The 70,360-nt window shown below is 48.2% G+C and overlaps 2 protein-coding genes across 14 annotated transcripts; both read right to left on the bottom strand.

Moving 5' to 3' along the window:
* Positions 1-3,303: 3,303 nt before the first annotated feature.
* SNRPE (small nuclear ribonucleoprotein polypeptide E) lies at positions 3,304-10,562 on the bottom strand. 2 transcript variants are annotated; one of them, XM_062211274.1, is made up of 5 exons: positions 10,439-10,562; positions 10,067-10,093; positions 9,027-9,089; positions 8,265-8,343; positions 3,304-3,536 (listed from the first exon to the last, which is right to left on the bottom strand). In XM_062211274.1, exons 1-5 carry the CDS (start codon positions 10,490-10,492, stop codon positions 3,481-3,483), a joined length of 279 nt encoding a protein of 92 aa, XP_062067258.1. In that variant the 5' UTR covers positions 10,493-10,562; the 3' UTR covers positions 3,304-3,480. The 2 variants fall into 2 exon arrangements, with proteins under 2 accessions (XP_062067258.1, XP_062067259.1); XM_062211275.1 differs by lacking the exon at positions 10,067-10,093 and having other exon boundaries at positions 10,457-10,507.
* Positions 10,563-19,018: 8,456 nt separating this feature from the next.
* On the bottom strand, positions 19,019-63,189 carry ZC3H11A (zinc finger CCCH-type containing 11A). 12 transcript variants are annotated; one of them, XM_062211636.1, is made up of 20 exons: positions 63,026-63,189; positions 62,532-62,593; positions 57,350-57,403; positions 55,965-56,023; positions 46,915-47,112; positions 45,202-45,321; positions 39,659-39,782; positions 37,212-37,415; positions 36,985-37,101; positions 36,657-36,737; positions 35,338-35,448; positions 34,542-34,604; positions 31,044-31,142; positions 29,397-29,465; positions 25,596-26,099; positions 25,191-25,270; positions 22,669-22,984; positions 22,149-22,315; positions 21,305-21,372; positions 19,019-20,922 (listed from the first exon to the last, which is right to left on the bottom strand). In XM_062211636.1, the coding sequence occupies exons 5-20, from the start codon at positions 46,966-46,968 to the stop codon at positions 20,664-20,666; spliced, it is 2,436 nt and encodes an 811-aa protein (XP_062067620.1). In that variant the 5' UTR covers positions 46,969-47,112; positions 55,965-56,023; positions 57,350-57,403; positions 62,532-62,593; positions 63,026-63,189; the 3' UTR covers positions 19,019-20,663. The 12 variants fall into 12 exon arrangements, 9 of the variants coding, with proteins under 9 accessions (XP_062067620.1, XP_062067615.1, XP_062067618.1 ...); XM_062211631.1 differs by having other exon boundaries at positions 55,965-57,403; XM_062211634.1 differs by lacking the exon at positions 62,532-62,593.
* Positions 63,190-70,360: the final 7,171 nt, after the last annotated feature.

The raw sequence follows: 70,360 nt of genomic DNA, 5'->3' as shown, positions 1-70,360 counted from the left end.
CAAAATCTGACAGGAGGAGTAGGTTTTTGTTTTTTCATTTTTTAAAGATTTGTTTATTTGAAAGGCAGAGCTGCAGAGAGAGAGATTCTCCAGGAGCTTGGAACTCCATCCACATCTCCCACTTGGACTGCAGGGGCCACCTTCTGCTGCTTTCCCAGGAACATTAGCAGGAAGTGGAGTCGGAAGTGGAGCGGCCAGACTTGAACTGGTGCTCATATGGGATGCTGGCATCCCAGGCAGAGGTTTAACCTTTAACCTGCTGTACCACAGTGACAAGCCCAAGAATAAGGTGTTTTTTTTTTTTAATTACATGGCATTATGAATACAGTAGTGTACTATGCATTTCAAAATTTCTAAGAATAAAATTTTAAACATTCTCACCTTAAAAAAATGAGGCTCAAGAAAAACAGAATTAAAAGAAAATTTCTGAAATTCACATATGAGGAATGTGCAAAAAGTCCCAGGCCTTGAGGCTCTAAGCCAAATTAGATTGAGATCCAGTCACTACTCCTCAAACTGCTAACAAATGGGATCCAAGATGTGCCACCAACACACACAAAATCCCACTGTTTTCAAACATTTTTCTTTCTTCTTTTCCTTCATCGCTACTGGCAGACTCGGCCCACACCAGCACTTACTTTTCCTTCAGGGCCTGATTCCCTAGTCCTCCTCCTGCCTCTTCGAGAATGTTACAAAAGAGTTAACGGGCGGGCGGTGAGCAAGACCCCTCAGACACACAGCCATTCCAGAACGGAGCTGCCAGGCCCAGGGGCTGTTGCCAAGCAGCCGCCCAGCAGCGCGTATTAGCAGCCTTAAGGAAGCAGAGAGGAAGGCCTCCTGCCACACAAGCTCTGGCCGGAGGAAAGGGATACACAGATGGGGCGAAAATGCAACTTACAAAGCAAACCGCACAGGCTCCAGGGAGCAGGGGCGCACACGGAGCCCAACTGTAAGCGTTCACTGTACCTATTTCTCACTGTCATCATCTGCTCTGTCAAAGAGAGCCGTCCGTGTCTTGATCCATTCGGAGTGAGCCACCGCAGGCACAGCTCTGCTTACAGAGGGCAGCCGGGTCGGAAGGCCGCGCAGGGAAGTGGAAAGGCAGCCAGCAGGTTTTCCTGGGATTAGGCCGCTCCAGCTTTCATCCTTCTTCCCAGCTGTTCTAACACCAAGGAAGCTGCAGGGAGCTCTTCGCTCGGCCCCGAAAAAGCGTCCATCTTCTCACCAGCAGGGCTGAAGCAGACGCAGGGCTGTAACTCCCTCTACTGCTCAGCAGTATCTTTGCATGCTACGGCTGATTTAATGAATTTCAGACCCAAAATATATCAAAATAAGTAAAGCAGCCTTTCATGAAAAAGGCACAGAGCAGAAAGGAGAGGACTACAGCTGAAACACAAATGTCAGTGTTGGACTTCCACACTCATTACAGGTCTTCTCCACCCCAGATTTCTTAACTCAGCTTAACAAATTCTCTACCTCCCTCCTGTGCCAAGAAAAAGCAGGAGCTGGACTCCATGGTCGCTCCTTGCCCACCACTGATAATACTGCCTTTTGCAGAACTCAAGGTAGAACGTACTCACCTTTCAAGATGCAGTTTAACGAGCACGTAGCGCGCGGCACTGAGGCTAGCGGTTTACCAGCCTGCCTCACTGCCCTTCCTCAGCTGTGTGGCCAACAGCAGACATGCAATAACTAGTACAAAGAAGCCCAACCAGGGCCGGCGCCATGGCTCAACAGGCTAATCCTCCGCCTTGCGGCGCCGGCACACCGGGTTCTAGTCCTGGTCGGGGCGCCGGATTCTATCCCAGTTGCCCCTCTTCCAGGCCAGCTCTCTGCTATGGCCCGGGAAGGCAGTGGAGGATGGCCCAAGTCCCTGGGCCCTGCACCCGCATGGGAGACCAGGAGAAGCACCTGGCTCCTGCCTTCGGATCAGCACGATGCGCCGGCCACAGCGGCCATTGGAGGGTGAACCAACTTGGCAAAAAGGAAGACCTTTCTCTCTGTCTCTCTCTCTCACTATCCACTCTGCCTGTAAAAAAAAAAAAAAAAAAAGAAGAAGCAGCCCAACCAGAACCACCCTGAAATACAGGAGGGAGAGAGGCTTGTCCACACAAGAACTAGGAGATAAACCACGGGGCAGAATCAATACCCTCAGAGGTAAGAGTAAGAGGTGTATTTTTACAACATACTACTGTTCTGCCTAACAACTTATCAGCTCTGCTTGTGGCCTTTCTTAGACAACGAATTTTACCAAGACTCCTTCCTGTTAACTCTTAACAGAGCTCGTCTTTAATGTATTTTAAAGATACTTCATTCCTTGCCTATACCCAAATACTCCTCACATTCTCAGGGGAGACATTTGCTGCAGTGGTTAAGAACCCACTGTACCCCATACCAAAGTGCCTGGGTTTGAGTCCTGGCTCTGCTCCCAATTCCAGCTTCCTGCTCATGCACACCCCAGGGGGCAGCACGTGGTGGCTCAAGTGAAAGATCCGCACTGAGTTCCTGGATCCCAGGTTTTGTGCAGCTCAGCCCTGGCTGTCAAGGGTATTTCAGGAGTGAACTGACATATATCTCTGAAATAAGTAAGAAATTTTATGGCAAAAATGACATTTATAAACAAATGTGACGTAGTGGGTAAAGCCACCAACCTGCAGTGCCAGCATCCCATATGGGCACCAGTTCAAGTCCCAGGTGTTCTACTTCCAATCCAGCTCCCCGCTGATGGCCTGGGAAAGCATGGCCCAAGTCCTTGGGCCCCTGTACTCACATGGGAAACCCAGAAGAAGCTCCTGGCTTCGGATCAGCCCAGCTCTGGTCATTGCAACCACCTGGGGAGTGAACCAGTGGATGGAAGACCTCTCTGTCTCTCCCTCTCTCTCTGTAACTCTACCTCTCAAATAAAAATCTTAATAAAATAATATTTTAAAAAATACCACCTTCTGATCATAGTGATAAGATTCACAAAGATCTCACGGTAACTCAAGGAGACTATGGAGGAAATACTGGAGCTTCCAACCAGGCTCGATCCATTTTGGTTAGAAACGCTAGTGCCCAGAATCAATACTGATCGAAACATACGATAACGTGCTGGTCTCAGTCTACACAGCCCTCCTCCTCTCCACCACCAAGATCGGAAGCTACCTGTCAGACCTCCTGCTCTGCCTCCCTCAGGCATCTACAGGTCCAGGCTCTGAGAAAAACAAATACTCAAGGCAACTGCCACCAACAGAAACTTGAAACACCAACAGCTAACAGCACCACTGAGGAAAAGGTCTCTACCATTGGACAGAAAGAAACAAAGTAAAATTTTTAATAAAATTCCCACTGTATTTATTGTCTTCTTGTAATAACATAAGGGTAATAAAAACAACATGAACAAGTGTTTTGGACCTACACTCACAATGAAAGGGCACCTAAAAAACAAACCAAAAGACACAGCATTGCCTTCTCAGTATTTTCTCACTTCATCCATCCTTTCTAGTTGGAGACACTTTGTAGCAAAGTAATATTATCTCCTTTTAGCATGATCCGACCTGCAACAAAAAAACACAAAAAAGCTTTTAGGAGTCACCCACTGGGACGTACAATCATCTGTTAGCCTCAGACTTTTATATCCAGTTTTTGAACAATATTTTGAATGGATGCATCCATATACTTCTGAAAGGCCCTCCAGCTCCATTAGTGCCCATGAATCTTCCCAACAGTAACTTAATAAAGAGATTTATTTTATGAAAAGTACAACTTCTATAGATTAAGTCAACTGAATGTAACTTCACATTTCTCAACACTGAAAATGAAAACATTTGTAAATGTTTAGAGATGAGCTGAATGTCAAGTTTGGGAAATGCAGCATATTAGCCCATTCTTTGAGCTCTCAGTACACTAAAAAAACTATCCTGCAATAAATTTATCTATCTATTTATTTGAAAGACAGAGTGACAGAGAAGGACATATCTTCTATCTTGTGGTTCAGAATCCCCAAACAGCCATAACCGTCAGGGCTGGACAGGCCAAAGTCAGGAGCCCAGAACTCCAATTAGGTCTGCCATCTGGTATTTGGGCCGTCTTCCACTGCTTTCCAAAGCACATCGCAGGGAGCTGGATTGGAAGTGGAGCAGCGGGATTCAAAGCAGCGCCATGCTCTGATGCAGAATGCTGGCACTGCACCAGGCGGGCTACCCTCTGCACAAGACTGGCCCTGTACCAGCGTTACCCAGACTTCTTCGAAAAGACATTTTCTTTTCTGAGAAACATCTACAAACATCTTCAGGCATGGGTAAAACCTGTAGAAATGCCGATCGACTCCAACAGCAATTAAACTGTGACTCTGGGCTGGCACTGTGGCCATGTGGCATCCTATATGGCCAGTGGTTCCAGTCCTGGCTGTTCCACATCCACTCCAGCTCCTTGCTAATGGCCTGGGAAAGCAGCGGAAGACAGCCCAAAGTGCTTGGGCCCCTGCACCCGCATGAGAGATCTGAAGAAGCTCCTAGCTCCTGGTTTTGGGTCAGCTCAGCTCTGGCCGTTGTAGCCATTTGGAGAGTGAACCAGAGGATGGAAGCCTTCCCTCTCCCTCACTCCGTAACCGCCCCAACTCTTTCAAATAAAATAAGCAAATCTTTAAAAAAAAAAAAAAAAAGAAAAAGAAAAGAAAAAAGAAGCCACAAAACTGTCTGGGACCTTCCCAGGCCCCTCCAGGTGGTGTCAGTCTATTTTACAGGGACAATACCACAGGAATGTAACATCTGGCAAATAATTCATAAATAATGTGACCTCAAAAAGGTTGGTTTGCCCTTCTTGGTAAGACAAAGATCTTTAAATATGGAAAAAAAAAAAAAGCTTTCATAAAAATAGCTTAAACAGGAAGAAGCACAGCAAAACATGCCAGCACTTCTCAGAATCTGCTGTCCACATATCTCGTAGAGGTTCAAGAGAATCCCCAAGGTCTGGTAAACAGATACCTGAAACCCACTACTGATGCACTGTGAACTGTGGTGAGCATTTAAAGACAAAATGCCAAAGTGACTTCATGGTGACGGGCTGCGGGGACAAGCCATCCTGTGTCTCCACACTCAAGACTGCACTAACTGGGTTTAGAAACTGCATTCGGGGCCAGTGTTGTAGTGCAGCAGGAAAGCCACGATCTGGGCCCTGGTTCGAGTCCCAGCTGCTCCTCTTCCAATCCAGCTCCCTGCTATGGCCTGGAAAAGCAGTGGAAGATGGCCCAAGTCGTTGGGCCCCTGCCACCCACATGGGAGACCCGGATGAAGCTGCTGGCTTTGTTCTGGCCCAGCCCTGGCCGTTGTGGCCATCTGGGGAAAGAATCAGTAGAAGGAAGATTTCTCTCTGCTTTTCTCTCTCAAATAAACAAATCAACCTTAAAAAAATCATTTCTAGAAAGAAAAAAAACAACCCTGCATTCATTGTTCAATTACTTCTGAGTTTCTACTATGTACCAGCCATTTAGTTAGGAACAGAACATATTAGGGACTAAGAGAGACACGACTCAGGCACTTACGGGCCATCTAGTCAGATGAGAAAGACATTAATAAACAATCCTATCGACAAATGCTTTACTACAAACTCAGAGAGCTTTATCACGCCCTACCCTCTCCCCACCCCAAGCAAAACCAAATTGAACCCTGAGTTTCTTAGAGGAAGTGATTTTTCACCTGAGTCCCAAAAACACAGGGAACAGCATATACAGAATGTATGGTGAGGCAAACCTGCAGATTCAAAGAACTTAAACCTCAGAAAAATGAGGCAGACAATGATGCAAGATAAGCAGAGCGAGATCAAGTGAGTCACGGAGGACTCTGCAGGACATGTTAGGCCATTTTACTTATCTGAAAGACAGGAAAAGTGTGGGGGAGGGGGAGCCAAGGGAGGATGAGTGAGTACCCCGTCACATAGCAGGAAGTCACATAGCAGGAATACGTGACTACACTTCACAATGACCTATGTTTATGAAGAACTAGGAGGAGATGACCTCAAAGACTCCAAACAGAAACAGGTGATAAGAAGGGGGCAGGTGTTTTGCTATCTGTTAAGCTACCCAGCTGCTATACTGGAGTGCCTGGGGTCAAAGCCCGGCTCTGGTTCCTGACACCAGCCAGCCTCCTGCTCATGCAGACCCTGAGAGGCAGCAGCGCTGGCTCGGCAGACTGGGTTCCTGCCACCCACACGGCACACCTAGACCGAGCTCTTGCTTCCGGCGTTGCCCCATCCTGGCCATCGAAGGCATCTGGGGGATGAACCCGGCAGATCAGAGCACATTCAATGTCTGAAATGTAAAAAAACCTAGCAGATAGCATTGTGGCACAGTGGGTTAATCTGCCTGCTATGCCTACATCCCACATGGGCACTGTTCCAAGTCCTGGCTGATCTACTTCCAATCCAGCTCCCTGCTAATGCACCTGGGAAAGCAGCAGGAGATGGTCTACCTGGGTCCCTGCTGCCCACATGGGAGTCCTCAATGTGAGTTCTAGGCCTCTCCCTGGCTTCAGCCTACTTGGGCCACTGAGACCATCTGGGAAGTGAACCAGCAGATGGAGGATCTCTCTGTGTCTCCCCCTCTCTCTTTAACTCTGTCTTCCAAACCAATAATCTTTAAATGAAGAGACAAAGGGGCAGGCTTTGGCACAGCAGCGCCAAAGATGATGCCTATGTTCCATATCAGAGTGCCTGAGCTTGAGCCCTGGCTCCGCCCTCAATTCCAGTTTCTTGCTGACGTACTTGCTGGGAGGCAAGAGCTGAAGGCTCAAGTACTTGCGTTGCCACCAATGTGGGAGACCTGATCAAGCTGCAGGCTCCTGGCTTCAGCCAGGCCTGCCTCTGGCTGTTGGGGGCATCTGGGGAGTGAACCAGTAGATAAATGTCTGCTTCTCAAACAAAAATAAATTGAAAAAAGATTTTTTAAAGAGATGGAAATGTCAATTACTCTGACTTGAACACTACACACTGTATACATGTGCTGGAATTATACTGTATGCCATGTTTATTATGTTAATGAAAAAAGGAGGTGAATCAAGTCTGACGTTGACCATCAGATTTCAAAGTACCTTTTTTTTTTTTTTTTTTGACAGGCAGAGTGGATAGTGAGAGAAAAAGAGACAGAGAGAAAGGTCTTCCTTTTTGCCGTTGGTTCACCCTCCAATGGCCGCTGCGGCCGGCACATCGCGCTGATCCGAAGGCAGGAGCCAGGTGCTTCTCCTGGTCTCCCATGGGGTGCAGGGCCCAAGCACTTGGGCCATATTCCACTGCCTTCCCTGGACATAGCAGAGAGCTGGCCTGGAAGAGGGGCAACCGGGGCAGAATCCGGCGCCCCGACCAGGACTAGAACCCGGTGTGCTGGCGCCGCAAGGCGGAGGATTAGCCTGTTAAGCCACGGTGCCGGCCTTTTTTCTTTTTTTGATGATTACTTTTATTTATTTTATTTACTTAAGAGACAGAAAGCTCCTGTCCACTGGTTCACTCCTCAGATTCTTCCATAGCAGGGTATGGGCTGGGCCAAAACCAGGAGCTGGGAACTCAATCCAGATCTCTCCTGTGGGTCTACTTGAACCATCAACTGCTGCTTCTGCGGTCTCCATTAGCAGGAAGGTGTAAATACGAGTGGGGCAGGGACACGAATCCAGGCACGCCAATGTGGGGTGAAGGTGTCCCACCAGTGTCTTCACTGTTAGGCCAAATGCTTGTCCCTGGCCACTCGATTTACTGTCACCAGTCTTTGATGACCTTCGCAAAAGCTGAGTGAAATAGGCTAATCTCCTGCCTGCAGTGCTGGCACGCCGGGTTCTAGTCCCAGTTGGAGCGCCGGATTCTGTCCCGGTTGCTCTTCTTCCTGTCCAGCTCTCTGCTGTGGCCTGGGAGTGCACTGGAGGATGACCCAAGTCCTTGGGCCCTGCACCCGCATGGGAGACCAGGAGAAGCACCTGGCTCCTGGCTTCAGATCAGCGTGGTGCACCAGCCGCAGCGGCCATTGTGGGGGGGGGGGGGGTGTGTGTGAACCAACGGCAAAGGAAGACCTTTCTCTCTGTCTCTCTCTTTCACTGTCCACTCTGTCAGGAAAAAAAAAAAAAGCCGAGTGAAGAAATACAAGCAGAAATGACACGGGGTAAGGAGTAAGCAGCAAAGTATAATACTCTCCCAAAAAACTTCTCCAAGGTAAACTAAATTCAAACATGGACAGGGTTGGAGTTCATTCAATTCTGCAAGTAAGCGAACAGTTCTAGAATTCCACAGAAGCACCGCGATCTTACCCAGCTGTTTTCTTGACTTTGTTTTAGAATGGATCTCCTCTGCATCATCTAATACAAGGTTCATGTATTCATCGAAACCCTGGAACAGGAAACTGACAGTCACCTTCCGGTAAAATCACCCAAACCGTCCTATCAAAATGCAGAAGGCCCAGCCTTAGAGAGTCCATCCCCCCGGTGCTCATCCAGCTCAAATGCCCCTCCCCCGAAGCCCCCGTGTGGACAGCAAAGCCGGAACAGTGTGAACCACTTCTTCCACACACGCACGCAGGACTTCATTAGACTCGGCAGTTAGCCCTCGCCTCACCCCTTAAAGCCCAGCACAGAGGACGTGTGCACGTGTGGGTTACCCCAGGCCGTCCTCACGCCTCCCACAGATCATCCTACCCACAAACTACCGCGCCTGTCAATCACTCACGTCTAACTGGAACAGCAACGCTGCCAGCCATGCTCTAGCTTTCTTTAAAACACGACTCAGGGGTCCCCTGCTATCCTGGAAGTCTCTTTTGCCTTAGTCCACCCAGCTCTAGTCAGCCGCCACCCACACTGGGAGCCACGCCCTCCGCTCCTTCCCTCTCCCCAGGCTTCGGTGCTGTGGATGGGGCTGTTACAGCTCGAGTTCCTTTCTGGTTTTTAAAATGATTTCCATCAACTCGAACAGTGAGAAAAACGCCACAGGGGGTCCTGAAAACCTTCCTGGGGTTGGGCTCTGGCTGCCATTCTCTGTGACAGGTTTCCTGTTAACCAGCGACCCCGGGTACTCACAATGATGCAGCCCTCTATCCGCATGTTCACTTGCTCATAGAGCCACACCTGGATGCGAGACCGCTGAAATGATCAAACAGAAACATTACGTGACCAAACCAACCCCAGCGCTGCGGTCCAAAACCAGAAACACAGCTCCTAAAAACCACTTCAGTGAGTATGTGCCGGGCTCCACTAATCAGCGAAACCCAAACAGCAGTAACCCTTGCTAAGGAATACTTTCATTTAACAAACACTCTGCTCTGAGTGCCCAAGTTAACAGATTTCCCGGTGATCTGGAAACTCAATCCTGCTTCTCACTGTGTCCGGTCCCGACACACGTACAGTGAGACTGGCCACGGCGCAGCGCGAAGACGCAGCGGCTACAGACCAAGGGTTTTTTTTAAATTTTCTTTTCTGTTCCCAACCCGAGCTTTCTCTAGGCTCTGCTGTGCGCTGAACACCAGCCGCGGGGCCCTCAGCTCCAGGGACCAGAAGTTGCACCGGCTTAAGTCGCTTTTTTTTTTTTTTTTTCTTTTTGACAGGCAGAGTGGACAGTGAGAGAGAGAGACAGAGAGAAAGGTCTTCCTTCGCCGTTGGTTCACCCTCCAATGGCCGCTGCGGCTGGCGCATCTCGCTGATTCGAAGCCAGGAGCCAGGTGCTTCTCCTGGTCTCCTATGGGGTGCCGGGCCCAAGCACTTGGGCCATCCTCCACTGCACTCCCTGGCCACAGCAGAGAGCTGGCCTGGAAGAGGGGCAACCGGGACAGGATCGGTGCCCCGACCGGGACTAGAACCCAGTGTGCCGGCGCCGCAGGCGGAGGATTAGCCCAGTGAGCCGCGGCGCCGGCCTTAAGTCGCTTTTCATCCGTGCTGTCCAGCTCACACCGAGGCTGCACACCGCCACGCGGGTCCTGCACTCGCGCTCTCACGCGCCTCCCCCGAGAGCGGCAGGCAGCGGAGAGGCCCCAGGGTCGTGATTGCCACCGCAGGGCAGCGCCCGCACCCCCGACCTGGCCCGCGAGCCAAGCCCCTTCCGCGACGACACACAACTTACGTACGTTTTGCAAGTATCTGAAGATGAGGTTCTGCACCACAGCGGTTAAGGAAAAAACGCAGCAACAGCACGGACTCCGCCCCCCGGCGCCGCTCCGGCTTCTGCTTCCCGAACGCGAGCTCCGAGCCCACCGCGACCCCGGCCGGCCGGGAGCCCCCCTCTCGCTCCACAGCGCCCCAAGCTGCCTGCCCGCGCCCCCACGCGCCGCCCGGCCCGCCGCCCCTCAACCTCCCGCGCTTTCTCCCGGGCTCGGCCGCCCCGGGGGCTCACGGGAAGCCAGCCCGCAGCCCCTGCCCTCAGGCCTGCTCCCCGCCTGCTCTCCGCCCTCTCGTGTTCTGGCCCGAACCTCCTCGCCCCGTCACGCCGCGTAGGATACGATGGGCTGCACCATCACCTTCTGCACTTTCTGGCCCTGGCCACGGTACGCCATGGTGGAATCTCACAAAGACCACACCGGACGCACACGCCGCCTGGGAAAGCAACTTCCGGAATTAGGAACCGGATGTGGAAGTGCGCGTGGTCACGTGGGCGGCTGGGCGGTGCCTGGGAAGGGCCTCTCTAGCCAGCCGAGTTGCCTCTCTGTGTTTCCGAGCCTCCGAGGCGGCCGGAGCGGGTGCTCTTGGGAACCTGGGTCGGTCCTGCAGCGCCACCTGGCGGCGGTCGGGGCAGGCGCCGAGGGCCTTCGGGGCATGGCGGCCGCCGGGACAGCGTTCATTTTGAGTTCGCTTCTGAGACCCAAGAGTCGCGTCATGCAGTCTCTGTAGCAGGTAGTGACGCGCGTTCCCCAGGCCCGCGCTTTCCTGGGCGCGCTGTGGCAGGGGGGCAGGGCGGCCCCCGACGCAGGCGCCCGCATGCGTCCCAGCGCCCGTGATGGCGCCGAGCCCGCATCCAGCTGGCGAGCGTGTGAGCCCCAGGCCGGGCGTGGCCGGCTCCACATGGAGACGGAGATGCACACACAGACACTCCGGACACACACACCCTGGACACACACACACACACACCCCGGACACACACACCCTGGACACACACACACACCCCGGACACACACACACCCTGGACACACACACCGGACACACACACACCCTGGACACACACACACACCCCGGACACACACACCCACCCTCTCAGGGCACACACACACCCTGGACACACACACACCCCGGACACACACACACACACACCCCGGACACACACACCCTGGACACACACACACACACACCCCGGACACACACACCCTGGACACACACACACACCCCGGACACACACACCCACCCTCTCAGGGCACACACACACCCTGGACACACACACCGGACACACACACACACACCCTGGACACACACACCCCGGACACACACACCCCGGACACACACACCCCGGACACACACACACACACCCTCTCAGGGCACACACACACCCTGGACACACACACCGGACACACACACACACACCCTGGACACACACACCCCGGACACACACACACACCCCAGACACACACACCCCGGGGTGCGTGGCCGGCTCCACATGGAGACGGAGATGCACACACAGACACCCACCCCGGACACACACACACACCCTCTCAGGGCACACACACACCCCGGGGTGCGTGGCCAGTTCCAAAATGGAGACGAAGATGCACACACACACCCTTCCAGGGCACACACGGAGATGAAGATGCACACACGCACACACACCCTGGACACGCACACCCCAGACGTGCACACACACACCCCGGACACACCCCAGACACACACACACCCTGGGGTGCGTGGCCAGTTCCAAAATGGAGATGAAGAAGCACACACATACACACACACACCCCAGTCAACCACATACACTCGACACACACACCCCGCACACACACACCCCGCACACACACCAGTCACACACACACACCAGACACACACATACACACATGGAGATACACACACCCCGGACACACACATACACCCCGGACACACACACCCCGGGTGCGGGTGGCACTGGTGCTCTGTGAAGTCCTGGTCCACACACACTGCTCGAACCGTGTTGGGGCCATGGCCAGGTAGACCCATGGCACCTTGGAACTCCCTCCGCCTGCGGACCCCATAGCGGCTCAGTCTGCCTCCCGCCTCCCGCCTCCCGGAGATGATCCTTTTAAAAAATATATGTATTTAATTTTATTGATTTGAAAGTTAGACCAAGGGAGAGACAGGAAGGTCTCCCATCTGTTGATTCACTCCCCAGATGGCTGCGGTGGCTGGGGCTGGGCCAGGCCGAGGCCAGGAAACAGGAGCTTCTTCCCGATCTCCCACGTGGGTGCAGGGGCCCAGGCGCTTGGGCCATCTTCCACTGCTCTCCCAGGCACAGTAGCAGGGAGCTGGATTGGAGTGGGGCAGCTGGGACTGGACCTAGTGCGCACATGGGATGCTGGCATCACACGTGGTGACTTAACTCACTAGGCCAGGATGTTGGCTCCTAAAATTTTTTTTTAACATTTATTTGAAAGAGGGACAGAGAGAAAGGGAGAGGTGGTGAGATCTGCCACTCCTGGTTCACTCACCAAATGCCTCAACAACCAGGACTGGGCAAGGCCGAAGCCAGGAGCCAGGACTCCATCTGGGTCTCATGTGGGTGTCAGGAACCCAAGTGCTGGGACCATCACCCACTATCTCCCATGCACATTAGCAGGAATCTGCATCCAAATAGGAGTAGCTGGGACCTGAACTAGGCACTCTGATGGGGGATCTGTGCAGCCCCCCACAGGGCAGCTTACCCCACTGTACCACAAAGCCCACCCGTTTCTAGATTGTTATTGTGGTTATAGTAAACTCTAGTATAACTTACTTTAGAATCCAAGCACAAGCTTTTGTTTGTTCAAAGTTTCCTTTAAATATTTCAAGCTGATAGAGTTTTGGGAGGCAGACAGAGAGGCAGATCAACATCTTCCATGCCTTGTTCAGTCTCCAAAGGTTTGCAGCTCCTGGGGGTGGGCCAGGCTGCAGCCAGGAGCCAGGAGCTCCGTCCGTGTCTCCCACGTGTGTTCGGGTACTTGAGCCATCACGTGCCACCTCCCCAGGCACATAGCAGGAAGCTGATGGGAAGCAGGGCAGCCGGGACTGGAACCGGCGCTCTGACGAGGGAGGGGGTGGCCCCAAGCAGCAGCTTAATCCCCCGCGCCCGTGCCGCCGTCCCTCCTCTGATTTTGCAAAGCCTTTAGTTTTCATTCTACAGACTTTATGAATTTATTCATCTTAATTCTAGATCTCTCATCTCTGTTGTTCCTAAGAGTTAGTCTTTTCCTCAGTGACAGGCACTGGCCGATTTTTAGAACAGGATGACCAATTTAGCGGCATAAAAATGATAAAAAGTTTTGCATGGCTAAGCAGTGACCACAATAAATGAAGTGAAAAGTTCTAGAAACAAAATGTCTGTACCATGTCAGATAAAGGGCTGGTTTTGCTAATATATAAAGAGTTTCTTTCCAATGAGTGCTGTTCTGATTTTCTGTTGCTGTGTTAAAAAAAAAAAAAAAAAAAAAAAAAAAAAAAAAAAGCTGGTCGTAACTCAGGATTTTGTAGGTCAGGAACTTGAGAGGGCGCCCGCTGGGGCAGCTCCCCAGCTCCAGGAGTGGCGTCTTAGCTCTCTGTGTGGATCCCCGTCGCCCTGTAGCCCCGGGCGCTTGCCACATCGCACCTCCAGCAGCTTTCTACAACCCAAGGCCTGGAACTAGCATGGCGCCCACACACGGGGCCAGCCCTGGAACTAGCGTGGCGCCCACACGCGGGGCCAGCCCTGGAACTAGCGTGGCGCCCGCACGCGGGGCCAGCCCTGGAACTAGCGTGGCGCCCGCACGCGGGGCCAGCCCTGGAACTAGCGTGGCGCCCGCACGCGGGGCCAGCCCTGGAACTAGCGTGGCGCCCGCACGCGGGGCCAGCCCTGGAACTAGCGTGGCGCCCGCACGCGGGGCCAGCCCTGGAACTAGCGTGGCGCCCGCACGCGGGGCCAGCCCTGGAACTAGCGTGGCGCCCGCACGCGGGGCCAGCCCTGGAACTAGCGTGGCGCCCACACGCCAGGTCAGACTCAGCCAACAGCTGCAAGAGCAGGATGCAGGCTATGTCAACAAATTTGCAGTCGCTTTAAGTCTGCCACCAAGACCCCAGGTTAGTACTGGCAATGGACGTGAGCAGTTTGTAGCCAAGGAAGCAGGAAGATCCCACTCCACTGACTGACAGGAGAACTACACTGAGACAGTGTCCCCCAGGAGACTGGCAAACATAAAGAGTGGTGGGAAATTGTTAAACTCTGACTTCTATGTCTTTATCCTCCAGGTAATCTGGCAGGTGTGTTACAGTGTAGTCATTGCACGTGGTTTAAAATAGCAACCCAGAAAACAAATGTGTGTCAGCAGGGACTAGCTAAACTATTGCAAGTCCATAGCGTAATACTTACTATGCAACTGTAATCAAGATTGAAGAAGGCTGTGTATCTTCTGTGTCCTACCGGAACTGATAAGCAATATACGTGGAGAGAACAGTCAAGGCTATGACATGCTGGAGATGTACTTCAAAGTAACAGTGGAGCTAGCAGGGTGCATCGCAGACGAGGTGCACCAAAGGACTTGAAAGGCAGAGAAAGAATCTTCCATCCACAACACCAGCACCCCCTCCCCGCCCTTTTGAAAAGCAGAGTGACCATCCACTTTCACATTCCTATGTGCAGATACAAAGCCGAGGCCGAGCACCCCTCAACGTGTGCCAAGCAGCTTGGTGGCTTCTTCACTCCAGTCCCATGCCCAGGGGCCCACAGAGTTGGGATGGGTCTAGCTGAACCAGGCTTGGCCATGAATTTGTAATTTGTGAAGCTGGGAGACTCCGCGGGGCTTATTACACTTCTCTGCTTATGTTCGAAGTGTTCCCTAGCAACAACGAAGCGAGATGCATCTCCTATGTTTGCTTATGGATGCCTAAAATCTCTCTGGAAGAACACTGAGACACTAGCAACCTGGGCTTTGGAGAACTGAGTAGTTGGAGCAGAGGCTGTCTTTTACTTTTTGTATATTCTTACACACAAATATATACTTAGATAAATATTTATATATATGGTACATATTCTTATACAAATTCTGAAATTTGTGAGTGAATGTATCACCAACTCAATGAATTTGTTAATACATCGTGGACAGGCACTAAACCCCATTTTGGGGAGAGGGAGCAGGGCGTTGGGATGCAGCCCGGGGCTCACAGGTTATGTAGGAGTTTGCCAAATGGAAAGAAGAAGGGGCCAGTGTGGCACGGCGGTTAAGCCGGCCCCAAAGTAAACCTTCTGAATGCCAAATCTTTTCAAAACCTGAACTTAGGGTATTGCTTATTTCTACCTCATTTTATGTACAATGTGGAGAGAATGGTGAAGATCAAGTATTCTCGTTGTGCTCTTAACATCATTTTGCAAATTCAAAATAAAATTGCAGTTTGGTGACGACTTTTAAAGCAGTCAGATGTCTGGGTTGAGGGAACTTTCAGCGATTTACTGAATGGGTTTCTAAAGCCAGGTTCTTAAAAAGAACTCTGGAATGTTGAATCAGTCGAAGCCAATGGTACTGAAGCATGCTTTCTCGCTGTCAAATCTGAGCACACGGTGCTCCAAACGGCAGGAGGTATAGGATGTGGTGGCAAAAAGGCTGTGTGGAATGAAAGACACACAGTAAGCACTCAACAAACGTTAGTTTGAAAAGCTGCTGGGGGCGGGGTACAGCATGGTGGTTAAGCCATCCTTGGGGTCACCGGCATCCCACATAGGAGTCTGGGTTTTTGAAGTCACGCTCCACTTCTGATTCTCGCCTCCTTCGGAAGTGCAACCTGGGAGGCAGCCAAGTGATGGCTCAAGTACTCCAAGGCCCTGCCACCCAGATGGGAGACCCAAATTGAGCTCCGGGCTCCTGGCTTCAGCCTGGCCCCGCTTGGGCTGTTGAGGAGGGAACCAGCAGTTGGGAGATACCTCTCTCTCTGCTTTTCAAATAAATGCAAGTAAACTAATAAAGAGCTAGAGGTGGAGCTTGGTGTATCAGTTACGCTGCTGCAACGGACATCCACATTCCTCAGAGCGCCTGGGTTCGAGTCCTGGCTCGTTTCCCACTGCAGCTTCCTGCTAATGCACCCTCTGGGAGGAAGCAGGTGATGGTTCCAATACTTGGGTCTCTCACTCATGTGAGACCTGGACTGAATTCTAGGCCCCTGGTTTTGCCCCTGGTCCATCCTCAGCTGTTATGGGCTTCTGGGGTGTGAACCAATAGATAGATTTCTACTTCTCTGCCTTTCAAATAAAAATAAAAATTAGAACAAAATTTGAGTCATCTATTTAATATATTTTTTAATTTACTTATTTGACAGGTAGAGTTATAGACAGTGAGAGAGACAGAGAGAAATGTCTTCCTTCCGTTGGTTCACCCCCTAAATGGTCACTACGGCTGGCGCTGCGCCGATCCGAAGCCAGGAGCCAGGTGCTTCCTCCTGGTCTCCCATGTGGGTGCAGGGGCCCAAGCACTTGGGCCATCCTCCACTGCCTTCCCGGGCCACAGCAGAGAGCTGGACTGGAAGAGGAGCAACCGGGACTAGAACCCAGCGCCCATATGGGATGCTGGCGCTGCAGGCGGAGGATTAACCAAGTGAGCCACGGCGCCGGGCCCTAGAGTCACCTATTAAACAGCAGAATCCATGCATTTCTTGACATTTAACTGCCAAATTCAAAGCAATCAAGTGTACACTTTAAAAGATTTATTTAAGTCAAGAATTAACACAGATAGGGAGAGACAGGGATCGTTCATCCACTGGTTCACTCCCCAAATGGCTGCAAGGCCAAAGCTGAGCCAGGAGCCAGCAGCCAGCTTCAGCTGGGACTCCCACATGAGTGGCAGGGGCCTAAGCATCTTTGGTGCTTCTCCCAGGCCATCAGCAGGGTGCCAGATTGGCAGTAGAGCATCTGGGACACAAAAGGAGCCGACCAGGGATGCTGGTGGCAGCTCTACTGGCTCTGCCACAACACCAGCCCCACAATCAAGTATTTTTAAATGGCAGAATCACCTTGGCAAAATACAGCTACAAGTTTAGCAAAGGTTCACACAACTTTAATCATCAGATTGGTTTGGGGGCCGGCGTGCTAGCACAGCCGGGTAAAGCCCCGGCCTGCAGCATCAACATCCCATATGGGCACTGGTTGGAGTCCTGGCGGCTACACTTCTGATCCAGCTCCCTGCTAATGTGGCTAGGAAAACAAAGGAGGATGGCTCAAGTCCTTGGGCTCCTGAACCCACATGGGAGACCCAGCAGCTCCTGGCTCCGGATTGGCTCAGCTCCGGCTGTTGCAGCCATTTGGGGAGTGAATGAGCAGATGGGAGACCTCTCTGTTTCTACCTCTCTTAAATAATTAAAATAAATCTTCAAAAGAGAAATCAAGGTTTACTTTTGCAACTGTAACTGCCAGACACCAGTCTTATCACCAGGAAGTTTCAAAAACTGGTTGAGGTGAAAATTCACTACATCTTGGTGTACGACACACCACCCCCTGGCTTTAGGGTCAAAGTCAGAACTTCCGGGATGAACCCATGAACTGTAAAACTATCTTCATGTTTCTTGCTATGGCCAAACTACAACATCTGGCCCCTTTCTATATAGTTCAAATTTAAAACCATCATTAAAACTATGCTTTAGGGGCCGGATCCGTGGCTCACTTGGTTAATCCTCCGCCTGCGGTGCCGCCATCCCATATGGGTGCTGGGTGGAGGATGGTCCAAGTGCTTGGGCCCTGCACCCACATGGGAGACCAGGAGGAGGCACCTGGCTTCAGATTGGCGCAGCGCCAGCCGTAGTGGCCATTTGGGGAGTGAATCAATGGAAGGATGATCTTTCTCTGTGATTCTACCTGTGAAACAAATAATAAAAATTTAAAAAACTATGTTTTGCTTTGCTTGTAAAGAGCTGATTTAATCTGTTAGGGCTAATTTTATACTAATAGGAAAAATCTGTGTTCTTTGGTAGCTGACAAATTTGTATATATTCCTACAATTAAAATCTGAAAATTCTGGCTTCTTTGGAACTGATTTTCTCACGTGCTACATTTTTATGCTTGGAAACTCTCACTTGCTGAATCTAAGATTGCTTTTGGGGCTGGCACTGTGGCACAGTGAGTTAAACTGACCACTGAAATGCTGGTATCCCGTATCTGAGTGCTGGTTCAAGTCCTGGCTTTTCTGCTTCTGACCTGTTAATTTGCCTGGGAAGGCAGTGGTTGACAGCCCAAGTTCTGCACCCACGTGGGAGCCCTGGATTGGAGTTCCTGGCTCCTGGCTTCAGTCTGGCCCACCCTAGCTCTTGCAGAATGTACCAGCAAATGGAGGTTCTTGCTGTCTTTTCCCCCTGCCATAAGACATTTTTTTAAAAAAATCACTTTGTAAAAAAAAGATTTATATATTTGAATGGCAGTCAGAGAGTGGGATCTATTGCTGGTTTAGTCCCCAAATGCTCCCAACAGCCAGGAGCCAGGAACTCCACTCAAGTCTCCCGTGTGGGTGATAAGAAGCTGGGTCAGAAGTGTGGGCGAGCTGGGACTTGACCTGGCACTGTGACATGGGATGCAGACAGCCCACGCGGCGGCCTAACCGACTGCACTACCATGCCCGCCCTCAGGATCACTTTCAAGCCTTTCTCCCTTCTAAAATAATTACTGGCATCACTTCAGTTACGAGAAAGACTAAGCCTCAGGGTCAGGAAAAAAAATGCTTATATAGAGTATCCTGCAGTCTCAACCTGAGGCAAACGGAGCCTGCAGGGGAGCCCGCGTGTGGGGAGGTCAGGCAATGCACCCCGTGAGAGGCTGCCGAAGCCATGTCCACGGACCTGGGGCACAGAAGGCCACCAGTGGTCTGACGGGGCCCTTGGCTAACGGGATACAACATGACTTAGTCACCACACCGAGACTTTCCTACACCAGTTTTATTTTAAAACACATATGAGTCTTTCTGTAATGGCAAATAGTTCAAATAATGCGAAACATGAATCATTGACTAATACGAGGGGTTTAAATATGAAACAAATTTTTTTTTTAAAAGCAAAAGAAAGAGGTTATATACAAAACAAGGACCTGGAATCGATAAGCTGATTCCAAAAATGAAATGAATAGGAAATCTGTGAAGCCAGAACATTCCAGCCCTGCTGCAGAGGAGGGCATCACACAGCACTCAGTCGGCTGGAGATGGGCTGGGAGAGGTGTGTCTGTACATCAGTTCCAAGTCGCGCTTGCCTGTGCAGGCACCCAGCTCTTCCCAAGACTGACGCGCAGTCCTGTGGCTTTTTTCCTTTTCCACATTCTCAACAAGGCTACAGAGGTTCAACTCTCGGAGAGCCGCTCAGAACAGCAGTTCCTTAGGAGCCAACGCGACAGGTGGGTCAGACCGCAGTCTGAGAAACAGAAGTGGCCACCTGAGCCGAACAGCAGAACGGACAAGTCCTCCTCCTTCCAGCCCAGTGCCCCATCCCATGTGGTTCCTTCCCAAGTCGAAAGGTTGAGGTGAGATGAAGGAGACGAACATCAAGAACAGAAAATCCGTCCGGAAACGAAGGGAGCTGGAAGGTATCCAATACACCCCCGAGCGTCTCGGCGCCCCGCACAGCGCACCGCCACGGGCCACAGACGTTGCTGGCAGCTTGAGGAAGTCCATTTCTCTTTTCTCTCAGCTGGTTAAAGGGCACCAAATAAATACTGGGCAAGGAGAGTTTGCTGGGCAAGTTAGAAATAAAAAAGTTAACCAATTTTTGTCCCTGTGATAATTCAGTGCCCGTAAGAGGCGAGTACTAGAGAAGGGACAGCGTCCACACTCAGAAATAGCTCCTTGAACACGTCACCGTCTCTTACAAAGAATCCAGGGCGTCCCAGAAATAGAAAATTAGTTTCAGGGGACCCCCGAGGCACTTTAAAGCCTTAAAAAATTACAGTAATAATAAATTAGCTATTGCTCTTCAGAGGCTGACGGAGCAGCAGAAGCATCAACGCCAGGTTCACAGAGCTGTGTCCCTCCGGTAGGGCTTCCGGAGCTGCTCAGCCCTCTGTGGAGCTCGGCTGAGTCTCCCAACACCTTTACAAAGACACGCAATTCAACACGGACTCAGTGGGGTTTCTGTTTAGTGGCAGCATGAAATTTGGTCCTTAATGGTAGCAGCTGTCCTCATCCATTTCAGACTCAGGTACTATCAAGTACATCAGACAATACACAAAAGAAAGGATACGACAACGGGCAAAAAGCCAAAGCTGACGAACACCTCAAGGAGCGCCCAAGTCCTTTTGCCCCCTTCCGCGTGGATTCCCCGCTCAGCCTCTCGCTGTGGAGTAGGGTAGACAGAACTTTTTCTCAAAGATGCCAGACAATGGCATCAAGTGGACAAAATGGTTATCAAGGGACTTTAAAAATCTGACCCCAAGGAATCCAGGACACATACAGGTAATTCAGAGGTATACTTCTGATTCGGGGCAAATTCTAGACTAAAGAGATAATCATTTCAGGTAAATATTATAATAGATGAAACTAAGTCCAGTTTTTTGGTGAGTTTTTTTTTAAAGTGTTCTCACTGCCGACTTCAGCTATCGATCATTTCCGACAGCTCAAGAAGAAGGTCATCTTCATCCTTCCCTGGGTCCAGGTCAATCTCTGCCTCCAATTTGCCTCCTGAAATCTCCCATATGAGCTTCTCGAAGTCGTCCTCCACAGACAGCGGGGGCTTCCCTGTGGAGGCGGAGCTGAGCCGGCGAGTCTTCGTGGCCACTTGGGATGAGGAGGGGCCAGAGCCTTCTGGGGGTGGGGGCTCTGAAGAGGACTGAGCTGGAGGCAGCACAAGACTGCAAGGAAAAGACAGATTCTGAGAAAACCAGCCCCTCCCAACGGCGACTGAACCCCCAGGCCCGGGGACACCAGGCGTGAGCAGTCGCTGTGTCTGAGGACAGACGTACAGAATTGCTCTAATGATTTGGAACCCGGCATTTCCATCACTGACATCCAGCCAGGTATTACAAACATCTTTTATATAACATAAGCAGGACATGAACAATAGTATAAAAAACAAACTTGAATTTCATGCATTCTTGCAATGACTCTGAAAGCCCTGCAGATTCAGATCTAGTAGCTAAACAGTACCTACTTAAAGCTGTTTATTAGTTTTATTCCCTAGAAAGCATGCATAGCCACCGTCCCAGAGCTTGGTTAAGAAGAATACAGTGTTACCTGTCTCCGGGCTCTTCTGTCCCAGGCCTGGTGACTGATGTGTCCTCCGTGAGGAGTGGGACGACAGCCTACAGAAGGAAGTGTTACAGGGACTCAGCCGGAGAGCCAACTTTTTCATTTGAGCACATTCAGTTTCTTTTCTTTTTTAAAAGATTTTATTTATCTGAGAGAGACAGAGTTACAGAGAGAGGGAGAGGCAGAAAGATCTTCCATCCACTGGTTCACTTCCCAAATGGCTGCGATGGCAGGAGCTGGGCCAATCCAAAGCCAGGAGCCAGGAGCTCCTTCTGGGTCTCCCACATGGGTGCAGGGGCCATCCTCAGCTGCTTTCCCAGGCCATTAGCAGGGAGCTGGATCAGAAGAGGAGCAGCCAGGACTTGAACCGGTGCCCATATGGGATACCAGTGCTGCAGGTGGAGGCTTAGCCTCCCAGGGCACCACAAGGCTCACCTTGGCTATTACTCTTTCAGCCTGGCAGTTTAAGCATCAATAATATAAAGGTTGTTTCGCGACCGGACTGTGGCAAAGCAGGTTACGCCACCACGTATGATGCTAGTACACCATACTGAAGTACCAATTCAAGACCTGGCTGCTCCACTTTCAATCTAGCTTCCTGTGCACGCACCTAGGAAGGCAGTGGGCAATGACTCAGGTTCCTGGGCCTTTCCACACATGTGGGAGACCCAGATGGAGCTCCTGGCTCTTGGCTTTGGCCTGGCCCAGCCCTGGCCGCTGTGAGCATTTGGGGAGTGACCCAGAGGACAGAAGATGTCTGTCTTTCAAATAAATACATGAGCGAGTCTTCCGACAGAACCCAGCCCCACTGCAGCACTCCTGTCCTTACCACAGCCGCCCTCTTGGCGGGGCTGTCCTCCAGGACACTGCTGGCGCTGAGGGGCTTCACGGCCGCCACGACAGCAGGGTGCATCTCCAACGCCTTGCGTTTCGGAGCCAACTTGGAGGAGGAGCCAACTTTAACCACCGATGGCTTCACATTCACTTTGGGTTTAACTACAAAGGTCAGAAAGTAGTAGCTGTAAGAGTCTCTCTCTGACATAGAGAGTAACTCACAATATCAAAATTCCATCAAATTAGAATACTACAAATAAAACCAAAACCTATCAGAAGCACACAGACTGAAAACAACCCCCAGCCTGTATGACAGGCGCGCTCACACACAGGCTCTCCAAAGGCCCGTTACTTCACCACTGTTCTCCACTCCCTGGGGTTTCTCTTCCTCAAAGCCAGAGGGAAGACACCCTACTGCACTTTCAAAACAGTAATGCTACACAGAGAGGAACTCCTCTAGCTTTGCCCTCCTGCAGATGCTACAGCAAGACGCTGCACACACACGCAACACTCACCTTTACCTCTTTTCTCCAAGGTCTGTGCTGCACATTTCACATTCAATATCGAGTCCCCAGTCCCTAAGGTTTCCACCTCCACCTTCTGGGCTACCTTTGTGGGAAGCCGCTTGGCCAGGTGCCGTGGGCCCCCGGGCACAGTAGGGAGCACTGGTGACACCACCCCTTGGGCAGCTCCCGGAAGCGGCGTCAGGACTGAGTTTTCCTTCTGTGACGCTCCCTTCTCCTGCTGTTTCTGCGTATGCTTTTCTTTTGTGGTTTCACATCTCTTGTCCTGCGCTTTAGTGCTGTCAACTCCTACAGTCTCATCTGAAGCCTGTGGGCAAATCGTACAGGACAGAATTAACATCGAGTCCCTCGAATAGCCTATCTCCGTTCATTGAAGATGGAGGGACAGAGAGGGAGACAGGAGGGATACAGAGATCATCCATCTGGGGGTCCATTTCCCAATGCCAACAACAGCCAGGGCTGGGGTAGGCCAAAGCCAGGAGCTTGAAATTCAAACTGGGTCTCCTGTGTGGGTACTGGGGACCCAGCTCCGTGCCTCCTCCTCTGCTGCCTCCCACGGTAGCCCCAGAAAGCAGCTGGGCTGGGGCTGGAGCAGACAGGACTACCAATCAGGGTCTCTGGTGGCACTGTACCACAGGCCCACCCGATGATTACTGCTGATCAAGTAGTAAGCTAAGAGCTAAGTCAGGCAGTCAGACCTGACCCAGAACCTGAGGGAAATGTTCTTCATCTGATGTTAATTAAATACAAATTATACGGGGCCGGCGCTGTGGCGCAGCGGGTTAACGCCCTGGCCTGAGGCGCTGGCATCCCATATGGGCGCCGGTTCTAGTTCTGGCTGCTCCTCTTCCAATCCAGCTCTCTGCTGTGGCCTGGGAAAGCAGTAGAGGATGGTCCAGGTCCTTGGGCCCCTGTGCCCATGTGGGGGACCCAGAGGAGGCTCCTGGCTCCAGGTCAGCGCAGCTCCGGCCATTGCGGAGTGAACCAGCGGATGGAAGACCTTGCTCTCTCTCTCCGCCTCTCTTCTCTCTGTGTAACTCTCTAATTTTTGAATAAATAAATAAAATCCTTGAAAAAAATATAAATTATACGGTTAAAGATGAAAGATTAGGATTAAATTTGTGTGGGAAAATAAAACAGATTTTTACAGGCTAGAAAACCATGGCTCTAAGTCAAATATTAATTTCTAAAAACTTAAGACATAATTTTTAAAAAAAATTTGAAATGCAGAGTTAGAAAGAGAGGGGGCTTCCATCCTCTGGTTCACTCCTCAAATGGCTGCAATGGCCAGGGCTGCACCAGGCCAAAGCCAGGAGCCAGGAGCTTCATCCGGGTCTCCCACATGGGTATAGGGACCCATCCTCCACTGCCTTACTAGGTGTGTTAGCAAGAACCTGTATCGGAAGTGGGGCAGCCAGGACTGTTTGAATCAGCGGCCATATGGGATGCCAGCATTGCAGGTGGCAGCTTAACCTGTTACACCACAATGCTGGCCCCTAGACAGAGGTTTATGTGAAGATATTTTTTACTGTGTAAGAAAAAAACCTTAATGTCCAGGGGGTAGGTATGTGGTGTAGCAATTAAGCCATCATGTGTGACGCCTGCATCCCCTACTGGAGTACCTGTTGAGGTTTCCAATGCAGCTTCCTCCTGCTGTGCACGTGGGAGGCAGCAGGTGATGGCTCAATTACTTGAGCCACTCACATGGGAGTCCTAGATTGAGTTTTAGGCTTCTAGCTTCAGCCTGGCCCAGTCCTGGCTGTTGCAGGCATTTGGGTAATGAACCAGCAAATGGAAAATCCCTCTCCATCTGTCTCTCTGCTTTTCAAATAAAACGAAAACCAAAACCCCAATCGTAGCACAACAGCCTCAATGTCAGAAACACAAATATTCATATTAATAGAGTATTATGTGGAAGGTAGAAATATTTAAATACCAGAAGGAATTACTATCACTTTCTCCGTTTTATGTATTTATTTGAGAGGGACAGAGGGAGTAAGCACGAACAATCATGCTGGTTTCCATGTGCTGGCTCATTCCATAAATGCTCCCAACAGCTCAGAGCTGATGCCAGGATCCTGGGACTCAATCCAGGGATACCTCACGGGCGGCAGGTGGCTGACCTGAGCCATCACTGCTGCCTCTGCCTGGTCTGCATTAGCAGGAAGCTGGCACCAGGAGCTGGGGTGGAGAACTGAGCTCAGCTACGCTGATGTGGGAAGCAGGCATCCTACTTGACAAGCTCAAAGGTTAGGCCTGACACCTGCCCCCTGAAAATTACAAAGTTAAAAAAGGCTCCAACACGATACATTGTGAAGTTCTCAATTATGTTCTAAACATGAATTAAACAAGTTAATGTGCATGCATGCATAAACAAAGAGTTTAACGGAAATCCCAAACAAAAACCCCAACTAATGGTGGTTCCACTGGGGTTGTAGAACTAGGCAGTTTGTTCATTCTTCATCTAGCCTTTGTCTGGAGTGAATAAAGCCATGTGATCATTAAAAACTCACCTCTTTAGGCTCTGTTCTACTAAGGCTCCTTTGAGAGGCAACTTCACTTCCTTCCTGAAGTTTCTTCTCTTCTTTCATACCTATGTTTACATTAAAGACAGCATTGGCTGTTATTCCTTTTAGGCTATAGCATCACAACAGAGGAAGTTAAACAAACCTTTTCGTAATGAAAATAAGAAGTGAAAGAAAATTAGAAAAACACTGGCCCTCACAGTCCTGAAATGCACATTAAACACCAAAGGCCCGAAGGGTGGTGTTATAAAGCAGCAGCTTATACTGCACTTGATCTACTAGTTTACAAAATTAGCAGCATAAGTTCTCCAAGAACTCCCCAGGAGAACCCCTGGCACGCTGCCCCTCGGAGTCCGACTTGGGGAAGAGGTCCTTCGGATCAGCTCTCCTTACCTGCTCTCTTGGTGATCCGAAGCAGCCGCCGGGCCCCGGGGGTGGCCTCAGGCGGAGGCTGGGAGCTGGTACTGCTCTCGCAGCTCTGCTGCACCCTCAGAGCCTTCTCCAGTTTAATTTCCTCCAGTGTCTTGATGTGCACCTCCTGCATAGACTTGGCTCTACTCACAGGCTCCTCGGACTGTCCTTTGCCGACAACTACGGCTGGCAAAACCACTGTTTTTTTCGTTTCACTGTCAGTCTTTAACTTGATGCAGGCTGTATCCTTTTTGCCTTTCTGCCTGTCAGCTTCCTGCTGCCGGTGTTTCTTCTCAGCCAGGACCTCAGAGAAGGTTTTAATTCGGACAGTAGAGGAGCCTCTCGTCCCTGAAGGAGAATCATCGGCTTTTGAAGGTCCCTCTGTCTTGAGCTTGGTTTGCAATTCTCCACGTTTCTGACTGGCTCTTTCAAGAAGAATTTCTTCTAATGTCTTCACGTGGATCTCACCAACTTTATTAACTCTCTCTGTTTTCATGAGGGAAGAACATGTCATTGGACTTGGAGTTCATCTTTTTTTTCTTTTTTAATTTGACAGGCAGTTAGTGAGAGAGAGAGAGAGAGAAAGGTCTTCCTTTTCTGTTGATTCACCCTCCAAATGGCTGCTACGGCCGGCGCCCTGTGCCGATCCAAAGCCAGGAGCCAGATGCTTTCTCCTGGTCTCCCAGTGCAGGGCCCAAGCACTTGGGCCATCCTCCACTGCCTTCCCGGGCCACAGCAGAGAGCTGGACTGGAAGAGGAGCAACTGGGACAGAATCCGGCGCCCCGACCGGGACTAGAACCCGGGGTGCCAGCACCATAGGCAGAGGATTAGCCAAGTGAGCCGTGGTGTCGGCCTGGAGTTCATCTCTTAGTGATTTACCATTTCTCTTCTCTTGGATCATCACATCAGCCCAACAGAGAGGAATCTTGCAAGCAAGCAATTAAAGTGACAGAGTGTAGAATTCATTTTGTTCTCAATTTTGGATTATTGCATATTTCTGGTAGTGGCCCGCAAGGAAAACTCTTGAGGAAAAAACTGATTTGACTATTTAGATGCTTGGTTTTTTTTTTTTTTCTTCTTTTCTTTTCCTTTTAAAAAAGTTTTGCTTGAAAGGTAAAGAGAGAGAGAGATCTTCCATCTGGTAGTTCACTCCTCCAACAGTCCAACAGCTGGCACTGGGCGAGCTGGAAGCCAGGAGAGGGGACTTGATGTCCAGGTCTGCCATGTGGGTGGCAGGGTGCTAAGTACTTGAGCCATCACTTGCTGTCTCCCAGGGTGCACGTTAGCCGGAAGCTAGAATTGGAAGTGCAGCCAGGACTTGAACCCAGGCATTCCAATATGGCTTAACTCACTGCTCCATAATGCTTGACCCACTGAATTATTTCTTTAGGTTTTTAAATAAGAAGTCAAGTCCTTGATGTCAAGATGGCAGACTCATCTTGAAATGAGCACTCTTAAGAAAACACATGCTTAGGCCAGCGCAGCGGCTCAATAGGCTAATCCTCCGCCTGCGGCACCGGCACACCAGGTTCTAGTCCCAGTTGGGGTGCCGGATTCTGTCCCGGTTGCTCCTGTTCCTGTCCAGCTCTCTGCTGTGGCCCGGGAAGGCAGTGGAGGATGGCCCAAGTCCTTGGGCCCTGCACCCGCATGGGAGATCAGGAGAAGCACCTGGCTCCTGGCTTCGGATCAGCGCGGTGCGCCGGCCGCAGCGGCCATTGTGGGGGTGAACCAACAGAAAAGGAAGACCTGTCTGTCTCTCTCTCACTGCCCACTTTGCCTGTCAGAAAAAAAAAATTAATAATAAAAAAAAAAGAAAATACATGCTTAGTCACAGAAACCCTGTTTCCCTCCCCTACCAAAATTTTATGAAACTGACAGAGAAGACATTAAAAATGCAACAAGTCAGGGCCCGAACTGTGGTGTAGGAGGTGAGCCACGGGTTGCAATGCTGGCAGCCCATGTGGGCACCAGAACTGGCTGCTCTTCTTCCAACCCAGCTCCCTGTTAATGCACCTGGAAAATCAACAGAAGATGCCCCAAGGGCTTGGGCCCCCTGCACACGCATGAGACCTGGATGGAGTGCCAGGCTCCTGGCTTCAGCGTGGCTCAGTCCTGGCTGCTGCTGCCATTTGAGGAAGGATGCCACTCTGACTTTCAAATAAATTAATAAATCTTTAAAAAGTGTCACAAAAAACTCATTTGAAAGGCTCGATATTGAAGACAAGGCTGTCCCAAATCAGGTGTTTACAACAGGGCAAGAAAACTACAGCCTGTGGAGTTAATGTGGCCACCACCCAGTTCAGTTAAGTAGACTTTTGCTGGCACACAGCCAACTCATTTTCATATCACATATGGTGGCTGTCACACAATAACAGAGTTGACTAGCCGAAACAGACACTGTGAACAGCAAATCTAAAATATTTACTATCTGACCCTTTAGAGAAAAAAACAAAAACCTGTCAATTCCTCATAGAAAACAGTTCATAGAAAGGAAGGCCGGGGCCGGCGTTGTGGCATAGCATCCCATATGGGTGCCGGTTCAAGACCTGGCTGCTCCACTTCCGATTCAGCTCTCTGCTATGGCCTGGGAAAGCAGTGGAAGGATGGTCCAAGTGCTTGGGCCCCTGCACCCACATGGGAGACCCAGAAGAAGCTCCTGGCTTCGGATCAGCACAGCTCCGGCCATTGTAGCCAGTTAGGGAGTGAACCAGCGGATGAAAGAACTCTCTCTCTGCCTCTCTTCTCTTTGTATAACTCTTTCAAATAAATAAATAAATCTAAAAAAAAAAAAAAGAAAAGAAAGGAAGGCAGGCCAAAAACAAAGGCCAGGAAAGTATAAAGGCAAGGTCAAGAGATGTAGAGTCTATGTCTCAAAAATTTCTACAGGTGGGCACTGTGGCACAGCAGGTTAAAGCCATGGCTGGCCTGCAGTGCAGTGTTAGCATCCCATATGGGTGCTGGTGAATCCTGATGCCCCACTTTTTATTTTTAAAGATTTATTTATTTTTTTAAAGAGCTACACAGAGAGAGGAGGAGAGGCATAAAGAGAATAAAGAGAGAGAAGAGAGAGAGAGAGAGAGAGAGAGAGAGATCTTCCATCCACTGGTTCATTCCCCAATTAGCTGCAAGGCCCAGAGCTGTGTCAATCTGAAGCCAGGAGCTTCTTCCGGGTCTCCCATGCAGGTGCAGGGGCCCAAGGACTTGGGCCATCTTCCACTGCCTTCCCAGGCCACAACAGAGAGCTGAATCAAAGGTGGAGCAGCTGGGACTAGAACTGGTGCCCATGTGGGATGCTGGCACTGTAGGCAGCGGCTTTACCACTACGCCACAGCACTGACCCCAGTGCTCCACTTCTGATCCAGCTCCATGCTAATGAGCTTGGAAAATCAGTGGAAGATGGTCCAAGTGCTTGTGCCTTTGCATCCATGTAGGAGACCTACAAGAAGCTCCCAGCTCCAGCCCAACCCAGCCAGGTTGTTCACTGCAGCCATTTGGGGAGTGAACCAGTGGACAGAAGATCTGTCTCCCCTTCTCTCTCTCTGTAACTCTGCCTTTCAAATAAATAAAAAAAAAAAGAATTTCTAAGAAGAAAACAAAAATAAAGGTGAGGAGGATCTACTTATAGAAACGTAAAGAATGTTTTCTAGAACTGAAGGAGACAGGCACTTAGATTCAGGCCACTGACACTGGGCGGAGCCAACAGAAAACCTATGAGAGTAGGCGAATGCTGGGCGCAGTGGGTTAAGCACAGGCTTCTTGAAGGAGAAAACTTCGGGTCTTACCTGTCAGCTCCTCGCTGTCTGGACCAGCTGACGTGCCCAATCGCTCCTTCAGAGACTTGGACACTTGAACTGCAGAAAGAATTTCAAAAACCAAAAGCTGGGACTGCTGCTGTGGTGCAGCAGGTTAAGCCCCAGCTTGCAACACCAGCATCCCAAATCAGTGTTGGCTCGAGTCCCACCTGCTCTGCTCGCAAACCGGTGCTCTGCCAGTGCGCCTGGGGAGAAGGCAAGATAGCCGAGCACAAACCAGCAGATGGAAGATCTCTATGTATCTCCCTCTGCTCTCTGCTGCTTTGCCTCTCAAATAAGTCTTTTATTAAAAAAGGAGCTGAACCAGAGGTTTTAAAAAAATAGGTCAAATATCTTTTTCAAAATTTACAAATTAGACTATACTTCTCTTCCAATAACAAAAACAAACAAAACCACTCACAAGGTCGTACATTTTTCTTCCCCACAGAAAAGATTTTTGTGAACCAGATTCCCTGGATAACTCTGGGAAGCTTTAAAAAACCCTACTCTTCAGATCTGAAAAGCAACGTACAATCTCCTAAAATGTCACTGGCATCAAACAGTTTTTTTCCCCTAAATCTATTTGAAATATACTCTTTAGTTGTACGAATCTTCAAATCAATAGGCAAGGAGGAAGGGAACTTGGCAAAGAATTAGAATAACTTCTGCTTATATTTGGAGACCCATGAAGGTCTCCAAATACAAACATCTATCCATTAAAGCTTCTTGAGCTAAAGGCAAAGCAGAAAGAAGGTTCCTATCTTCAAAGCCAAAACACAGTGAAAGGGGAAAAAAGTACCTGTTTATTAGTAAACAATTCCAATGTTTGCAGGTCACACAGGGAGGGGCAAAGCCCCAGCCCTTGACTTCTTTCTCTCTTTCAACTACAAATCAGCAGAACTCCCGAATATCTTGATTTAGTCCACATCAATTTATAACACAAAATTTACACCACTACTCCCTTTACTCTGGCTGGTCCCAATAGTCTGTTAATCCATTTCCTGATGAGGATGCTTGTCCACTTCCAACTATGCTCCCATTTCAGGCAGGGTAATGGTTCCAAAATGCAAATCTGAGCCTTTGATCCCTGTTTACCACCTTTCAAACTCCAATCTCCAAAGCGGCTATAAAAGCTCTGTGTGATCCTCTGGTCACCAAGCTCTTCAGCCCACCCCCATGCTCCGTGTCTTGAGCACGGCGTGCTCTCTGCACTTTGTGCCTCTGCAGGAACACTCTGGAACACAGGCCCTGGCCCTCAACCTCACCTAGCTCTAACTCCTGTCAGGTTGCAGGGTTAAACTTCTGCATCTCTTCCTCTGTGAACTTTCCTAGCGGGATGGCATTAGGTGTCCTTCCTTGAGCACCAGGTGCTTTTCCCTATCACAACATTTATCATGACATTAAAAGTATTTCCGTTTGCCATTACACACAAGCTCCCAAGAAGCACAATGCCATTCACTTTGTTCAATACTCAGAATCCAGCAGAGTAACTCAGAGTAACGGAATGAACTTAAACCACCAGAAAATAATGGGCTACTTTACTTAAACAGAAGAATGGCAAGCCACAGCTGCCAACATGACAAGAAACAAGCGTTCTGCTGCACACACTCACAAACTGCCTTACAGCAAGGTACCCACCTCTCTTTGGTGCTTTGTCAGTGTTTGTTTCCGGAGCTTCAACTTTCTTCCCCAGCCTCTGAGCAAGGCTGCGCTTTAAGGGAGGGTCGCTGTCACCACCTACAAATAGGGGAACTTAGTTTATTTCAAGTCAATCTTGAGCAAGGCCAAGAAATACTAGCAAAACAGATAACGTAGAATAATACTGCAGTGTTCATTCACTAGCGTTCCTGCAACTCAGCGTGACAGAGGAATATGTCCCAAAAAGAAGAGGTAAGAAAAGGGGTGAAAAACTAGAATGCACACATAAGTATTTCCTAAATAACCGATTAAACTACAAATGAAGGATCGTAAGCATAGGTTGAGGATGACATTCACTTAGAAATGTGAAAAATCTTCACATACAATTAAATCTTGTCGAGTCTCACCAGAGTTACTGACAAAGGAGACACACAAAACCTTAACCAGCTAATTGCTGAATTCGTGCTAAATGTACTGGGGTGACATGGAGTACAGAAAAAGACTCATAAAATTTCAAGTTTTCCTGCAACATGAAGACTCTGAGGGTCACACAGTTCCTCTTCAATCCCAATTCTGAATGATTCTGTAACTTGAGCAGCCACCAATCACTTACTGCTTAGGGACAAGCCACGACTCAAATCAAATTTCCTGACTCCTACTTATTAAAGCTGTTAAAATGTTTAGCACAAGTTGTAAACCAGTTTTTTTTTTTTTTTGACAGGCACAGTAGACAGAGAGAGAGACAGAGAGAAAGGTCTTCCTTTTTTTCCTTTTTGCCACTGGTTTACCCTCCAATGGCTGCCACGGCCAGAGCACCGCGCTGATCTGAAGGCAGGAGCCAGGTGCTTCTCCTGGTCTCCCATGGGGTGCAGGGCCCAAGGACTTGGGCCATCCTCCACTGCACTCCCGGGCCACAGCAGAGAGCTGGCCTGGAAGAGGGGCAACCAGGACAGAATCCGGCGCCCCGACCGGGACTAGAACCCTGTGTGCCAGCGCCACAAGGCGGAGGATTAGCCTGTTGAGCCACGGCGCCGGCCGTAAACCAGTTTTTTAAACATGCTTTTGGATTGCTTGACTGAAGTGATAATCTTCACAGAACAAGACTGTCACCAGTCAGATTCAAATATAAAACCCCAAATTGTAAAATATGCATGTATGTTGATATCACAATAGTTTACTTCTATTTTTATTTTAATCTGAAACTTCTAGTGGCCAGCATTGTGGCCTAGTGGGTAAAAGCCTCTGCCTGCTATGCTGACATACCATACAGGTGCCAGTTCATGTCCTGGCTGCTCCATTTCTGATCCAGCTCCCCGCTAATGCACCTGGGAAAGCAGCAGCAGATGGCTGAAGTGCCTAGGCCCTACTACCCATGTGGGAGACCTGGAAGAAGCTCCTAGGTTTGGCTTGGCCCAGTCCTGGCCATTGTGGCCATCTGGGGGCTGAACCAACAGATGGAAGATTTCTTTCTCTGTTTCTCCCTCTCTCTTTCAAATAAATAAATCTTAAAAAAAAAAAAAAAAAAAAAAAGTCTAAATCAGTTTTACCAAAGCTGAACAGTTTCATTTTTGGAATCCTGGCTTGGTTTGTGCTCTAAATACATGATGACACAATCAAATACTGCTCTTAAAATTGGAGATGGCATTTTCTTGAAACAGAGATTTCTAAAGGTTGCCTCATTTCTGTCTAAGTTCTCTTTTTGGAAATGACTACACAATCAATAATATATTCATTTAAAGATAACTTTGGGCAAGTTATTTAAACTCCACTAAGTCTGAGCTTAATAGCCAAGCTATTTATTGTTATTTATTGAGTGCCAGGTACTGTGCCCAGTTCCACACAGCTGCTAAGGATTAGTGAAAATGCATATAAAGCACACTGACACACAGCAGGTACTATTAAACCTACGGCATTCATAGGTATGATTTCTTCACTGCGAGTTTTTCTTTTGTTTTAAATTACTTGCTGCAATAACGGCCTAACTGATTCAATAACACATTCACATTCTCCAACCATCTGCAAACTTGAAATGCCACCAGTTCAGAATAGCTTTGAAGTTACAGCACTAACAGTGTCAAAGAAAACAAATGGAGATTAGATTTCATTTTAAAACAGTATTTGTTAAGGAACCTATTAAGTCAAAAAATTTTCAAAAAAATTCTTTGAGATGGACAGGTATACAGGTATACAATAATTTAATATTGGCCGGCGCCGCGGCTCACTAGGCTAATCCTCCGCCTTGCAGCGCCGGCACACCGGGTTCTAGTCCCGGTCAGGGCACCGATCCTGTCCCGGTTGCCCCTCTTCCAGGCCAGCTCTCTGCTGTGGCCAAGGAGTGCAGTGGAGGATGGCCCAAAGGAAGACCTTTCTCTGTCTCTCTCTCACTGTCCACTCTGCCTGTCAAAAATTAAAAAAAAAAAGAAAAGAAAAGAAAAGAAAAGAAAAAAAAATAATTTAATAACGATAGGTACTTCCATAAGCATAAAACAGTACCACTGAATTAATTAACTCACATAAAACTTTTTAAAAATTATTTGTTTTATTTGAAAGACAAGAGTTACAGAGAGAGGTAAGAGGAGAGAGATCTTCATCTGGTGGTTCACTCACCAAATGGCCATCAACAGTCAAACTGGGCCAGACTGAAGCCAGGAGCCAGGAGCCAGGAGCTTCTTCTGGGTCTCCCACATGGGTGCAGGGGCCCAAGAACCTGGATGATCTTCCACTGCTTTCCCAGGGGCATTAGCGGGAAGTTGGATCAGAAATGGAGCAGCCAGGACTTGAACTGGCACCCAATATGGGATGACTGCACTGTAGGCCAGTGGCTTAACCCACTATACCACATTGGTGGCCCCATAATTTTTTCCTAGGAAACTCATGCTTAAACTATCCAAAGAGAAGAGGTATTCTTCATTGTTTTTTAAATCTAGTAACTTCTAAAAAGGTTGCTATGGTCATAATGTAATCAAATTGAAGCAGTTTACATTTCCACAACTTCAGGGGCCAGAGTTGTGGTGTAGCAAGTTAAACAGCCACCTGTGATCATGGCATCCCATATAGGTGCCAGTTCAAGTCCGGCTGCTCCACTTCCAATCCAGCTCCCTGCTTTTATGCCTACAAAAGCAGTGGAGGGATGGCCCAAATACTTGGGCCCCTGCACCCATGTGGGAGACCAGGGTGAGGCGCCTGGTTCCAGGCCTTGGCCTGTTCCAGCCCTGACCATTACAGACATATGGGGAGTGAATCAGCAGATGGAAGATCCCTGTCTCTCCCTTTTTGTCTGTACTTTTGCCTTTCAAGTAAATAAATACATTTTTAAAAAAATTCTACAACTTCAATGATGCATACAAGAACAATACAAGGGAATCTGTTAAGTGCTTTCAGCCAAGTGTACAGGAGAAAACTGACAAATAGCATGCATGGATCTGTATAGAGTTTGGAGACAGTATGTGTTAACTCACAAACAAGCAGAAAACAGGATATACACAAAACTTATCTCACCTGCAGAGAATTTTCGTTTTCCAAGTCTCTCGGTAAGACTCAATCTAACCAACGGTTCTTCTCCTGAAACAGTAAAAACAGAATTCCTCTACCATTAGCCAGTATTGCTGTATTCAGCAACTAATATGGGTACAAAGTATGTTCCGACTTCAGTACAAGCCCACCCAAGAAGTCCTCTGTAGACTAGGTCTGTCTTAAGGAAGACTGTCACAGTAAAGAAACAAACCTGTGACAATCCACACGGCCTCAGCAGAAGCAACAGCACAGCAGTCAAGTGTAAGATAAAGTGCTCTTAAACTGGTGATAAAAACCCAAGCTGTACTTCCGCTTATGTACTTGGGCATTAAATAAAACTGTACTCTACTCCAACGCTAACTCTTCCTCTTATCATCCCAGCAACAAGTGAACTCTCCTTCTCCGATTCTTCGTTGTCCGCATGACAAAAGCACTTCAATGTAATGACACACTACAGTCAACGTGTGTCGTACAGGCTTAAAACCAGTGAAAAGACTTACGGTTTTCTACAATTCAAAAAGTTTCTTACAATTCTTTACAAATAATGCAAAGTTAATACATTTGCAGATAAACAGGACATAAATGTACATGCATCAAGGGCTTAAATAGTGGAGTCAAGTGCACTGATTTTTCTTTTCATCCTTATATCCAATCAACATGCTAAAGTCTTTCTGCAAGTCCATCAAAGCTGAAACACACACACACACACACACACAGATATCTTCCAATCATACGAAAGCAGGAGTCTGACAGCTCTGAGACAAACCAACCAGCCCTTTACCTTGTTTGCTGGACAGAGTCACTGTCCTCACCACAGTCCGCACATTCTCTTTTTCAGGACCTGGAATGGGCTGAGGTTGGAGTAAAAGACCGGAAACTTCCGAAGAACCTTCTGAATGAAGCAAGCAGAAGAGTAAGTAACTGATGGAGAACACAGCTGTCATAAGTCAAGAAATTGTTTTTGTGACCACTTAAACCCACTGCAGACTACTACACGATTACAAGCCAGTTAGCCTCTCTGTTTCTTGTCTGGCTACAGGGAAATGCTGTCATTTGGGGGGAAGCCATGAGCATGTGAAAACAAAATATAAAATTGTTTTGAGGACTTAGGCGCTCACTCAATCACCTTTATCTACCAGTAAGGCAAACATTATTATTCTAAAGTTAACCTCAGGAACACACCAGCCATTCAGGCATCTGCAAAACCTCTCACAGGTTCCTGTACGAAAGCTTTACAAGAGGGTTCTTGGAAGCAGCCATTAGTCTTTTTCTCTCTATCACATTTCACACTGTTTTCACAATTTTTATGACTGGAAACATTAATCAACCAGGTTCAGGTAAGCGCCACAAGGCAATCCTATAGGAAGATCTCTGCTATACAAAATAAGAATTGCCTCTCTTTTTATGGTTCTTTTTCTTAAGACTTATTTATTTATTTATTTGAGAGGCGGAGTTAGAAAGAGAGCTATCTTCAATCTGCTTTTTCTACTCTCCAAATGGCCACAATAACTGGGGTGGGAACAAACCAAAGACAGGAGCTTTTTCTGGATCTCCATGTGGGCGCAGGGGCCCAAGGACTTGGGCCATCCTCTGCTGCTTTCCCAGGCACATTAACAGGGAGCTGGATTAGCAGTGGAGCAGCCAGGATTCAAACCAGCACCCATATGGATGTCAGTGCTGTAGGCCACAGCTTTAACCTGCTGAGCCACAGCACCAGTCCTTTTGTTATGGTTCCTAGATGGTGCTCATTAGAGACAGATAGCTTTTAGATGCCTTATTTATTATATGTGCTTAGCCGAACCATTAGGAACCGAAACAATTTAAAAAGCAAACACAATTTAAGTAAATCTATGTTTTACTTCAAACAGGTCACAGAAATCAAAATTGATACAAGGACTTCAGAAATTGGAAAATTGAATTAAAAGGTAAATTTATTTTAGTGCAAAATGTTTTTTAAATTCATGCAGTTTTTTCAGAAAGCACATTTCCATGAACTTTCCTGAAGACTCCCACTTATACTCATAATGGCTGCTGCTTCCAGAAGTGCCCTTAACATCCTTTTCTAGCCACAAGCTGAGGCCAGACCTTGGGCTGACTTACCACCTTGCTTCTTGGATTTTTCCTTCATCTTCTTTGATTTAATTTCCTCAAGAGTTTTTATTCCAAAATTCAAACATTCACCTGAGAAACCCAAATGAAAATCAGATGAGGAACTACAGCCTCTTTACCCTTGCATTTTATCTGTATACAGCAGATATTGAAGTATTTTTGGAATAAATGATTAAAACAAAGTACAGATGAGTGCAGCATGGGGGAGGGAAGGGATTGGTTAGTGAGTGACTGTGAATTAAACTTCAAAGGTAGTCAAAGTAATATGGACACATTAAAAATAATGCTAAGATTTAGAACCATACAGTCTTCCACTTACCTTGCTTTAAATTCACCCCAGGTTTCCGAGCAGAAGCCATTCGTAATCCATTATGAACTTCAGGAGTTGGCTGTAGGGTGGGCGTTTTGGTTTCGTCACCCTCCTCAGAAAACTGATCTGTCAACATTTAAGACACAGCAACAACTAAAACTCACGTAGAGCTGCAGTCCCAGGTTCCACCCAGTGATGCTGACTACCCATCTGCCATAAAAAGAGCTGTCACTCACCATCATCATCTTCGTCATCATCTGCAGCATTGATTACAACTGGGGGATGTGTGGGGCTGGGAACATTTTCAGAGCTCTCTACTTTCATGACACTCCGCAGCTGAGGGCAGGGATTGGACTGGACAGACAATTTGTTCTGCTGAGCTGTGAGCTGGCTGGTCTTCACTTCCTCTTCTGGAGACTCGGGTACAGTGGGCAACACAGCTGAACAAACAAACAGTCGTAAGTTAAAAGTAGAAGACACAATCTCAATTCATCAAAAATCTCCGTCCATCTTCCCACTTAAGTTCCAAACTCTCAGGAAGGGAAAATTTTTTTTTAGATTTACTTATTTGAAAGGCAGAGTTACAAAGAGAAAGAGACAGAAAGAGACTGTGCACCCACTGGTTCACTCCCCAAATGTCTGTAACAGCTGGGGCTGGGCCAGGGCCAGTTAGAAGGCCGTAGCCAGGAGCTTCATTCCAGTATCCCACCTGGCAGGCAGGAGCCTAAGCACATGGGCCATCCTCCACTGCTTTCCCAGGCACATCAGCAAGGAGCTGGATCAGAAGTGGAACAGCTGAGACTCAAATCAACCCAGTGCTCATACTGGATACTGGTGTCACAGACAGAGGCTTAACCTGCTGTGCTACAATACCAGTCCCAGAAAATATGCTTTCAATAACTCTTCATGGTACAAAAAGATTCAAAACAGAACGAACATAGGGCCAGACACTTAGTATCTATATGCACATTCCAAACATTTACTCCTAGGCGGTTTGCTCAGCAAAGATGTAGCTTTTACAAGTCAGCAGTTGGTACCAGTGTTGGGGCACCGTGGTTAAGTATTGTCTGCAACACCAGCATTCCACATCAGAGCACTGCAGTTCCAGCTGCTCCACTTTGGACCCAGCTCCTGGCTAATCCACCTGAGAAAGCAGTGGAGGATGGCCCAAGTACTTGGGTCCCTGTGACTCCTGTAGAACCAGACAGAGTTCCTGGCCTTGGCATGGCCCAATGGCTCTGACCATTGCAGCCATGTAGGAAGTGAGCCAGTGGCCTCTGCGCCTCCCCTTCTTCTTCTTCTTCTTCTTTTTGGAAGATTTATTTATTTATTTGAAAGGCAGATTTGCAAAGGGAGGGAGGGAGGGTGAGAGGGAGAAAGAGAGAGAAGGGTCTTCCATCCACTAGTTCACTCCCCAAGTGGCCGCAATGGTTGGAGCTGCACTGATCCAAAGCCAGGGGCCAGGAGCTTCTTCCAGGTCTCCCACATAGGTGCAAGAGCCTAAGCATTTGGGCCATCTTCTACTGCTTTCCCAGGACATTAGCAGAGAGCTGGATTGAAAGTGGAGCAGCCGGGACTCTAACCAGCACCCATATGGGATGCCGGCACTGCAGGCAGCGACTTTACCCACTATACCACAGCACTGGTGCCTCCGATTCTCTTATGGTCACTTTGCCTTTCAAATAAATAAACCTAAGAGACAGAGAGAGAGAGAAGCATTCACTCCCTCTTTGGTTGTTTGAACCAAAGCAGAAGAGTGAGCCTACGTTTCCCTCTTAAATAGAGGTCAAATATTTGACATCATATTGTTATCACATAGATGTGGCCTTTAAATGGCCAAAAATTCCACTAGGAAATTGTTTCAAAAGGGATTTTGCAAAGAAATAATACTAGTTTTGTATAGGGTATATGTTCTATTTTAGCCTAGAGCAAGTCTGGCAAACTTTCCTGCCACATTAATATTTTAGACCTTGTGAGCCATAGAGTCTCTGTCTCAATTACAGAATCCTGTAACAGTAGCACAAAACTGGCTGTAAAAATGTGTAGATGAAGGGCAAGGCCATTCCAACAAAACTTTATTTTGCAAAATAGGAAGAGGACTAGATCTGCCAACTCCTGGCCTGGAGAAACAAGCTTCTCCTGAAAATCTCTGGTAAGAAAATGAAAAAAGAAGTAAGCTGCATGATCTAAGTCAGCATGCTAAGAAATACTTGTTTCCAGGGCCAGCACTGTGGCATAGGAGGTTAAGCCTCTGCCTTCAGTGCTGGCATCCCATATGGACACAGGATCAAGCCCCAGCTGCTCCACTTCCGATCAGCATCCTGCTTGTGCACCTGGGAAAGCAGCAGAAGATGACCCAAGTGCTTGGGCCCTTGTACCCTTGTGGGAGACACAGGTGAAGCTCCTGGCTTCAGCCTGGCAGAGCTCTGGCCACTGCAGCCATTTGGAGTGAACCAGCGAATAGAAGATCTCTCTTGCCTCCTCTTTGTATCTCTACCTTGCAAATAAATAAATCTTTAAAAAAAGAAGAAATATTTGGTGCCACGGCCACATGCAAGTCATCTGACTTTCACAGGGCTCAGTTCACCCTTTAAGTGGAAATGCTACTCTCCCATTAAACAAAGATTTCACACAGTACTCACTAAATATTAATTATTCTTTTAAAATTAAAAAGTGATCTCACTTTTGCTTGGAGGTAGGAAAAGGCCATCGACGTAACGTCCTCTGTTGTGGTGGAAAGCGCAGTTTAATTTTTGACATCCCATTGGCTGGTTTTCCCAATAACAAGGAATTTCACTGCGTTTTTTCTGTAAGAGGAAAGAGCATAGTTTTAAATAAGGTGTGAAGTGAGACCTATATTTTTTCAACAATTTGTTTTGTGGCTCAAAGCCATTCTATTAGAAACAGCTCCAAAATTCTGTAAACAACCCAAACTTGTATCGACACTAGAATGCATAAATACATTGTATTCACACAACATAATGTCCTCCAGTAATTAGAAGGAATAAACTACTGTTACACACTATCACTTTTTTTTAAAGCACAACAGATACCCTGTCACACCCAAAAGGTAGGTTGAAGAGCCACTCTTGTTTTCTAGGTAGGAAGAACAATTCTTCAATCATTCCTTCCTCAAGACAGAAACTGATGCCAGAATTCCTTGGTCCTGCGTTGTCTTTGCTTATAAGTTTGCACTTTAGCAACTTAAATTGAATTCTGGGCCCCACCTGTGGTTCCCATGGCGGGCCAGACCAAATGATTTCCCAGGTCTCACACAGCCCACACGGACTGGACATCCTCCACCCTTGATCTAGAGAATCAACTATTCGAGCACAGAATTCTTTGCTTTTATTTTATTATTTAAAAGTTAATTTATTTATTTGAAAGGCAGAGTTAGAGAGAGGCAGAAACAGAGATACAGTGATCTTCCATCAGTTGGCTCACTTCCTACACAGTTGAAGCCTGGGGACTCTACTTGGGTTTCCACCACGGGTGCAGGAGCCCAACTTCTTCAGTCACCCTCTGCATCTTTCCCTGCATCAGCAGGGCGCTGGACTGGAAGTTAAGGCAGCTGGGACTCAAATCAGCTTCCATATGGGTTGCTGCCATTACAAGTGGTGGCTTAACCGACTATGCTACAATGCTAGCCCCTCAAGTCTGTTTATAGAAAATAAAAAATGGGGCTAGTGTTGAGGTATAGGTTAAGTAACTACTTGTGGCTATAGCATCCCTATTAGAGTTATGGGATCTTGCCTTCAACCTAGCCCAGTCCTGTTTATTCCAGGCATTTGGGGGGTGAACCTTGGATGGAAGATCCCTGTCTCTGTTTCTCCCTAATAAAAAGAAAAAAACCCACAAAATTAAAAAACATAAGGTGCCCAAATGACTTGTGAAATGGACCCCTAATTCTAGAATGAGAGCTGGAACAGGCAGTCGTTGTAGCTTCCTTTCACCAACAGGCACCATGCACGCCGGGGGCCTCACATGTTTGGGAGCTCTGAACATGAAAGCGAATAACCGCAAAAGTCACCAAGCAATAAAATGAGGGTCATTAATTTTTGCAACCAGGCAAATCTGCTAATATGGAACCCATGAACAATGACAATACTTGCAGACTGTATATAAAAAGGATACAGAGAAGCAGCTCTAGCCTATCTTTGTCCCCACCCAACAGCCACCGTTAAGTTTCTCCTTTGTACTTCCAGAGATTTTTAAAAATGCACACACAGGACAGCCTCGTGGTGTAGCACACTCAACTGCTGCTGTTTTGTGATACCAGCGCTCACACTGGACGGTGTCATGGCTGCTGTGCTCGATCCAGCTCCCTGTTAATGCACCTGGGAATGCAGCAGATGATGGCCCACGTGCTCAGGACCCTACCACACATATGGGAGACCAGATGGAGCTTCCGGCTCCTGGCTTTGGCCTGGTCCAAACCTGGCTGTTGCAGCCATTTGGGAAGTGAACAAGTGGATCTGAGATGTTTCTGTCTCTCCCGCTTCTTTTCTCTGTTAACTGAGTTCTTCAAATAAACAAAATAAATCTTAAAAAAAAATTAGTTTCCCCTTTTTCCCTTAAAAAGCACTCTACCACATAAAACTAGAAAATTTATTTAAATTATAGTTTCTAATATTTTGCAAACTACGCTGCCATAAGTAATTCTGCATATATATCCAGGTGTATATGAGTGCATCCGAGGCAAAGGACATGCCAGTCAGCCTCTGTGCAGACCGCACATGGAGGCTGTCCCCTGCCTGGCGTTGGGAACCTTGGCTCCTGGGATGTCCCCAGTCAGTTAACTGACAAGTGGGAGAGGACGAGCTCCTGTGCCTGGACTGTGTGAACCATATGTTGCGTATCCTCCTCCCTTCGGGCAGTCTGGAATTTTGGTACCCATTAAGTAGAAGGCGCCTACATGCTAGGCCCAATAAAATCTCTGGATGCCAAGTCTCTAACAGGCAGCCCTGGGTGGAAACACGGCACACGTACTTCTGCATTTTCAGTGCCCAGGGAAGTGCACTCTTTGTGATCCTGTCCTAAGAGGGCGTCAGCTAAAGAGCGCACACCCATTCTGCCAGACCCCTCCCATTTCTCTCACAATCCAACAATGTACCCCTCCTCTTGCAGTAGTACCTCTTAGTTCTTAGGACATCCCAGAGAACCAGAGAACTACTTTTTAAAAAAAAATTTTTTTTTGACAGGCAGAGTGGACAGTGAGAGAGAGACAGAGAGAAAGGTCTTCCTTTGCCATTGGTTCACTCTCCAATGGCCGCTGCGGCCGGCGCACCGCGCTGATCCAAAGCCAGGAGCCAGGTGCTTCTCCTGGTCTCCCATGCGGGTGCAGGGCCCAAGCACTTGGGCCATCCTCCACTGCCTTCCCAGGCCATAGCAGAGAGCTGGCCTGGAAGAGGGGCAACTGGGACAGAATCTGGCACCCCAACCGGGACTAGAACCCGGTGTGCGGGCGCCGCAAGGTGGAGGATTAGCCTATTGAGCCCCGGCGCCGGCCTCCCAAAGAACTTCTAAAGGGAGAGGTGTTTCTGGAGACCCCAACACACTCTCCTAAGGAACTGTGTCAACCTATACCCCATCAGCAATATTATCACGTGAATTTTCAAAGGTTGCAGAGTATTTCTTTCTCAATGTATTTAGTGAATGCTTTGTTATTTGTAAAACAGACAGCATGGAATTGTTAAAAGAGATTAGAAAATCTAGAACCAGACTGAAGGAGCTGCAAGCCCAGGCACCCAAACTGCAGAGTCGGTCTCTCCCTTCTGCCCTCCTCCCCTCCCTAACAATGGAGTCCAGTCAACAGTCGGGGCTAAAGGAAGCAGGCATTCCTGTGCAGAGGGAGCCGCGGGGCAGGGTGCCACAGCCCGCCTGAAATGAGGGCGGGCCACACGACAGATGGAGCGGGTACCAGGTGCTGGAGCCTCAGTAGAGAGCAAGAGTTCAGTGCAGAAGAGATCCCAATGCGTGCCAAGAAGTGTTTCATGGAGGGTCAGCGTCAGACGGCATCAAAGACCAAGCGGGGAGGGGCACGCAGGGTAATCACAAAGGGGCCTGGTGCACAGTGGGAGAACGGGCAGGGGTAAGGAGGGCATCTCACATGGGAGGCTGCTCAGCACAGACGATCAGAGCCCGAGGGTATGAGAATCCACTGGGGAGCAGGGAATCCGTAGCAGGATGCTGGGATCCAAGCAGAGAGAGGAGGTGGCCCCCAAAGTGGAGCCAACAGGAAGACTGGCAAAGGGTACCAAAGTGAAAACAATGTGAGAAAGGAACCCCTGGAGAGGCAGCCTCCTGTGTGAGATGAGAGCCTGAGAGGAAGGAGGAGGCCATGGTAGTGATGAAGGTTAACCACCTGCAGACCGATCAAGTAAAAACATGAAAGACAACGAGAACCAAGTTTCCCACTTTACGAGAGGTTACAGGAGAAGCCTAGGCTGAACCTTGTGGTATGGCTGAACTGTAAACACCTATGTGAGCTCATGATTTAATACACAGACATAAAGTAACATGCAATTACGTAAATACCCATTTGTGTGTGTACACCTGGCTCTATCCACTCAGAGGACCTAGAAGCAATGATACACAAAAAGTAGTTCAACGGGCCGGCGCCATGGCTTAACAGGCTAATCCTCCACCTTGCGGCGCCGGGACACTGGGTTCTAGTCCCGGTCGGGGCACCGGATTCTGTCCCGGTTGCCCCTCTTCCAGGCCAGCTCTCTGCTATGGCCCAGGAATTTGTTAGGTCAAAAAACAAAGAAGTATTCCAAGAATGATGGATGAGAAAAAATACAAAAGTCAGCTTGAAGGGCTCTTACAGGCACAATCTGGGTCAATGTGACATAAAAATTAAATGCAATACTAATGGAGTATAACACATAAAATAGGATAGAAAACCACTGAGGTCCCATTAATTCAAATAAGTAACTGCAAAAAGTTGAAAGGAATGGTTCTTTACAGTTTCGAAACAGTCCTTTACAAAATAATTAAAATACAAAAAGAAAAACTTTATAATGAAGCAATCTGACAGATATGATGGTAATCAGGTGATCAAAGGTAATCACCAGTAATGAGCAGGCTGGCCTTGCAGTGCAGTGGGTTAAGCCTGCAATGCCAGCATCCCATGGTGTGCTGGTTTGTGTCCCGGCTGCTCCATTTCCAATCCAGCTCCCTGCTAATGTGCCTGGGAAAGCTGTGGAAGATGGCCCAAGTGATTGGGCCCCTGCACCCACATGGGAGACCTGGAAGCTCTTTGGTTCAGCTTGGTTCAGCACTGGCTGTTGCTGTCACTTGGGGAGTGAAACAGCAGATGGAAAATCGGTATCTCTTCCTCTCTTCCTTTCCATCTCTGTAATTCTGCTTTTCAAAGAAATAAATGTTAAAAAAAAAAAAATCTGCCTGACTCTTCCAAATAGAAGAGGAATTAAAAAAAAAAAAAAAAAAAAAAAACGAGTAATGAGAACATTAAAATCATGTCATCTGATGGTATGTAATCATAATTTTGCTACAGACACAGTCTTGATTTAGTAATGAGGAAATACAGGCAAATGCTAATTTAGGGACATTTGACAAAGTAACTGGGCTATAACTACCAAAAATATCAAGGTCAATGACAGGCAGAGATGGATCAAATGCTCTCAGCTGAAGGCGCCTGAGGCGGCAGGATGACGACAAGCGGCACCTGAGTCTGGACTTGCTCCTTCCACAGCACAGACACTGCTGGGACAACTGGCCAACTCCAATGGGATCATGATTCAATGGAAGTAACACATCAGTATTCATGTTCTAATTTTGATGGTCGTACTGTGACTATGTAGGAGAATGTCCTTATTTGTAGGAAATGCTCAAAGTTCGGAAGTGACAGAGAATGGCAGTCATTTATTCCCAAATCCCTTGGAAAAGAAATTTTATACTGTATTGGCAATTTCTGAGTTCACAATTTTTAAAAAGGATGAATTTTCTCTAATTTAAATATACACAACATTTTTAAGCTTACATATACTACCAAACTGCCTTCTAGAAAAATGATACCAATTCAAGCTCCCTACCGTTTAGATATTAAGTGAGCATTGATAACATAGGCAGTTTCACTGGATCATTAAAAAAAATCAACCTCTGTGTTACAACATATAAAGCAAAGTATAACTTTTGTCCTTACAAGGCCCACCATGACCCCAGACTACTTATTATATTATGATGATGCAAATCGAAACCTACATCAATCTCCATGTGCCGAAACCTGCACACTTGTCGAAAGCAGCGCCCTTCTTGCCATAGCGTGCAAACAGTTTCATTTCCTAGCGCAGCTTCACAGTGACGGAACGGGCAGCTATCACCCTGTAAACAAAGAGCAGACTCAGAACAGAACTGTGGGACTCAAACACAACCCAGTAAAACGCCCACACATTTCCTGGAATCGAGAGAAGCACAAATTGGTAAGGAGCAAAGTAGATGGGATGACAAGGACATGCTGAGAGCTACAAGTTTCCTGCAGCCTTTTCCTTGCTAGCACCTTTCATCCACTCTGACATGAATGACACTTCCCAGTACTCCTGTAAAATATATATATACACACATCTTAAAGATTTATTTATTTATTTGAAAGGCAAAATTGAGACAGAGGCAGAGCCTATAAAATACATTTTTAAAGAATACCTGAGGGGCTGGTGCTGTGGCAAAGCGGGTATAGCCGCTGCCTGCAGTGCCAGCATCCCATATGGGCGCCAGTTCGTGTCCCGGCTGTTCCACTTCTGATCCAGCTCTGTTATGGCTTGGGAAAGCAGTAGAAGATGGCCCATGTCCTTGGGCCCCTGCGCCCGCATGGGAGACCCGGAAGAAGCTACAGACTCCTGGCTTTAGATCAGCCCAGCTTCAGCCACTGCTGCCATTTGGGGAGTGAACCAGCGGATGGAAGACTTCTCTCTCTCTCTCTCTCTGTGCCTCTTCCTCTCTATAACTCTGCCTCTCAAATAAATAAATCCTTAAAAGAAAAAAAAAAGAATACCTGAAGGGCTGGCATTGGGACAGCGAGCTACACTGCTGCCTACTGCAATGCTTGGGTATCAAGAGAGCTGGTTCAAGTCCCAGCTGCTCTACTTCCTATTAATGCACCAGGAAGGCAGCAGGTGGCTCAGGGGCTTGGACCCCTGCCACCCTACGTGGGAGGCCTGGATGGAGTTTCCTGGCTCCTGGCTTCAGCCTGGCCAGGCCTGGCTGCTGTGGCTATTAGGGGAGTGAACCAGTAGATGGAAGTAGATAAAAATAAATAAATAATCCACATCTAAGGAGCCAAGTATAATTAGTATATAATTAACACAATTATGTTCCCTGCATACTTTACACAGTGGCAATATCTAAAACAAAATGCTACTGCTGTGCAAAGTGCTAATAAATGAAATTATCAGAGCTTTGCTCAAAAGTGACATAGCAAAATGATTTAAGGAAGTTTTTTTAACAGCATAAATTTATAGAACTAGTCAAAAGCAACAGAAAATAGGAGATATACATCAATAGTGTTGTAGAAGTGGGGAAAAAAAGGAAATTTTGACAACGAAAAAGCAAAAAATCTACAAAAGCATATTAAGAAAGATGGCTTTATACTTTTGGCAGCAGGAAATCTGGCAAAAGAGGTTAAATTCAACCCAAAACAGTTTCTAGAAGTAAAATATAATTTACCCACCCAACTGAATAAAATTATATAAAATTAAAGTTAGCAAGCCACAGGTAAAGGGTCCTATTTCACAGGTACTCTAAACGTCTAAACGGATAACTGTGAAAAACACACACTCAGTGCTGACTGCCCGCCACGGGCTTTCTCTTCTGTAGAACGTGAGAAAACAGTTAAAAACAACTTAGGACGTTAGGAAAAATCTTACTCCACTTTATTAAGGATGCTATAAAAAGAACTGATTTATAGTTGCCAAATCTTACTTTGGTACATGTAGAATAGAAAAAAAAATAGCAATCTTCTCCTTGATTGGGCATGCTGGGTAAATTCTCAGACCAGGAGTGGCTTCTTCAAACAAGCCACCGCTTCCTCAAGGTGAGGACCAGCTCCACGTCCTCTTGCAATGGGTTTATTCTTCCAAATGCCAATTCACTCACAGAAATCGTCTTTACAATGTAATCCTAAAATGAGAAGACAATCAACTGAAGTATTTCAGGGAAATTCTTCCAACTTCCTCCTCCAAATCACCTCAACTAATGAGACATTGCTAAAATAAAATTTTAATTAACTAACAGTTGGTTTGCCTTATACAGAGTCTTGCAAGCACGCTGACTATTAAGACTGAATACCGCATATTCCAACTGACAAGGTAACACTTTTGGTAAGGACTACAATACGCTCCTTTCTTTCTCTAGGTCTTTTTTTTTTTTTTTTTTTTAAATTTATTTGACAGATAGAGTTAGACAGTGAGAGAGAGAGAGAGAGACAGACAGACAGACAGACAGACAAAGGTCTTCCTTCCATTGGTCCACTCCCCAAATGGCTGCTACGGCCGGCACTGCACTGATCCAAAGCCAGGAGCCAGGTGCTTCCTCCTGGTCTCCCGCGCAGGTGCAGGTGCCCAAGCACTTGGGCCATCCTCCACTGCCTTCCCGGGCCACAGCAGAGAGCTGGACTGGAAGAGGAGCAGCCGAGACTAGAACCCAGCGCCCATATGGGATGCTGGCGCTGCAGGGGGAGGATTAACCAAGTGAGCCATGGCGCCAGCCCCCTCTAGGTCTTCTTAACATTGCTTCAGCAAACAATTAAGCACTGCTAACTAAACAAATGATCTATAGTTTAGATTAGATTATGCCCACTTACATTCATTTATACATGATACATGCTAAATTTAAATTTCTGGGGGCCGGTTCTGTAGCGCAGCGATTTAAAGTCCTGGCCTGAAGCACAGGCATCCCAAATGGGCGCCGGTTCTAGTCCTGGCAGCTCCTCTTCCAATCCAGCTCTCAGCTATGGCCTGGGAAGGCAGAAGATGGCCCAAGTCCTTGGGCCCCTGCACCTGTGTGGGAGACCCAGAAGAACCTCCTGGCTCCTGGCTTCAGATCGGCGCAGCTCCGGCCGTTGCAGCCATCTGGGGAGTGAACCAGCAGATGGAAGACCTCTCTCTCCCTCTCTCTTTGCCTCTCCTTCTCTCTGTGTTTAACTCTTGACTTCCAAGTTAATAATAAATAAATCTTTAACAATAAATAAATAAAAATAAATTTATATTTTTGATAAAGTAGTTTTCATTGAAATGAAAGAATTCAAATGCCTTCATAAAAGTATTTTTGTGGGGCCAGTGCTGGGGCATAGCGGGTAAAGCCACCACCTGCAGTACTGGCTGGCATCCCATATGGGCGCCAGTTCGAGTCCTGGCTGCTCCACTTCCGATCGGCTCTCTGCTGTGGCCTGGGATAGCAGAAGATGGCCCAAGTCGTTGGGCCCCTGCACCCGCGCGGGATACCCAGAAGAAGCTCCTGGCTCCTGTTCGGTGCAGCTCCGGCCATTGCGGCCAACTGGGGAGGAAACCAGCGGGTGATAAACCTCTCTCTCCTTCTGTGCCTATCCTTCTCTCTCTATGTAACTGTGACTTTCAAGTAAAATAAATGAATTTTTTAAGAAAAGTATTTTTGTATTTAAAAAGTATGTAATTATGAGGTGGGAAATCCTTGTTTAAACAGAATACTCATGAGGCATCTTCAAAAACACCTCTACGGCTAGCTTAGATAACGAAGTTGGCTGAAGAGCTGCATGACAATTTCAATCAAGGAGCAGCGTCAGTCTTCCTGGTTCTACCCATGAAATAGTGACTCAACAAAACAACCAAACTCTCTGCCTACTTCCTGCCATTTCCTGTTCTTCACACCTACAGGACCTCAGAGAGCTTCTACAAAAGCAAAAACACTAACAAAACACACAAGAGAATCTGGAAAGATTTCTACAAAGTCATATACCAAAAGATTAGATTTCAGAAACACTGACCTACAAACTATACAAAATCTACAGAAATCACATAAAATTCCAATGTCTCCCACTAGTAATTCCTCACCAAGAAGAGCATGCCATGATGATGAGCACCAGCCTTGAGTCAACAGTCTAGGTTAGGAGCAAGAGTCTGCACCTAAACATGTCCTCAAAGTTTTAGCACAATTCCATTTCTAGAACTTATCCTGGGGTAAAAATACTGACAAAGATTCAAGGTTATAATGCTTAAGTTTGTCACTATGTTGCTTCTACTCATGAAAGAACAACCCATAAAACCAAATGCTCAAAAGTTGGAGACTGTTTATATGATATAGGGGCTGGCACTGTGGCGTAGTGAGTCAAGCTGCCGCCTGCAGCACTGGCATCCCATATTGGATAAGCAGGTTCAAGTTCTGCTGTTCCACTTCTGATCCAGCTCTCTGTTATGGCCTGGGAAGGCAGAAGATGGTCTAAGTCTTTGGGCCCCTGCACCCGTGTGGGAGACCCAGAAGAAGCTCCTGGCTTCTGGCTGTGGATAGGCGCAGCTCTGGCCATTGCAGCCATCTGGGCACTGAACCATATGGAAGAACCCCACCCACCCACCCCTGCATCTGCCTCTCTGTAATTCTGCCTTACAAATAAATAAATAAATAAATCTTTAAAAAAAAAAAAAAAAAGAGAGAGAGAGAGAGGAAAATGATACATAAAAGAATGAACTATTAAGGAACCAGAACTTGGGAAAATTTGAAAAATTTCAGCCTTTCAGTACTGCAAAAAAAAAAAACCCTAAGAAGCCTGTTTCGTAGAGAACGCCAAGGATGTGACTGTGTAACTGTTTGCTGAAGAGACCAGCTGTGTGCCTGTGGATCCAATCGACCACCCCAGCAAAAATCCCCGCCAGCTCAATGCAGCAGCTGAGAGGCCACTAAGGCTTGCCTGCATCCTGCACCTGACTGTGTGGTTGGAGTCCTGGCTCCTCTGCCTCCAATTCCAGCTTCCTGCTAACGCACACCCTAGGAGGCAGCGATGACAATGTAAGTACCTGGTCCCTAGCACCCATGTGGGAGACCTATACTGAGTCTGGGTCCTGACTTTGGTGTGGCCCAGCCCTGTTACAGGAATCTAGGGAGTGAATCAGTGGATTAAAGATCTGTCTCTCTTCCACACCACCTTTCAAATCGGGGGGAAACACATGCTGCCCGTTTGTACAGAAAGGGACAGACATGCACATAAGGAAGATGATGTGAAGACACACAGGAAGATGGCCATGCACCTGCTGTCAAGGAATGCCAAGAACACCAGAAGGCAAGGATGATGCCACTACCGGTTGTAGAGGGAGAATGACCCTGCTGACCTTTTCTGGAAGATACAGACTCCAGAACTGTGATGTTACAAATTTCTATTATCTAAAGCAAAAACGTCAATCTAGAGAAAGACCTATGACTTTCTCAAAAGTTCAAATGGATTACAGATCTAAATATAAAATACTAAACTACAGAACTCTTACAGACACAAGAGAAACTACAAGTGACCCTGGGGATGGTGACGACCCTTCAGATTCAACACTGAAAGCAAAATTCTTGAAAGAAAGCACCAGTAAGTTGGACATCATTGAAATCACAAATGCTGGCTCTGTGAAAGCACTGCTAAGAGAATGACAGGAGACACAGGCTTGGAGAAAAAATATTTTGCAAAACACTTATCTGATAAGGATCGATATCCAAAATCTACGAAGAACTCTTAAAACTCAACAAGAAAACAAAATGCACAGATGGTAAGTAAGCACATGAAAAGATCCCCAATTCTGCCGCCGCCTATGACACCAGCATCCCACATGGGCATCCCAGCAGTTCTGCTTCGACCCAGCTCCCTGCTGATGACCTGGGAAAGGCAGCAGAGGATGGCCCAAGTGTTTGGGCCCCTGTATCCACGTGGGAGACTGGAATGGCTCTGGATTCAGCCTGGCCCAGGCCTGACAGCTGCAGCCATCTGGAGAGTGACCCAGCAGATGAAAGATCTCTGTCTCTCCCTCTCTCTCTGTTACTCTTTCAAATTAAAAAAAAAAAAAAAAACTTAGAAAAAAGGATCTGCCATTTCATCTTAATAGAGACCACAAATTCCTTTTTAAAAGGCTAAAATTCAAATCACTGACAATAGTAAATGAGAATGAAGATGTAGAACAGGGAAGTACAGAGAATATACACTATAACGTTAGCAGCAGTTACTGCCATGGTGGTAAGAGCATAGGGTATTATTTTGTTTGACAATCAGAATAACATGGTGCTGTCAGTAAATGCCTTTCCAGTAAAATAAATAAGTCTTAAAAAAACAAAAGGGAAAAAAATAACATGGGGTTGGGATTGTGGTGTAATGGGTTCAGCTTAGCTGTTTGCAATGCCAGCATCCCACATCAGCACTGGTTGGAGTCTCAGGTACTCCACTTCTATTCCAGTTTCCTGCTAATGCACCTGGAAAAGCAGCAGAGGATGGCCCACATGGGAGACCCAGATCAAGTTCCAGGCTCATGGCTTTGGCCTGATTCAGTCCTAGCTGTTGCAGCCATTTTGGGAAGTGAGTGTGGATTGAAGATCTCCCTCCCCTCTCCCCCGTAACTATGGCTTTCAAATAAATTCATAAATTTTTTAAAAATTAAATTTTCTAATATATAATAAGGATTTAAGCCTGCTCTAGTTGGCCTGACCATTATTGACTTGCTATAGCTTGGGACAAAGGCTGGACCTCACTGATCCACTCAGTAGGGCTCCCTTGACCTCAAACCCAGGGAATCCATTCTAACATGAGCCAAAAGGTAATTTAAAAAACCACCTCAAATAATCCTGTCTCTAAAATATATCCAAATAATTACAATGACACATGTAAAAAAGTATTCATCTGAAGAGAACAAGCAGTATTTTTTAAAGGGAATGAAAAGCCTCAGAGATGAATCTCACTCCTGAAACCAAAAAGCCAAAGAACATATTTGAAACTGCTTCTGGTTCCAGGAATACAGCAGCTATGAAACAGCAACAAAATCGAATGAACTTGCAATTTTTTGGCAATTATTATTTTTAAAAAATATTTATTTATTTGAAAGGCAGAGAAAGACAGGGACAGACAGTGTTGCCATCTACTTGTTCACTCCCCAAATGGCCACACTGCCAACACTGGGCCAGCCAGGAGCTAGGAACTTCCCATCCAATCTTCCACATGGGTAACAAGTGCCCAAGCACTTGAGCCGTCACCCACTGCCTTCCCAGGTGCTTCAGCAGGGAGTTGGATTGGAGGCAGAACAGCTGGGATACAAACCAGTGCTCACTCGAGACAGTGGCACTGCAGGCGATGGCTTAACCCAGAATGCTACAATCGTCACCCCTTGGGCAATTATTTGCGATTTAAACTTTCTAAAGCTCCCTCAGAGTCAGGCAGGTGTGAGAAGGCTGATTCTGAGTGGATGGGCACCCTTTCACTAATGTTTCCAGAGAAAAGTTCCCTCACAGATCTATTTTACACACTGTATTTTTCTAACTTTCACTAGGAAAGAAAATCTAACTGCTATTCAACAAAAATGGCTATTTGAAAGTAGGATGCCAAGATGAATAACTGCATTCATTCAACTCTGGCCTGAGTTAATTTAAGAAAAAGAAAAAAAAAATTTAAAGATTTATTTATTTGAAAGGCAGAGCGACAAAGAGAGACAGGGAAAAACAGAGAGAGAAACAGAGAAGAACAAGATCTACCCACTGGTTCATTCCCCCAGGGGCAGCAATAGTGGCCAGGGCTGGGCCAGGCCAAAGCCAGGAGCCAGGAACTCCATCCAGGTCTCCCAGGTGGGTTGCAGGAATCAAGCACTTGGGCCATCTTCAGGTGCTTTCCCAGGCCATTAGCAGGGAGCTGGGTGGGAAGCAGAATAGTCAGACTCCACTGGCTAGCACCTGAAAATGGGAAGACAGCATGGCAAGTGCTGGTTTAACCTACTGTACCACAACATCAGTCTCACAGGAGAAATTCTTTTAAAACTTTATGTTCAGGGCCGGCGCTGTGTAGTAGTGGGTAAAGCCACCACCTGCAGTGCCGGCATCCCATATAGGCACTGGTTCGAGTCCCGGCTGCTCCACTTCCAATCCAGCTCTCTGCTATGGCCTGGGAAAGCAATAGAGGATGGGACCCTGCACTCACGTGGGAGACCCAGAAGAAGCTCCTGGCTCCTGGTTTCAGATCAGCGCAGCTCCAGCTGTTGCGGCCAATTAGGAAATGAACCAGCAGATGAAGACTTCTCTCTGGCTTTTCTCGGGCACATGAGCAGGAAGCTGCATCTCAAGCAGAGCACCTGGGGCTCAAACCAGCACCCATAGGGGTTGCCGGATGGCATCAAGAGGTTGGCTTTACCTGCTATGCCACAACACTGGCCCCAGGACTTAATTCTTCAAAGGGATTGTTAAATGCCAAACAGAACTTTTCTCTGAAGACTTCTCTACTATTCATAGACAGAGGAATTTTTGAATTCCAGTGATGATATAAACTCCTGGGGGGGGGGGGGGACTGATAACAAACAAAATTACATTTGACATTATCAGTTTTTTTCATTTGAATAATGCCAAAGATGTCTGCCATACATGCAGCATTTAAAACACATTATGGGGACTGGTGCTGTGGCATAGCAGGTAAAGCCACCACCTGCTGTGCCAGCATCCCATTTGGGTGCAGGTTTGAGTCCAGGCTGCTCTACTTCCGATCCAGCTCTCTGCTATGGCCTGGGAAAGAAGTAGAAGATGGCCCAAGTTCTTGGACCCCTACACCCATGTAGGAGACCTGGAGGAAGCTCCTGTCTCCTGGCTTCCTGATCGGCACAGCTCCGGCTGTTGCAGCCAATTGGGGAGTGAACCAGCGGGTGGAAGACTCTCTCTCTCTCTCTCTAACTCTGGTTTTCAAATAAATAAACAAACCTTTAAAAAAAAAAACACACACACACACATCATGATGTTATATTTAGATTTGTCCCAAAAATAAGAATGGCTTAACATTAGAAATTCATTATTTTAGGGCAAGTGCTGTGGCACAGCAGGTTAAAGCCCTGGCATCCCATATGGTTGCTGGTTCGAGTCCCAGCTGCTCCTCTTCCGATCCAGCTCTCTGCTATGGCCTGGGAAAGCAGTAGAGGATGGCCCAAGTCCTTGGGCCCCTGTACCCGCGTGGGGGACACAGAAGAAGCTCCTGGCTCCTGGCTTAGGTTCGGCGCAGCTCTGGCCATTGTGGCCAATTGGGGAGTGAACCAGCAGATGGAAAACCTCTCTCTGTGTCTCTACCTTTCTCTTAACTGTCTTTCAAATAAACAAAAATAAAAGAAATTCATTATTTTAACAGAAACAGGGGATTAGAAAAAAATTAGAATATATACCAACTATTTAAAAAAAGAAGATACACGCCGGCGCCGCGGCTCACTAGGCTAATCCTCCGCCTTGCGGCGCTGGCACACCGGGTTCTAGTCCTGGTCGGGACACCGATCCTGTCCCGGTTGCCCCTCTTCCAGGCCAGCTCTCTGCTGTGGCCAGGGAGTGCAGTGGAGGATGGCCCAAGTGCTTGGGCCCTGCACCCCATGGGAGACCAGGAGAAGCACCTGGCTCCTGCCATCGGATCAGCGCGGTGCGCCGGCCGCAGCACGCTACCGTGGCAGCCATTGGAGGGTGAACCAACGGCAAAAGGAAGACCTTTCTCTCTGTCTCTCTCTCACTGTCCACTCTGCCTGTCAAAAAAATTAAAAAAAAAAAAAAAAAAAAAAAAAGAAGAAGATACACAAAAAGCAGTAAATTTCCTCTATTCCAGCAACCATCATTCAGGTAAAAAGCAGAGTCTCATTCAAAACAAAACTAGAAATCATAGCGTAATAAAGTGTAAGAGCCACATTACAAACAAAAGCAAAAAACTCTGAAATTACTACTGAAGCACGAAGACCTGGATAACATGCATAAATGGAGTAGAGTATTAAAGGAGTACCTCTCCCCCAAATATATGTTGAATACATTTCAAGTCAAAATTCCAATGTCAGTTAGTACTGACACCTGACAGACTGTAAAATCATCCAGAACACATTAAAAAAGGAACTGGAGAGTCTTGCTCTGTTACTACAGACGGTGAATCTAACAATGTTCAAATATAACAAATAAATAAGTACACGGACCAGCAGAACTCAGGGGAATTAAAAGTAGAGTTTGCTAATGAGAAAGAATCTGAAGAATTCATGACTGCACTCAGCACAAAGGCACAGCGCATCAGGCACTGTCTCCTACGCCTGTGGGAGGAAGAGCAGTGACACCCCATCTCCAGACACACTGTTCACACACCATACACAGTCATCGGAGCACTGGGAGAAGCACATCAGCTCAGGGTGGAAAACCTTCCAAAGCCACAGAGATCAAGTGATAGACAGAGAAGATGAAAAGCATTCACACTGAAGAGATCCACAAGCACCATGGCCAAAGACGACCGCACCTACTGAAAGGGGCCCCGGTGAGCTTTTACAGATCCCAAAGGCCTCATGAGCTGTTCAGGAAAACTGATGCAGCCCCACAGCCCCTTTACAGATTAACATAACAACCGTAACAGCAGCACCCAAGAGCTGCTTCTAGGAAGCTGGGTTCACACAGAGGAGTGCTGAAGGCTGCTACTCTGTTTGTTTGTGATGGTCAAAGCTCACCGTTCCCCTAAACTCTGGTACATCCCCACAACAGGAACACTATGCAGTCATGGAAAAGAAGTCACAGAGCAAAGCCATGCTGTGAGCAAACACGACCGGTGTCTTCCCCGAGGAGGTGTGACTACAGGGAGATGTCACCTGGGCTAGTCTTTTCTTTTACAATATGCATATATATAGTCCAAAAAGGAAAGAAGGAAAAAGGATGAAAATCTAAAAGTCTGTATACAATCACAAGGAAAAAAATGGACAATAACCTTTTAATTTCTTCCTGACCCAGGAAAACTAGGCCTGAAATTACAAACAACATTCACTCTTTTACTGATGAAGTATCCCACTTACATTAGCTGGTTGCTCTCAACAGGAACGTCTGTGTCTCCACTGAGTCCAATCTATCACGCCTGTAGGTCGAACCAACACTCAATCCATGAATTAATAATAATGAGGCAGAAAGAATTTTCCTCCTCACATTGCCAAGGAAACCTCTCAGCCACAATTGAAACACAGGATGTGTTTTAAAATATCTCCCAACTACTGGGAGATTAAGTCCATTGAATAACCTTTGTCAGACTGGAGACAGCTAGGTTTAGTTATCTCCTCAAAGCCAAAAAAAACAACAAGACGAAGAAAAAAAGAGTTCATTTAAGGATGAACTTGAGGTTAAAAGTTATATATATATATATAAAAAAAAAATCCATCTTCCATAGCCGAACAATGTAATTTAAAAAGAAAAAAAAAAAAAAGAAAAAGAAAAAGAGAAAAAGCACACCAAAATTCAATAAGATCCAATTTCTGGTCTTCAAGATTTCTTCACCTATTAAGAAGAAAACAGAAACCTTCCCCCATCTTTATTATCTGTATAATAAGAGCATAATTGTATGTAAAAATAAAGTGTTTTATGTTTAAAATATACATATACATATACACTAACTGGCTTATACACACACAAACATATACACAAGGGTGTAGAAATAAAACATCTGGGTAAGTTTCCCCTTTTAAAATACACTGTAAAAGCCTTTGGATTTGGGTTCATTGTAAAAATAGTGAACTTACATCAAAGCACCATGAAGTTAACGTTACACTAAATTTTGCACAGCCCACAAAATTAAGAAGGGAAACCCCTTTCTATAGTTTGAGGTGTATAATATAGATGCATGTTTTATCATCACCATCAGGGAGTGTTTAACCAAAAAAGATAGAAACGCAGAGTTACAGAGTAACTGCAGAGTGGTGCAGCGAGCTGTGGGAGGCAGAGCAGCGTCAGAGCCATTCCGACCCGCACTGTCAGAACAGCGTCTATGGGGGAGCTTCTCTTCTTACAGCAACACCAGAGTCACCGGCAGGACAGTCAGTGCTGGCCCTGCAAAGGCTTGCTCATGCGGTCTAGTTCCAAATTCTCTACTAGTGACGGCTAAGGCTGAAGACTTTGTTATTATCCATTTGTTCTGCTTAGTAAAAGGGTAAACTTTGGGGAGTTGAAATTTCATTTCACAATGGTACAGTTACCATTTAAGAAATTTTAAAAAGACAAAATTAAAAAAAAACCAAAAAAAAACTTTCTTGATACATAAAATGGTTCTAAATTTTTGAAAACAGCCCAGTAACAAAGCAATTTTGATTCTTACGTAATAAATACTACATAATTTCTAGGCTAAATCTTGCCAAATACTATCCAAGACAAAACTAAAATCAAAACTTAAAAAAAGTGGACACCTTTTACTCACACTTAATACTAGTCAATTTTCCAGGAATTTTTTGGGCAGGGAATATCCCCAAATCTAAAATGAAAAAAAGGAAAAATTGGGATCTTACATTAGTTATTCAGTCTGAAACTTTTAATAGACTTTCACTAAAAGTATCTTCTGGCCTCCCACTCAAACACTGAAACCTATCTCCAGAGTGGAAAAGGATCTTAAAGATCATTGAGATCGACTCACTCGCTTCATCAATGACTCCTAGCGGAGAGCACTGACTGCTTATTTTTAGTTAAGAATACAGTATTATGGATTATTAAGTATGTTTTTTAAAAGAGCACCTACAGTTAGAGAAACATTCTTTGGGAAATGCATAACTGGTTTGTCAAAGTACGCTCGGAGGACTTTCATTTCCATTCCCATCCATCTCTTACAAGCTTCCTCTTATTTTATTTACCCATAAAGTATACAATGCACCTGTAAAATCTTAATTATTGTTTTTATACTATTTCATAAAGGTTAAAAAAGGCAATTCCAAGACGAAACGGAATTTTTTTCTAACTGGTTTCTATTGCTTCCATTTTCCATAGATCCCATCCTAAACATAGAGGCTAACTATCACATTTGGTAATTTGAAATCATAAAGCTGACCAGTATGAGGAGGTAATTGTAAATTTCCAATCATAAAAAAAATTTGCGGATTTTCTTTTGGCCAAGTTATAAGCACCAGAGTTTTAATGAAAGAGAAAAATGGAGTGGGGCAGGGAAAGGAAATACCATCTTAGTAGGCTATTTTTTTCCTCTCATTTCATTGGTTTCTGAATAATCAAACTTCCCATACTGGGGGAAATTTTTACTTAAAACCAATTACTAGTAGTTCAACCCACCAACCAGAAACAGCCTAAGGCTTTTCAATGCTGCACTATATTTTTTTTTAGTTAAAAAAATATATTTTCTCTCTCAATCAATATAAAAATGTCAAGTGCTAGCTACACTGAGCTACACTGTGAAGTTTTTATGAAGTTAATTTTAACAACATCATATTGCCTCTGAGGAATTTTCAGCCTTTCTGTGTTTCAGGTTTCCCCAGATTTGTTTTATAAAGAGTGATTAGTATGACTATATAACAACTATAACAATACGGATATGGTAATATAGCAAAAAGTTCCCATTTTAAATGGAGAAAGGACAAAAATTAAGGTAATATTTCTTTTTCAGTCCTTTGAACAGCTTCATTCTCAGGATCCCAACTCAGAACCAACGTAGAATAATCATAGTTAACATTTTTCAAGTTCATTTTCAGAAACATCAGCTGTTCTACATTGTCGAAGTCCAGGCTCATGATCTGCTTTGGATGAAAGTGGCTATTTGTAGTAAAGATACATTCAGACTGCCAACTACACATGGGGCAGCTCAGATACTGAACGGCAACTTGGGTCAAAGCTGGCCAGAGGCTCACCTTCCCCTGCCAGTACACCAAGGGGTCATCGCCTCCCGCGGGCTCCGAGTACTCCTCCTGGAAGTACTCGTCCACGGCTGCTGCAGCACAAGGGAACAGGGAGCTCCTGCTTCCAGCCGCAGCGCCGCCCGCAGCTGGGCTCGCAAGGGACACTGAACTGGAGGCGCCTTCCTTCAGAGCGGAGCTACATGAATCGGCCCCTCCTGCAGCTAAGGGCCCAGCGCCCCCTGAAGAGGCAACCTGGCACACCTCTGGCGACGATGCCATGTAATTACAAACCTCTTCCGCAAGGATTTGTTTGTAGGTTTCTAAATCAGCACCTTGAGGGAAAAAGTCTTCCAAACTGTTTTTAAAGCAAGGATCTAACAAAGTAGCCAGGATACAGGGCTTGGATCTGAGCATGGCACTCAGCAGGGTGTCGGTCTCGAGTTTCAGAGATAAACTGTCCACCAGATTGAGGGCCTGAGTAATGCCTCTGAGCTGAAACTCCTCCCTGAGCCGCTGTAAGGAAAGCAGCAGGTGGCGGATCAGCGGCAGCACCTGATTCAGTCCTGTGGTCTTCACGCTCACTTTCTGCGTGGCCTCCTCAAAAGGCTTCAGGATATCACAGACATAGGTCATCAGGGTCCACTGCAGGGAAGTCAGCACAACCCCACTGGCTCTCCCGAGGCTGTGGTGCACTGAGTAGCAATGCTCCAAGAGCCACTTTAACATGCGAAAGGTGGAAATCCAATGGCCAGCCTCATCCTGCTTCAGGTTCTTCCATGGAAGTTGGCGATCATTTTGGAACTCTTGCAGTATCTGACGGGCCTTGACGGAATGGCTAAAGTGATGACATGTCTTCCTAGCTGCCACTAACATATTCTCGATGCTTTTGTGCTCACAGAAAAAGTCCTGAATGACTATATTCAAGCAATGCAGGAAGCACGGCACATGGGTAAAACCGCCATCTTTGATTGCATGTACCACACTTGAGGAATTGTCAGAAACAATGAAGCTAGGGATAAGGAAATTAGGTGAAAGCCACAGACCAATCTGGTCATTCAATTCTTGTAAAATGTTGGTTATCAAACAGTCTTTGGCTAAACCTGTAACACAAAGCACCGCCCACTTCCTAAAACTGGGCATCCTGTCATCATGGGGAGAAGAGGCGGTTTCCAAGGAGACCCAGTGTACAGTCACGATGAAGTAGTCAGTGGATGGGTCGTGAGTCCATATGTCAACAGTCAGGTGGATCTTCTGGCTCTGAACATTCTCCAGAGTCAAGAAAATTTTTTCTCTGACACAGTCGTATAACTGAGGTACAGCCTTAGTGAAAAAGTAAGTCTCTGATGGCAGCCTGTAGTCTGGGGCCACAACCTGCAGGAACCGCTGGAAGGCCGGGCTCGAGAAGTAGCTGTAGGGGTGCATGTCCTCCACGATCATCTGAATGACGGCCTGACTGATCTGACTGGAGCCTGGGTTCTCACAACGCGCGGTCTGCTTCTCCTGCACCGGCAGCAGACTGCCCTGCTCGACAGCAGGAACAGGACTCTCGGGTCTATTCTCAACCTCCAGCACGGGAGGTTCATCTGAATCAGAGTCACTGAGCTCCTCGGCTGTGAGCTCCTGGCTGCCGGTGGACTTCTCTCCGTGCACAGCATCACTCAAGAGATCATTGCTTTCAGTCTCTGCCTCATCTGAGCCGTTTCCAGCAGCTCCACTGTCTTTGTTGGCAACAGCCCAATGGATGGGGTGCGTGGCCTGCAGGTGTCTCTGAAGGGTTGAAGTTCCTAGGTGGGAACCTGGCCTGCCCCGGCTCACGCTCCTCTTACAAATATTACACACAGCCCTGGAAATGTGCTGAGGATCAGTGTAAAAAAAATTCCAAACTGCAGATGTCTTGGCTCGGGTTCCAGGAATTAAGGCATGCTTGACAATGTTACTTTTGATGAGAAATCGCCCTCTTTCTGCCCTCAGGGCATCAGACGCTGCTTTATCACGTTTCTTACCCAACCTAGTATCATCTAATGGGTCGGAGGGAATAAATTCAAAGCTTCCATTGCTTCCAGGAGAAGAGGGAGATAACGATACATCCAAGCTGAAGTCCTCCTCCCCACTAGTGACTCCAAATTTGTTGGCCCTGGTCCAGTGCGGCGAATGCCTTGCCTGCAGATGCCGCTGGAGCGTGGACGTGCCGAGATGGCTGCCTGGCTTGCCCCTGCTGACACTCTTCTCACAGAGGTTGCAGATGGCTCGCCAGGTGTACTGGGGGTCCACGTGGAAGAAGTGCCACACGATGGAGGTCTTGGCTCTGGTGCTGGGTAGATAAATCTGTTTCTCTATATTGCTCTCGAAAAGCCCCTCCTCGTCCTGCTCAGGGACACTGGGAGCTAACAAGGCAGGGGTGTCTGCAACAGGCCTCCCCGACCCCAGGTCCTTGCTGAACTTCTTAGCAAGCAGCAGCTTTTTTCGGCGCCTTTTCCCTTTGATCCGCAGCCCCTTCTTTCTCTTCTTTTTAGCAGGCAATTTTGCCTCTCTGTCCACTGCCTCTGCCACCATCTTTCCATCTACCACGTCATCTTCATCGGTGTTAGAATGAACAGGAACGCACCCCAGAATCCCAGCACCGCCGAAGGTGCTGCACCTTCTGCCAGGAGAGAGGGAGGAGACCGGCACACTGAGAGCACACACACTCATCCTCTCCACGCCGGGCTCGGCTCGCGGGTCTACCACTCAGGCTGGCGTGCAGGGCCTGTCCTCCGGCTTCTATGGCGGTCAGATTCCCTGTGGACCAACGACTTCCAAGCCAGCTTACTCGTGCAGGAAAACTGAGGGCAATGGAGAACATTCCCACACGCTTCCTTAAAGGGCTCTAAGATCCCTTCTAACTCTCTGAGCTCTGAATTCAAATCGATCAGTGTCGTCATGCTCCAGAAACCAGAGCTGAAGTCCACTCCCCCACAGGCACAGAGCTGGCGGACAGCAGCTAGAAGCCAGGTCTCCCAAATCCCAGGCTCGCGTTCCTTCTGCTTCATCAAGAACTCTGTCTGAAATGCCTTCAGCTTTCAAGACACGTGTTTTTATGATGCCTCACCATAGCAAGCAACATCGACTTTCCCTTAATTGTGCAATTAATTATTTCCAGGAAATTTCATTTAAACAAAAACATAGTGCATCATTCAGCATTCATCAGAGGAGTGGGATTTGCCAATGCAACCCCCAAAGCCCATTCTGGAAAGCTAAATCAGACTCCACATACTGGTCATTAACAGCAAATGCGCGTTCAGCCCTTTGGGCTCTAACTAAAAAGTAACACGATTTTTAAAAGTGCGGATAGCTGGAAAAAACGCTGTGATAGAAAAGCCAGGTAGCAAGGTGCATTTCTGACTCCCTGTTTGTACGTCTGGGTGGCAGGTGTGCTGAGCCGGGAGCCGCATCACAGCCCGTGACCGGGCAGCTCCCCGGCCGGGGCTCCTGCACTCCTGCTGGGTGGCTCCCTCCCCGCCCAAGGCCTACGCACGTTCACCCTAGAAAGCATCGCTACCCCCTAGCCCCACCGCCTCCTCCTCCAGCCCAGAGCCAAGGCCTGGAAGCTGTCAAGCATAGAGGCCTCCCCGCTAAGAATCCGCACCGCTTATGGGAGCCTCGGGGCGCTCCTCAGCACGGTCCCAGCGACCCCTCGGGGAGACCGGCAGTGTCCCTGCAGCTCCGGACTCCGGTGCTGCGGGCGGGGGCGGGAGCGTGCGAGCGCGGGGAGTGGGGGTCGGATACCGGAATGAGGTCGGTGGCTTTCTGTGTGTGGAGTTTGAGAAAACCTCCAGAGTGCTGGGGCCCTGGAGAGGAAGGAGAGGAGTGAATTCAGCTCCCGGCAGCCGGCCTGACGGAGGCGGGGAGCAGGAAGCGCGCCGGGGTCAGCTCCCCGCCCCGGAGCCGCGGCAGCCGGCCGGCGGGGCTGCTCCCGGGGGCCCGAGCCGCCGACACCGGATGTGGGGGAGGGGAGGCGGCCGCTCGGGACCGGAGCAGGCGCCGCAGGCAGGGTGGGGGCGGGGAGACGGAGAAGCGAGCGGGAGCCCGGGGCTCCCGGCGCGGGCCGCGGCCGCGGGGTGCGGGAGGGGTCGTCCCGGCGGGGCTGAAGGAGCCCCGCTCTGACTCCCCCGGCTAGGCCGCGACCCAGGGGCGAGGGGAGGCCGCTGCCACTCCCCTCGCCCTCTCCCCCACCTCCCCGGCCCCGAGCCTCCCGGGAACGAAAAAACGGGTCTAGTTACCAGAGAACAGAAACTTTACCGAACCGATGACACTATCCCCGACTCCTGCTCGCTGCCACGTCTTTCTTCTTTCTTAAGCGCTGCCGCCCGCCGTCCTCCCAGCAGCAGAACCAGCAGAAATCCAGGACTGCCAGCGTCAAAGATGGCGCCCGGCTACAGACTCGACTCTAAGGCCCGGCTAGTGCAAGTGCCAGCGCGACGCCGCGCGCGGGGATCCTGGGAAATGTAGTTCCTCTGTGAGGCCGGAGGCCTAAGATGGCTTCCTGGGTCACAGGGTCACGTGAGGGGGCGGGGCGAGGCGGCCGTGCCCGCGCCCGGAGTGCACGTCGGGAAGGCGCTGGGCTCCTGGAGTCGGTTTCTGGCGCAGTTCGGGTTTTGTTTTTCTTCTCACATCAGCTGAAGCAGGGAGCTTCCAGAGCCGTGTGTGCCACGCAGCCGACGCGCGTTTTAGTCTCACTAAAGTGTGCCGCAGGAACGAATCGTCCACGCCGTGGAGAATTGCGGAGGAAGCCGCGGCTTCCCCGTGCGCGCGTGTATTTGGAGCAGCGAAGTTGGGCCCTGGGGCAGTTTGGTTCCGAAGAGCGGGTGTGTCTTGCTCGTTACGAGGTCCATGAGGACGCGGAGGTGTGGAAGGGAAGCCTCCCCTTCGCTGTTAAGTCACCCCGTGTGTTCCCATTTGAGGTGTTGTACCTGTTTTCCCCTAGTTCTAAAAGGGACACATAGGCGGCCTTTACACAATGTAAATAATGCAGAAGTACCTAGGGCGGGACGCAGTCTCTTTGGGATGGAGCCTGAGTTTTAAAAGGCGAACACAGGTTTCACGGATGTCACGGGAGCCCGAGCCCCCGGGCCGGGGCTCCGCAGACCCGGCTGGCGCGGACCAAGGACAGGCAGGCGGGAGCCCAGGCACCTTGTTTCCAATGCGGTCCGTCCTCGGCGGCGCTGGGTGCGGGGCCCAGGCAGCTCCCCACGTGGACCTCTCTCTCCTTGTAGCGGAGAAGCCACATTGGAACCCCGGCCGCCTGCGTGCCCTGCAGGACAGTGCTCTGTGGTTGCCATGTCAACCACACCAACAAGCAGGTTCCTGGTAACCGGTTTCCATGCGGGCCGAGCCCCTGGAGGTTATAAAGGGCTCTCAGAACCTTCTCCCGGGGCAGAAGGGCCCTGCCTATTTATAGTTCATAGCAGCATCACATTTCATCAGATCTAATCTGTCCTTGGTTTCGTAAGGTACACTCAACGCACAGACGTCTACGGGCAGAGAAAACACACTCCTGCCAGTTACCCCCCCCCCCCAGGCCATTGACTGAAGGGAGCCTTGCAGCTTCGCAGGAGTGAGCAAGACCAGGCTCAAACCCCGCATCGGGCTGGGATACTCCCCGCTTCGGCCGCATCCCTCATGTCTGGCTCTACTCCACACGCTGGGGGGCTCCTTACGCGGTGTTTCACCGGTCCCTTGTTGGGGGAAATCATTGTGTGGCGGAAAGAAAGAAAACTAATAGGGTCATGGGGACGTTGGGAAGGCCGAAGTTCAAGGCCTGGGGCTGTTCAAAGAGGGAGAAGGAGTTGGGCAGCACTGGCTAGTCCCGGCAGGAGGCCAGGAGGCCGCCCAGCCCGTGTGTGTTTCAAGATGTAAAGTCTCTCCACCAAGGGCACTTTTTTTTTTTTTTTTTTTTTTTTTTTTTTTTTAAGATTTACTCATTTAGTTGAAAGAGAGAGAGGAGAGGCAGAGAGAGAGATCTCCCATCTGCTGGTTCACTCCCCAAATGGCTGTTATGACCAGAGCTGGGCCAGGCCAAAGCCAGGAGCCAGGAGCTTCATCCCGGTCTCCCATGAGGGTGCAGGGACCCAAGCAGTGGATTGGAAGTGGAGCAGCTGGGACTCGAACCAGTCCCATAAGAGATGCCTGTGCTGCAGGCGGTGGCTTAGCCTGCTGCGCCACAGCGCAGGCCCCAGTGTTGCTTTTAAGTTTAAGATTTATTTTTACTTATTTGAAAGGCAGAGTTACAGAGAGAGAGAGGGTGGGGCAGATAGAGAAATCTTCCATCAGCTGGTTCACTCCCTCAGGTGACCACAACAAAGCCAGGAGCCTAGAGCTCCATCGGTCTCTCACGTGGATGGCAGGGGCCCAAGCCCTTGGGGCATCTTCTGCTGCTTTCCCAGGCACATTCGAAGGGAGCTGCATTGGAAATGGAGCAGCCAGGACTCGAACCGGTGCCAATGCTGAGGGAGGCTCAACCCCATGGCAATGTTTTTGTAATGTAGGCTATAAGAGAGCGTGAAAAGATAATCCAATCTTTCTTCTAGTGCGTTTAATAAGTTTATCAATGATAAGTTAGAAGAGTTTCTTTCAACATCACAAAGTATTGGTAATGTCATGCAAATGATGAGATTGTTGCAAATCTGGGAAAACTTCTGTGTGGTTCCTTACATGAATGAGCCTGAAGGCTTTGTTGAATTAGGAGGGGATTATTTCTTAGATGACCGACCATTGTTACTGAGTGGGTTGGTTGTGTCTCGCTATACAACCAATCAACCCTCCAATGCAGTAGTTTAAAGTGACATTCATTGGCTCACCTGGTGAGCCGGAACTCCGAGCAGCGAGGCTGTGTGCGGTCAGGTTGCCGGCCCGGTGTGTCCCAGGAAGAACTGGCCAGGTTGCAGGGGCCATTTCCAAGCCGGCTGACTTAGCTGCTAACAGGAGACCTCGTGCTTCCCCCAGAGTAAGTGAAGAGAAAGAAGAGAGGGAGAGAAGCCCCAAGACGGAAGCTAGGAGGGGGCCGTTGTGCCTCTCACGACCCGGCCTGGGAAATGGCCAGCAGAGCTGCAGGGCCACTGATGGGGTGGGGCCCACACCCAGGGCACTGGGGTCTGTCCTGGGGGCTGGTGTCCCTACCAGGTGTGACATGGCGGCACCGGTGTGAGTCATTGTTCAATGCTCCACCTGAAGAACTTTCCGTGGGCTTCCAGCCCAGTGCATAGCAAACCTGGCCTCCGTTCCACCTCGTCCAGTCCATCCGGGTGCTGCAGGGCAGGTTGATGGCCGGCTACAAGCCCTGTCCCTACAAGTGTGGGTGGCCCAGTGGGGGAGTAGCTGCATGCGTTCTACATCTGCGTGCCCCCGAGCACTAATGCAGCTACAGAAAGTGACTGTAAGCCCTGACGGACCAAGGACTTCAGCCGCAGCCATGCTCCCTCATCACCCAGAGGAGATAAACTTTGGGATGTATTCCTAGCCCTTGAACCTCAATTGGGTCTCACACCCTATTGCCTTCATACCCCACCCTGCATTCTTTCCCAGGTTCCCAAGCCCCCACCCAGTTCCTGGAATTCCCCTCCCTGCTGCCCCCCACCCCACCCCCAGCCCTAGCCCTAGCCCTCCTTAAAAAGGCTGGGCCCCTGGGGGTCGGGGCCTTCTGCCACCTGCTCCACCGTGTACACGCAGGCAGATGGTCACCCACCTCTGCGGATTTATTTTCTCTGGATAAATTCGGTCTGGCTGTAAACTTGTGCACTGCTTGCTCTCTATTCTGCGACTTTTTCCCTAACATTTTGGTGCCCTGCGTGGGGAGGCACAAATCTGCAACTTTTTTCCTAACAAGCCCCGTGGGAACATTCCAGAATCCGCTTACCGGCGCTGAAGCTCCTCTCAGCCAGGCCCCCAACGCCCAATAAGAGAAGCTATTGGGGCATTCAAGTGAAGAGGAAAAGGACCCTTAATCTTTGCTATTAAAATCTTGCTTTTGCAAAAAAAAAAAAAAAATAGGGCTGACACTGTGGCAGTGCCAGCATCCCATATGGACGCCAGTTCGAGTCTTTGTTGTTCTACTTCCGGTCCAGCTCTCTACTATGGCCTGGGAAAGCAGTAGAAGGTGGCCCGAGTGCTTGGGCCCCTGTACCCACGTGGGAGACCTAGAAGAAACTCTTGGCTCCTGGCTTCAGATTGATTCAGCTCCAGCCATTGGGGCCATTTGGGGACTGAACCAGCAGAAAGAAGACCTCTCTCTCTCTCTCTCTCTGTGCCTCTGCCTCTCTGTAACTTTGCCTTTCAAATAAATAAATCTTTTTTTTTTAAAGATATTTAAAAAATTTTTAAACATTTCTTTATTTGAAGGCAAAGCAACAGAGAGTGAAGGAGATCTTCCATCTGCTGGTTCATTCCCCAAGTGCCCAAAACACCTAGGGCTAGCCAGACTGAAGCCAGGAGCCAGGAACTTCACCCAGGCAGGAGGTGGCTCCCATGTGGGCAGCAGGGACTCAAGTCCTTGAGCCGTTGTCTTCTGCGCATTAGCAGGAAGCTGGATTGGGAACGGAGGTGGGACTGGATCCCAGGCAGCCCAATATGGGCTACTGGTGTCCCAGCGACAGCTTAACCTGCTGCACTACAACGCCTGCCCCTGCTTTTGCAAATTGTAGAATGACCACCCTGCTAGGGTCCTGCCCGGAGCCTGGAACGTCCATAGATGCGTAGATGTGTGTCCTCATGGCTTCTCCCCAAAAAGCTGCAACAGCCAGGGCTGGGCCAGGCTTCACACTCGGACCCTGCGACTCCAAGCCGCTGCTCACTCTTGACCCCACTCATCACGCTCTGTCTGTGAGCTCCCCCTGCTCCGATTAAAGGACAAAAGTTGGGGCTGGCGCCGTGGCTCACTTGGCTAATCCTCCACCTGCAGCGCCGGCATCCCATATGGGCGCCGGATTCTGTCCCGGTTGCTTCTATTCCAGGCCAGCTCTCTGCTGTGGCCCGGGGAGGGCAGTGGAGGATGGCCCAAGTGCTTAGGGAGACCAGGAGAAGCACCTGGCTCCTGGCTTCGGATCGGCTCAGCACCCAACAGAAGGAAGACCTTTCTCTCTGTCTCTCTCTCTCTCTCTCTCTCTCTCACTGTCTGTAACTCTACTTGTCAAATAAATAAATAAAAATCTTTAAGAAAAAAAAAGCACAAAAGTCCCTCTTGTTTTCCTTCCAGACCCCCTGGCTGTCCGACCTCGGGTTTCTCAGCAGGCCCCCCGCCCCCACCCGGATCCACACCTGGTTGTGGGTGTGGCCCAGGGTGCAGTGCTGGCCCTCTCCATCCTCTCCCTGGGTGTCTTGTGCGTTTCCCCATACCAGGGGACTCCCAGCTCGTACCTCTGAGCCAGTCTCTGTTTCACTGCCTGCAGGTTCTCCAGGGGGCTGTGTCACAGGCACTTGGAATTCAGTGTTCCAAACACCAATGTTGTCGTTGTGTCCTGGACTCTCCTCCTAGCCCTGAAGTCTTTGTTTCCGTGCATGGTCACTGCCACCTTCGCTTCCAGAGGCCAAAGCCCTGGCAGTCACGAAGGGCTCCTCCCTTCCCTCACTTCCTATATCCAAATACCTGTGAGCAGCTCTTGAATCTGAAACGTTCACTTCTGCCTGGCTAAGGCTTGTTTTCCCGATTGCTGTGACTGCCGCTCATTTATTGTGTGGCTGTGGCTGTTGCCCTTCCTTTAATGGCCTTGCAATCTGCCACGCAATTTCTCCTTCTAAAATCCAAGAGTGATGTAAACACCACACCCACAAGCTGTGCGTAGAGAATTTTCTGCAAGGATTACTAACCATGTTTGACTAAGGTGGAAGGAGACTTTCTTTTCATGTCTTTTACTCTTCTGTGCCATTCAAATCTTGCTTTCTCATAGATGTGTTATTTTTATTATATAAAAGCTAGGTTTTTGGGTTCTGTACTGTGGCGTAGTGGGTAAAGCCACCACCTGCTGTGCTGGCATCCCATATGGGTGCCGGTTCAAGTTCCGGCTGCTCCATTTTGAATTCTGCTCTCTGCTATGGCCTGGGAAAGCAGTGGAAGATGGCCCAAGTCCTTGGGCCCCTGCACCTGTGTGGGAGACGCAGAGGAAGCTCCTGGCTCCTGGCTTTGGACTGGCGCAGCTCCAGCCATTGTGGCCAATTGGGGAGTGAACCAGCAGATGGAAGACTTCTCTTTCTCTCTCTCTCTCTGCCTCTCCTTCTCTCTCTGTGTAACTCTGACTTTCAAGTAAAAATAAATAAATCTTAAAGAAAAGCTATGTTTTTAAACATCTCTACACTTTGATCCAGAATTCCACATCTAGAAGTTTGTCTTGTCTTTTTTTTTTTTTTTTTTTTTTTTTTGACAGGTAGAGTTATAGACAGTGAGAGAGAGAGACAGAGAGAAAGGTCTTCCTTCCTTTGGTTCACTGCCCAAATGGCCAATATAGCCGGAGCTGCGCTGACCCGAAGTCAGGAGCCAGGTGCTTCTCCTGGTCTCCCATGGGGTGCAGGGCCCAAGCACTTGGGCCTTCCTCCACTGCCTCCTTGGGCCACAGCAGAGAGCTGGACTGGAAGAGGAGCAACCGGGACAGAACTGGCACTCCAACCGGGACTAGATCCCAGCGCCCATATGGGATGCCGGTGCCACAGGCGGAGGATTAAGCAAGTGAACCATGGTGCCAGCCCCTGTCCTGCCTTTTATAGTCACACATGAACAGACACCTGGACAAAGAGGTGATACAATTTAAATACTTCAGTTGTATACCTGAAATTCTAGGCCATAATTAAATGATGTGCTTTCTACTAAGTATCTTGGTTAATGCATTAATGTATGACAATTGATGTATTAATATAGACAGGTGTGCAGAAATGTCTTATAAAATGTTACCATTTGTATCTCACAGAACTGGAAGAGTTCACAAGAGACCTGAGCAGTAGTTGCATCTGGGCAAAGCCAAGGGGGTCAAGCAGAACCAGGTGGATGGGCTAAGACAGAGCTTACTTTTCCCTGCCTTGTAGTGCTTCAACTGTATACCATGTTTATGTATTAAGCTACTCAAGCATTTTAATGCAGAATAGTTCAGTGTGTCTCAGGGGAAGAGGTGAGAGTCACCTGGATTGTCTGCCCCTGCCTGGAGGCCACCTTGCTTAGCAAGCTTGTCCGTCACTGCGCTGACCCTTCGCAGACCCACAGCATTAGGCAAAATGAAGGGTGGTGGCTCTAGTCTTGTGTTTCCTGATGGGTGGGCCAACTACTGTTTTACAGAGGATAGACCCTGATATATACAGTATAATTGAGACTATGTTGGTCGCGTGTCTTAGCTTTTCTTCCATGTCCGCAAACACACCATCTCTCTGTATTGCTGTATCTTTAAAGCTCATTATATACCTGGCCCTTAATTTGGACTTATCTATAAATCAAAGCATCATGAATGTCTGTGTTAAAATTATAATTTACTACCCTATTAAAAGCCCTTTTTATATATCCATCGCCTTTAGGGCGGCTTTTAAGCTGTTAATAAGCCCTTCCCAATCTTACTGCTGCCTGTCTGTTCATCCTAGAACCTTAC

Source organism: Lepus europaeus, chromosome 14 (assembly GCF_033115175.1).
Source record: "Lepus europaeus isolate LE1 chromosome 14, mLepTim1.pri, whole genome shotgun sequence".
In the NCBI taxonomy this organism is placed as follows: domain Eukaryota; kingdom Metazoa; phylum Chordata; class Mammalia; order Lagomorpha; family Leporidae; genus Lepus; species Lepus europaeus.
This window is presented reverse-complemented; position numbering and strand designations above follow the sequence as displayed.

What these genes read in the sequence shown, in the direction of transcription:
- SNRPE (XM_062211274.1), bottom strand. Translation starts at nt 10,492, where the DNA reads ATGGCGTACCGTGGCCAGGGCCAGAAAGTGCAGAAGGTGATGGTGCAG. An exon ending in AGGTGATGGTGCAGCCCATC is followed by an intron (nt 10,094 to 10,438) that starts GTATCCTACGCG and finishes GCTGTGGTGCAG; the next exon opens with AACCTCATCTTCAGATACTT. An exon ending in GGATAGAGGGCTGCATCATT is followed by an intron (nt 8,344 to 9,026) that starts GTGAGTACCCGG and finishes TTCCTGTTCCAG; the next exon opens with GGTTTCGATGAATACATGAA.
- ZC3H11A (XM_062211631.1), bottom strand. Translation starts at nt 46,968, where the DNA reads ATGCCCAATCAAGGAGAAGATTGCTATTTTTTTTTCTATTCTACATGT. An exon ending in TTTCCTACCTCCAAGCAAAA is followed by an intron (nt 37,416 to 39,658) that starts GTGAGATCACTT and finishes TTGTTTGTTCAG; the next exon opens with CTGTGTTGCCCACTGTACCC. An exon ending in TCGGATCACCAAGAGAGCAG is followed by an intron (nt 25,271 to 25,595) that starts GTAAGGAGAGCT and finishes ATGTAAACATAG; the next exon opens with GTATGAAAGAAGAGAAGAAA.